The sequence below is a fragment of the Coturnix japonica genome, chromosome 4 (assembly GCF_001577835.2).
Source record: "Coturnix japonica isolate 7356 chromosome 4, Coturnix japonica 2.1, whole genome shotgun sequence".
In the NCBI taxonomy this organism is placed as follows: domain Eukaryota; kingdom Metazoa; phylum Chordata; class Aves; order Galliformes; family Phasianidae; genus Coturnix; species Coturnix japonica.
The window spans coordinates 46,315,219-46,385,046 of NC_029519.1; the positions used below are offsets into that span (position 1 = coordinate 46,315,219).

General features: G+C 37.3%; 1 long non-coding RNA gene across 2 annotated transcripts; it reads left to right on the forward strand.

Annotated features, from left to right (window-relative positions):
* Positions 1–2,753: 2,753 nt before the first annotated feature.
* Positions 2,754–54,652, forward strand: LOC107313529. Of its 2 annotated transcripts, XR_001555036.1 has the most exons (5): positions 2,754–2,839; positions 33,919–34,016; positions 34,601–34,703; positions 36,279–36,364; positions 53,323–54,652. It is a non-coding gene; the product is annotated as an uncharacterized LOC107313529 (long non-coding RNA). The 2 variants fall into 2 exon arrangements; XR_001555035.2 differs by lacking the exons at positions 36,279–36,364; positions 53,323–54,652 and adding an exon at positions 35,188–36,259.
* The last annotated feature ends 15,176 nt before the right edge of the window (positions 54,653–69,828 follow it).

Consider the following 69,828-nt stretch of genomic DNA (forward strand, 5'->3'; position numbering starts at 1 on the left):
TTTTGGCTAATCTAATCTAGGATATCATTACTGTCCTTCATACAGCATTCCTCAAAAATGTATTGCTTTTCCCACAACATATGCTTAATCTTCTTCCTTTTCATATATGTTTAAAATATATCATTTGTTTCTATAACTGTCAAATTTTCCACTGTTTGTTAGGGTGTGATGGAATAATGGCTCTATTTTTCTGACATGCTTTAGTGATGTTTGGATGCAGAAATAACTTTCTGCTGTTTAGTTTTCATTACCTTCTGAGGTTCTGTGCTACGTATCTGTAGCTTGGTTCTAGTTCTGCTGGATCTATTTGTGGAAAAGGGGTTCCCAGCTTTGTTTCCAAAAGGCCTTGGGCTATAGAAAGCAGACTTTAGTGAAATGTTAATTGCAGCATAGGTCTATATTAGGTAAATAGACAAACTAAAACTTGTTTCAGAGTAAGTCTTTAGCTTGTGGATAGACTTATTATCTTGAAATTATGTAAATTGATGGATTTCTTCATGGAGCTTAAGCAACTTTGTGCTTCGATAAATACTGGCTGTGAGTATAGTATTAGCTGGCATGTTACCAGCTTGAGGTAAGATTTTGTGGATAGCTGCATGAACAAGTTACTGTTGACCCTGTTGAGCTGTAACACAAGCTGGCTGGCTCAGTGCTGTAAACTGACGAAAAGATACTGTACCTGTCTTCCTTTCAATAACTTTGTATTTTCCAAGGAGTATAAACCTGTGTCTGATCAATTTTCACTGAGCTCCTTATGCGATTACTTGTATCCCAAGTTAGGAAATCACCTTGTGTGAATTTTTAAGGCTGTCTTTAGAGTCACAATTCTATACAGAGATGGAGTGAGCAGTAAAACATCTCAGAATAGAAACTATTATCCAGGTTTTTATAAGGAAATAAGTGAGCTGTCTGTCAGTCTGTAGAGAAGGAAATTTTGCTTACAGCTTTTTTCCTGAATAGGGAACATACTAACGGTGTCTAATAATCCTTTGTCGATAGCATTCAGTGCCACCACCAACAAGTGGTGCAAGTGGTTAGCTGTGATTTAAGAGGCCTCAATTATCAAAATGTGTGAGATATCAAATGTAAGATCCATATGGTTTTATCGTTTTAATTTTAAAGCAAATAAGATTAATAGAACTTCAAGGGTGATGAGGCTCAAATTGCATTAATTGCCATTGGAAATACGATTTCTCTTTTAACTTGTGAAAAATAAGTTTTTACTCCATAGTGCACTGTAACTGAAGATAAACTAAATAAAGACATGAAGTACATTTCTCTATGTAATTATTAATGTACTGATTAAACAAAGCATAGCTTCTAAGAGTGCAAGTAATACCTCTGTCTTAAGTAAATTGTCAACAAGTGCCAAGCTTTAAATTTCTGTCAAGATGTCTACAATCCTCAGTCAACCTTTCTGTTTTATTGACCTTACACTTCTTTCTCATGATGAAGTGGCACTTTGAAGATTGGCACTATGTTGAAAAACTGAACTGGAAATCCTGGTTTTGGCTGTGTTTTACTCTAATTGCTATCACACAGCCTTTTTGATCCTAGAGGAATCTTTTTGATACAGCAGAAGGCTGATTATAGTTTGAATGCTTTGAACGTTGCCTTTAGTAGCTATGTTTTAGTGGGGGAGCTCACTGCAGACACTACTGATGGTTGATATTTCTCTATTTTCAGCACTTCTTTTATTTGTAGTGATGAATGGTGAGTTTCCAAAATAGTTGTAGCTTTCAGAGTTTTTTATTTGTCAGGTGTATTTGTGCTTAAATCTGTGAGGGACTAGAATGAAAGGTCAGCATGCCATGAAGATTACTTTCCAACTCAGCTTACCTTCTCTGCCTTTGGGTGGGTAAACATACTTTAACACTCATGAAATCTCATTTCTCTTCTGCATTGAGTTTTTTGAGGGTCTTTCCTGATTTACAGGTCCCCTGGCTCCCCTTGGATTCTCTGTTTTGTTTTGGAATCTCTCACTTTCCAAACATGAGACAAAGTAAAACTTTCCACCATAGCATAAGAGCAGTTCCTTTGAATTAGTCATTGGTGCTATTTACTCTGTCTCGTTCACTTATGGTAAAGCTTCTCAGCAGATGTAGTACAACAAGCTTAATAAATGGTTCATGGCCTTTATAGCCAAAGATATAATAATATTATTAATTGTGTCTGTTTAAATTATTGAACAAATTCAGTGTAAAATTTTGATGTTGGAGATAATAACTAGAAGACAGACTCCTCAAACTGAGGCTGGAATGTTGCCTGGAGACGACGGACTTGTGAGAGTAGTTTTGCACACAAGCAGGAGTAACAAATTATAACCAAACATTTGCAGGTTGTGCATTTGCTCACATCCAGTTGTGCTGGATGAATTCACATTAGGAGAATGTTGCTTGCTTTTTTTATTTTTGATTTTTTTCCTACATTGTATATTGCTGTCACATGGGATAAAAGCAAATCCTTGTATAAACTCATAGCCTGGATTAACCTATCAATCCTGAGTAGCATACAAAGAAAATGAAGTTCCATAGAGCTGCTGCTAAGTGACCACATGTTCTTGGAAGTGAAACTGGTAGTTAAGTTTGAAGGGACCTTTACTGAGTGTACAGCCTTTCCAGTCTCTGATGGAGTACACCTGCCCTGCAATCTGGTCATGGTTTGGATGATGCATATAAAGTACAGTGTATCTGTCACACAGAAAAAGCCTCTTCATTCTGGGTTCTTAAAGGCTCTTTTTTACCTTTCCATATAGGAGGAGATACTTTTCACTGTTGGGAATGAGCCAAGCACCAAGGAACTCTCTTGTTATCAGCTTTATATACTCCTATATGTCTAGGTGAGAACATATCTTCACAATGCAGTTTAAAAAAAAAGTGCCATATCCTTTCCCCTCAATCTTTGAGTTGAAGTTTGTTTTATATTTGTACTTTGTGCTGGTTATGTTCTCTGAGAGCAGGAGTTATTCTCACAGATTTGAGGAAGTTGAATAAATTATTAAGAAGCTAACTTCTGCTTTGTTGTACTTCTACTGTGTTTGTTATCCTTTCTTGTTCTCAGTTAGCTTCTTTCTTCAGATTTTTGTGTTTCTTTAGCACACCTTCTTTGCATGTTCAGTTATTCCTTTTCCTTACTTTTACCTCTAACTCTTATATTTGATTTGTATATTTTACAACAATTTCATTTTGATTTATCCATAGGATGGAGTGGATGAATTCTTAGATTTGGACAGATTAAGTATGAAAAATGCTTGCAAATCACTAAAATTATGCTCATAGGACTTTCTAGGGATTGAAAAAGGAGTATGCAATCTCAATAATAAGCAAATTAGCCAGAGAAATTCATTAATACCTTATTTTTTAAAAGCAAATAATGATATAAATAATGACTTTCTGCGCTTATCTCATTTGACTGAAGTTCAGCCAAGGGTAAAAAAAGGTGTCGTATTAGTTTAGCAGTGTGTTTGGTAATATTAAATCCCAAAGTTGACTTGCAAAATTGCAGAATCACAGGAATTTGAAGGGACATCTAGAGACCACCCAGGCTAACCGCTGCTGAGGCAGGTTCCCTACAGTATGTTGCACCAGAAAACTTCCAGGCTGTTTTTGGACAACTCCTCAGAAACAGACTCTGCAGCTTCTCTGGACAGCTTGTTCCAGTGCTCTGCCACCCTCACAGTGATGTTCTTTGTCATTTTCATATGTGTACCAGTGTGCATCTATTGCCCCTTGTCCAGTTGCCAGCCACAGCCAAAAAGAACCTGGCCTCATCCACTTGACACCCACTCTTTAGAAATTTATTAATGTTGAGAAGACCCTCTTTCAGGCTTCTCCAGGCTGAACAGCCCCAGATCTCTCATTCTTTCCTCATAAGAGAGATGTTCCAGGTCCCCAGGCATCTTTGTTGTCCTTTCTAGTTCCCTATCTTTTTTTTTCTAATTGAGTAGCCCAGAACTGGATACAGTACTCCAGATGTGGCCTCACCATGACAGAAGAGAGGGGTCAGAAGAACATCCCTTGACCTGCTGGCCATGATCTTTTAATGCACCCCAAGATATCACTAGCCTTTTTGCCCAAAGGGCACGCTGCTGTGCTCAGTTTTGTCAGAGAAATGTTTGCGTTCTTGTTGTTTGCTAGCTATGGTTTTCTGTTGCACACTGCATCCATTTTAACTATACTGAGAGAACTGATGTGCAGTGGAGAGCTGGGATGCTGGTGTCTCAGTTCGAGGCTTGAATTTATACTTTGTAGAACAAAAGAAGTGTGAGCTGATTGCAAGAATAATTTGAAGTCTGCTTGATTATAATTTATAATGCCAACAGTTAAATTAATATTGCCCATTACTGTACGTTAGATTTATCTTTTGATCATACTGACTGTCTGAAAAAAGGTCTGAAACCATATACTGTGTATATGTTGCTAATGCAGATATTTTGATTGCAGATTCCTGTGGTAAGCTTAGCCAGTAAGTGGAGAGTTGTCCTCTGTTAATCAAAATGCTCTGGAGAGTCTGCAAGCAGCACAGTGTAATGTCAGCAAAGAATTTCTACTCTATTACTAACTGCTAAGAAAAAATATGCATTAACAAGATTTCATCCAAATAAATTTGTTTTTCTACCATTTTAAATAGAGTAATGATATATAACTATTGAGCAGATTGACTTGCTTAAGAAACACAACTGGCTTCTAGTTGGCATGCAGGATTTTGTGAAGTGATTCATCACAGCTGCTAGATGCCAAGGTTAGGGGCATGTTCCATACTGGCAGTCCCGACTGTACTTGCATAGGTTGTTCTGGAAAGGAGGGGGTGAATGGGGCATGAGAAGGGAAAGGAAAGCAGTTTTCAGTTCAGTTACTGTGATTTTTGGAGTATACTGTGTACCAAAATGTCAACTTCATCAAATGAAGTCAAAGGCAGGCTTTGTGGATTTATGATGCTTATATTGTATCTTGGCTTTTTGGTTTTTTTTGTTTTCGTAATTTTTCTCTTGTTGACTTTTCCAAGTAAAGAACGAGGCCTTGTCAAAGAATGGGGAAAAAACCATTCTTCAACAGTTATGTGCATTTGTTCAAAATAATTTTGAAGAGGAAGATGGTTGTTACACTTGCATGATTTGTTGGCTCCTCTAGGATGGATGTTGGGAGGAAAGAAACCAGGGATTGGAACCAGGGACCCGCAGTAAAAAAATTAAGCAGCTAATTCCTCTGTTTGTGATCCAGTTTATGCCCTATAAAACAAGAGAAAATCATTTCCTCTTAAGAAGGTCACTTAAAAGCTAGTCATTGAGTTATCACTAATCCTATACTCAGAAGAAGAGTCATCAGAAGATGCAGTGAGTTGTTTGGGAATGTTGCACAATAGGAGGGAAATGCCCAAATTTTGTGAGTTAAATGGTAGCCCAGCTGGATTTAATCACTGAAAGGCCAAAATAATAAGGAAAGCGTAGACAGAGATAATTAAAGGATAAGTTTGACCTTTGTTAGTACTGTTCAGTTCCACTCTGTGGGTAAGGGTGCAATTAACGCTTTAATTCTGTGTGCAGTAACCAGAAGTAACTACAACTACTCAAAGTGTTCAAAGAAATCACAATTTTTCTTAAAACTTAGTGGAATTACATTGATGTGGGAAAAAGTGCCTATTAGGTAGAATTTGGGGACATTCTTATGACCAGTAGCAATTTAATATAGTTTCTTGGGTTTGAACAGTGACACTTCCAATTATTCCCTAAACCATGGTGTATCCACTGAGTTTGCAGTGAGTTATGAACTGAGGTTGTAAACTTCTTTCTGAATTTGTTCAAATAATGAATAGACAATGTTTTCTGCCTACTGCATCTGCATGGGTCCTTCAGTAGAACCAAAGTGAGGTCTCTCTTGAGACCATCAGTGCCTTTCTTACACAAGTCTGTGTCAGGCATGTAGATTAACACATATTGTACTAATATCATGTTTGAAAAGGAGAGCTTGAAGTGGGAGCGTGTAATTTAATAGAAACTCATAAAATCAGGCAAGAACATCAGTTGGGAGAACTTTAGAAAGCAACAAGAATGCCTAACTGAATGTAATTGTTGAGTCCAACATGCTGTACTGTGTGAGAAGAAAGGCTGGGTCAAAACTTCAAGCAGAAACCTTGAAGCAACATTACTGTTGGAGCTGCACAAAACTTGCTGCACCTTTGACTTTGTAAATGGGAAGCTTCACAGGGGTAGGTTTTCAATAAGTGTACTGATGAGATCTTTCAAAGTAAGTGGGAGATAACAGTTTGCACATGTTGGGTTTGAACTGGAAATACTTCTGACCATACGATCACAGTCAAAAGGTGAGCTCACAGAAAGGAGGCTTTGTCTCCTGAGATGAGCTCGTGACAGATGGAACAAATGCAAATTAAAGGTTGCTGTTGATTTTTATAATGACATTTTAAAGTATCTATATATGTCTGAATATAACCTTTTCACTGACATCATGCTTTGTGAGCGTGGGGAGCTTGGCACTGTGTTCACTGATTAGATCCATTTTTATTATGGTTACAGCCTCATTCAGTACTAATTGAAGTATGAGTTCTTTGGCAAGCTTTACTAAAAGTAGGATAGAAAAGTCAAGTGAAGTAGTGATTAAAATTGCAAAGAAGTAATTCTTGCTTGTTTGCAGTAGTTTCTTGAACTGTAAGATGCTTGTATTGTAGTTCCTAGGTACTTCATAGTCAACAGTTTTTGGGTCTCAGTAGCTCCCTCAGTATGCAGAATCAAACACTGGATGTTTTCTAAGTGTGTAGTGTGAACAGCAACTGAAGCATTTCAAGTTCTCTACAACACTGAAATACTTTCAGCAAAACAATTCTGTTAGGAACAGAATGATTTGTATGACTTATCACCTCAAACTGAGAGCCTTGGTGAAAGCTGTGTAAGGGTATGAACTGGTTAATATGGTAAAATCCCAGGTATTTGAGATTCTGCTGTTTTTAATCAGTGACGGCAAGCAAATATATTACTGCCGATGGGATGAATGACAAGAAGCAGTCCAGGTTTATGCATTGGTTTGCTGTTCAGAATAAGCAGTAGAAGAATGGCACTTGGAAAACAGCTGCTGGTAGACAACATTGAAATTCCTCCTTTTGGGGGCTAGCTTTTCTTACCAGATACCTCAGAGGCCTGGAAATTTTGTAGTTCTTATGAGCCAGCTGGTAACCAATGGAAATGTAATTTGCAAAGCAGTCACTTTCTAACACAACTTCCTTTGTCTTTGATCCCTTGGTGTAAATTGTTTCATGCTGAAAGCCTTTTGTATGAGAGATACTAATGACTTTATTATTTCTTGATCCATTTTTTAATTACTTTGCTTGTGTGTGCGTAAGATGAGCAAAGGCATAAAATTGGAATTGACCAACACTTCTGTGTATCTGAAGATTCAGGAAGTAGGTGATGGTTACAAATGTTTTTTCTTCTTCTTTTTTTTTTTTTTTTTTTTTCCCTGAGCTACTTTAGCAATCTTACAACTGTACCTTATGAATGGTGAGCTGCTGAGTGGTTATACCACCAAGAACCAACCCTCACTGTTTCTGAACACAAGAATTTTCTGTAATCCTTTCCAGTTTTCTCATGATCTTAGCCTTAAAAATTTCTCTTTGCCTCGATTTGCTTTTAAATTTTTAAACAGCAGACCATGCTCCCCACCTGAATCCTATAGTCATTTAGCAGAATTTACTGTGAAGGGAGTGGAGTGCAGGTGAACCCCCTGAAGTACATGATATATGTAGACCTTGTTCTTCTGGGACTCCATGTTGGTCTGCCAAAATCAGGGAGGAAATGGAGACAAGAGAAATTCTTGGCTTCTGAGTCATACTTGAGGATTAAGCCACAGATGCCCTTTAAGTTGTTCTAGATGGGATCATGGAAATTAGATGTGACGGCATAGAGCTCTTGGTCAGTGGAGATGTCCTGATCTAGAGTCATGTGAGATTCACTTGCCTGAAAGGCTTGTCCAAAACAGCAATGTTTCTCTTGCCTCAAGTAGAACTGGAGGAATTTTGCTTTAGTTGAGGTTATTGAAACCCAGAGGGAAAGCTGAGTTAGAGACCCCTTAGAGGATAATGTTCTGAGAAAATTGTTCTTTTGATGCCTTGATTTGAAACTTATGTTTCTCATTAACATGAGCTGCAGGGTGTGTTGAGATCTGTCACAGGCAAAGGCTTGCATTAGTTGGCAAGCAGTGTGAATCCACTGCATGGGTGTGTAGGGTTAAAAAGCGAAGTCAGAAAAGAAAGGAGACATTGGAACTGAGTATCTGTTAGTAATTTCTGAGCCACAAGATTTCAGGAAAATTTTGTACTCTGCTGATTTTCAGGAAACCAACGATCCTGACAGATAAACCAAAGCACGGTGATGTTAGATTACAGGCTTCAAATATTTTCTTTTAGGGAAATATTTTTCTTCCCAACTGAACATCAGAGTTCTGATGAAACCTGTCGGTAGGAATGAGAAACCACTGTGCGTAAGACCACCTTCTTTTTGTTTTTCTTTTTTCCACCTCCCTGGAATGATGAGGGGAACTGCTGGTTGTTTTTTTTTCCCCCTCTGGAGGATTTGCAGGGTGGTGTAGTACTATTGAAGAAGTGAATCCTCTGAGCGGAAGGCTTCAGATCTTGCTGTCTGCAATGGAGTTACTGGAAATATCACAGAATCACAGAATTATCAAGGTTGGAAAAGACTTAGAAGATCATCTAGTCCAACCATTACCAATACTTCCAGGCTAAATCATATTCCTCAGCACCACATCCAAGCATTTCTTGAACACTCCCATGGTCGGCGACTCCACCACCTCCCTGGGCAGTGCATTCCAATGCCTGACTACTCTTTCTGAAAAGTAATACTTCCTAATGTCCAGCCTGAATCTCCCCTGATGCAGCTTAAAACCATTCCCTCTAGTTCTGTCACTGATTACACGAGAGAAGAGGCCAACCCCCAGCTCACTACAACCCCCCTTCAGGAAATTATAGAGAGCTATCAGTTACCTCTAATCAAATTTCTTCTGGTAGCCATGATAGTTATGTTCAGGGAGAGAATGTGGAGTAATAGGAACACTGTGTTGATGTGTTTCACACCCAACACAGACTTAGAATAACCTGTTTTACTGACTAGATTGTGTATTTCTTCTGTTTATTTTGGGTATCATTTTCTTTCTTGGTAATTTTATTTTTTTTCTTTATTTTTATTTTGGTGAAGAAAAGGAGGTAAGATAGCAGAATTCCTAAATTCTGTGATGCCAGCATGTGATGTCATTTGATATATTGCTCACTGCAGCAAGCCTGGATAAACTGCAAGATATGCATGAAACTTAGAACAACATGCTGCCATATAGCTATGTCAGATTTTATTACAGAATAACAGAACCTAATTTGACAAATGAAAAGGGAGAGCCAATCAACACAAAACCAAAAATTTTTCAGTATGTGAAAATTAGCTGGATAGTAGGCTTAAAACGTTTGGTAACTATTCTGACCTCCTTCAGTGATTGCTTGTAAATCTTGTGAAAAGAATGCAAAATTATTTATTTGCTTTCTGAGATGTTGAGTCAGTGCTTTTTACTGAGTTCAGTGCATGTCAAGAACAGAATCTATTTACTCAGTCTTATGGAATCTGAGGTACAAATGACGTTAAGTGGAGTACTCTACCAAAATAGACTCCTTTCAGATTTTTGTTTGCTTGTCTTGTACAAAATAATTCTAGTGATAAATGTGTTTGCAGGCTCACCAGACCTAGCAGAAATGGTTGTTTCCAGTGCATGGCTGCTAACATAAATTTACTGGTGGGTTTTTCAAATGGAATAAAATACTAGAAAAGAGAAACAGTGATTAAAGGGAGAAGACATAGAATGATTCACTTGGACTTTGCATGGTGTTGATATATGTATGTGAATGTATTTTAGAACTGTGCCCTTAGTACTCCTAAAGACATGGCCTTGAGAAGGAAATTTTTCTCTGATGAAAATGATCTTTGATAGTCTAGAGGGCTAAAAAGCGTAACTTGGTCTAATTCCTCATGGTTTATTTGCTTTTTAAAGTGTTGCAGGTACAGTTGAAGAACATACGAATTCTTATTATATAGTTCTGAATCCTTAATATCTATTAGAATAATAGTAACATTATCTTTTTCTGCTAATCTTGCTTTGTTTTCTTCTTGTTCGGATGCTTGTTGCTATATCAAAAATATATATGCAAAATATATATATTTTGGAATAACCAAAATATAAGCTTAGCTCATTTAATTACCTGCTGAGTTACCTCTAATGTTCTCACTCTTTACTGCATTTCTTATTTCTTCCGCTGAGACCCTATGTTCTTGTTGAAATCTAATACAAAAAATCAGTTAATCAGGTTCTCAAATGAGATCAGAATTTGATAGAAACATATGATTGTACCTACCATGTGCAAAGAGAAGACTAATGGGCCACTCAAGTAATCTTTTTTTTCCTATATTGCTGACTGTATGATGAGTGATGGGTAAGAGTCTTCAAAGAAATAAAACATTTGTTACTCATTTCAATGACATAAAGGGTATAAAATAACTTTTCTTCCTTTTGAGCAACTATCACCAAATAAAAACTGCATTTCAAATGAGGTAATGTTGCTTCTGCTAAAAACTTCGTGAAAGTCTGTTTTAAAACGTGACCTGGATATCTTTGAGGCACCATTTTTCATCCAGTCTAAGTCTTTGCTTACTTACATGACTTCTGAGGGGACCTTTAAAAGGTAAGGAAGAATGAGAAATGGTTTCCATAAAAAATATTTATAAACCTCTATCTGGGAAAAAATATTTGCTCTTTGTCAGTATAAAATATTCTGAGAAAGATTAAATACTTGCATGACACAGACTCAGAATATAGAAGTAGCTTAGTTTTGAGAATTGCTGTATTCTGTATTGACTTGGACAAGGCTCTGTTGCCACTGAAGAAAGTATTAGATCCTTGACTGGTAGGTCCTAAAATTCATGCTCAAAAACATATTCTTATGAACAAAGCATTTGTTTGAAGAGTGATTAACTGAATGGTCAGCTGTACAACATCTGTTAGAGCCTCATTCACAACATGTATGTGAAGACTGCTTAGTGTAAGTTCTCATATTCTTTTCTTTCATTAGGTAGCAAGTAATGTGGGTTTTGTGAAATCTCTGTGCAGAAAAAGATTTTTTCTAAGGTACATTTCCAAGGTAGTCATACAAAAATAACTTGTTATGATAGCAAATTTAGAATGAAGTCATAAAGTACTTTAACCTTCTGCAATTGCCAATGAAAACAAAAACTGCAAAATTGCTTTCTCTGACCTACTGTCTCGCAGGTGGTCTTAGTCATTTACAGAAGTTACTCTGCATAAAGCAATTATGTTTGGTGGAACGCATATGGATATGGAGGCCCCTCCTTAATAATCTTGACTCGATCCAGCTTCCAGCTATCAGGTTCTTAGCCCTCTTCTCCTACAGACCCTCCGGCCCTGACACATACCCAAAGAGCCCAGCACTTTTCAGATGGCTATTTAGAAGTAGCATTGGAGGGGGACAAACAATTAAAATAGACATATAGCATTTTACTTGATAAAGACTGGAACTGATTCTTATTCAGTGAGACCTAAAAATCAATATGGCAGTGCCAGACTTTTCTCAGACAGCGTGTTTTGGCTTACCCTGGGACCTATATCTAATAACAGCAGTCCCACAATTATGAAGTGCAAGACCTGTGCATCTAAACTTTTATCTCAGTGACAACAAAGCGCGTGCCAGATGCAATGTATTGTGCTTTCTCCTGACAAGTGCAAGGCACAGTAATGTAGCTGTTGCATGGGAAAGGCTGAAGTAATCAAATAAATCTGTGTTTTAGTCTGTTCATACTTGTAGCTAAGAAACAGGCTAAAGAGTGGGGGGAAAAAGATGATGGATGATAGCTTTTATATCTGTTCTCTTTTAATCACAGTGCTTTATTAGGTCAGAGGCTTGGCTTCTAGACAAAGGAGGGAGAGCGAGGCTCCTGCACAAAACATCCAGACTTGTTCTCCAGAGTTCTACTTTTCCCTGAAGTTCCCAACCTGACTCCTACTAAATCCAATGGGGTTTTTTTGTTGTTTTTTATTTTTTTCCTTGGTCCCTGTTTCATCTTACTTCAGAGCTTCATGAAACCATTGCCTTTTTATTTATTTATTTTTTTCCTTAGGGCACTATCAAATGGGGGAGCTGAAATTAGATGATCTCCAAGGTACTTTTCAACCCAGGCCATTCTATGGTTCTGTGATTGTGTGATTTTCAGTGCAGTTCAGTGAGAGACTGTTGTCTGTTTATCATTTTCTGAGTGATTTCTGTTTGAAAGACGATTTTGCCTGCCTATATTGAGCAGGTTGTATTCTATATATTTGCTTGTCTCTTAACATAGTTCAACAGAGTAGTTATTGTTGCAATCTTAATTTATACCACTATCCCATTAAGTATGTCTTAATTTGGAACATTTACTGTTTAATCAATATCGTTCATTTCTCTGCTCCATAATAAAGGCATCTGGGCTGTACAGCAGCAATCAAACTATTACTAATACTAGTAATAATAATAAGTACTGTAAAGAGTATTGAAGAATCTTGAGATACAAAGTTTGTAAAAATAAATAACAAAATGTTGCGTGGGTTTCAAATCCTAAGTGGAGTGAGGGACTAAGTAGCTCAAGATTTAATTTGATCTACACTGGTGTTGGCAAGAACACTTGCAAAAATCATGTGCCGACTCAAAAATTATTTCATACTTGCTGAAATGTAGGTGTTGGTGATGTTTTGTAGCTGGAGCATGGATGGTGTGTGAGACTTTCGATGGTGCAGTCTAATCAATACCATCAGTGTCAAAGAACTTTCCTTATGCCTCTTAGGTTCCAAGTGCGCTCTACGATTATTAATGATTGAAATTTCATAGAAAAATAAACATCAAATTATTTCCAAAATTTCCATGTCATACAGCTACTTCTGAGATGCATTAACATTTCCATACCATTAATCATTGTGATCTAAGCTGGGCAGGACTTTGGGGTTTTCTGACCTCTACTCCCTTCCTCCCTCCTTCCCTCCCTTTTTTCTTCTTGCTTTTTCATATACTGTAAAAATTCCAATGATAGCTTTATTTCTAAACTATTCCACTCCACATTAATACTTTGTGTACGCAGTAACTTTGTGAAGCAAAATTATCAGTGCATGGATGGAGGAGAGTAAAGGAAAATGTGAAAAATGTGAGGCTATATTGCAGTGTCCTTCAAAGCTAGACTTTTTAAATGATAGCAATATGTTTGCAGTTTGTAGTCCTCATTATGCAGAGAAGTCCCCTTATGCCAAAATCTTGTTAAGGTTCATTTTAGATATGAGCGTTCCTACTTTCATTGTAGCCATAAAGAGTAATTGTTTTAAGATAAGTTGAAATTCTGGTGCAAATGATGTATGGAGAGCATGAGAGAACACGGAAGGCTTACATATATAATGCTTTAGATGCAGTAGTTTTTTGTTGTATAATGAAGAAAACCTTCACCCTTGCTCTAGATGCTTCTTATTCTGTAGGCTCTCCTGTAAAGCTCATAATTTTTTATTATTTATATTAAAACAATTCTCCAAAATCTCACTGAAACAACTTCAAGGTCTTATTGCAATATGAAGTCAATTGAGAAATGAGAATGGCAAACCTTGGTTTTTATCTTTGTGTTATGTTTCAAATTATGTGATAACATATTAGTTTTCTATCATCTACTACTTCACTCTGTTCATGTAGGAAGCACTGTCTGTATTATGTTCAGTCTGTAAATTCTGTAGTCATTCTCCAGGTTGTTTTTTCATTTCTTAAATTTATTTACATGCACCTCTGCAGTCACACCCACCCACTCGTAACTTTTGAGTGTTAAGTAGGTCAGAACTGAAACAAAAAATACATGGCTTCACAGTACCCTAAATGTTAGTTGTCTATTTTCATTTCTGTGACACCTGTTTGCTTAAAACAGGTGTTTTCACAGAGAAATTTGGTGATGCTTGAGTCCCCCTAATACACAATGAGTGATGATAGGTTGACAGTTGGTCTAGTTAATCTTGGTAGTCTTTTCCAGCCTTAATGATTCTATGATTCTGTGAATATGTATTTGTTTGTCTATACCAAATGCCATCTGTGATCATGCTTCTCACTTATCTTCATTTTTAGCTCTTTCAGATACTTCTGAGTTCTTCCAGTTTTTTTCAAATCGCATGCTAATTAAGAAACCCTTCATTTTGCTAGCTTGCGTGTTATAAAAACTACTTTTGTGCTGCAATCTGTGCTGCAGTTATTTTTTCTCACATCATTAATTAGTATTACTATAAACGCATTACTAGTTCATGTGGGCTATTGCAGTGACTAACAGGGCCTGATAATCAGGGTACTGTCTAGCTGATTAAATAAATTTAACATGTTATAAATATGGTTTATATTACTGCTTCCCAAAAGCAAACGATTCTGCATGTTATTATCAGTTCCAAAGCCTCTTGCTGCATGTTGAGCGTTTCCAATATGTGAGGAGAAAAAGGGAAGAAAATGATTATTTACTTGCAACCTAATTGCTTTACTCAGATACTTCTTTATATGATACCCCCTGTCCAACCTGAGAACAAGAACATGTTCTATAGCCTTCTGTTAACCCTTACCAGAAAACACTGCTTGTGAAGTGCTTTAACAAAATTTTCAAATAACTTGCTGAGAAATGCATGAGTTCTGTTTCTCTATCCTTGAGAAGACAGAAAATATGTGCATAAATGAGGTTTGCAAGCTTAATGAAGGAATGTATTCAAGGAAACTTGACTGTACAAAAAAAATGTCAGTTGAAGAATCTCAGGAAAAAAAGTTTCAGTTTTTCTAGCTACCAAACCTCTTCAGGGATTATAGAGGTTACTTAAATCCAGGTTTTTATAATGTATAGAAGTTTATGGTAGACAGAATAGATCCAGTGAAAGGAAACAGAGAACAGGACTCTGTATGGCTTATAACTGTGATAAACCACCAAAATCACTCACTGGTATTTACCATCATTGTTGGTAAGGCTCAGACAGCTCTTTGTGTTGGGTTTTCTTCTTATGGAGAGATGTCCTTGTATGTTAACAAAGCTGACTCCAGTAGAAGAAACTGTGGCTACATCATGGAAATATTTGCTTTCCGGGGAGTTCTTAAAAGAATAAGCTTCTTGTCATAACTGACAAGCATTTCAATATTTCTTCCTCAGCTTTCTGTGCTCTTCTTCATTTTGTACTTTAGAAGAACAAATGATGTTAATCATTGTCCATGATTGCTTACGCAGTTTTATTTTTGATCAGGATGAAGATGTGTTACCATCTAGCTCCTAACCCTCTTATTCAGCCCTTCAACTGAATAAAGCTGGTGAGGCCATTCACCAGAGACCTAGTTACTAAGTTTATGCTTTGTTCTACTAATAGCCTCATGATTGTGCTCCAGCTCATGCTTGTCTGACATCCAAACAGATGGCATGTACGTCTGCTTTAGATACGCTCTGGAACATGATGAAAAGGAATGCCTGAGCCTTAGGGTGGACCTGATTGAACACCATGTGATCAGGGACAGCAGTGCATCATGTGTGCCTGATCTTTACACTAAAAGTGCCATACTGACTTACGTAATTAACATGGGACAGTCACGTCTGGAGAAGTTCCACATTCAGTAGTGGATGATGGGGAGGAAGAGTCCTTTTCTTGGCACTGGGTGCACATGAAACAGCTGTGAGTTGTATTTTAGGGTACTTGCTGGGTAGTATCTACATAAGTTATACATGAGACCAGATTTCCTTGTTTTCCTGGGTCTAATGAAATAAACGTGTGTGTGTGTATATATATATATGAATACAGATGTGTAGTTAAACATCTCGTTGTTTGCCTGTGACGTGACAGGAGGAGATTATAGCATCACTGCCCTGGTAAAGCCTCCTGAGAGCTTGCCAAGAGGAAGAACAGTTGTCTAACATTATCTTTCTGTAGAAGTGTATCCAGGAGAATACAATTTGAGACCTTCTAGAATTAGTTAAGGCTAGTTCACCTGTAACTATTTCAGAACCTACTGATGCTTCCAAAATCACTATTTTCAGTTTCATTAGGTCCTGGAGTGTGTCCAAAGAATGGTAAAAGCTGTGTAGGGCCTGGAGCATGGATCTTACTGGGGATTGCTGTGGGAACTGAGACTGGGATCATTTAGACTAGAGGAGAGGAGGCTCAGGGAGACCTCTCTATAGCTGCCTGAATGGAGTTTGTGGCAAGGCAGGGCCACTTTTCCCAAGTAACAGTGATAGGATAAGAGGTAATAACTTTAATTCATGCCAGGGGATGTTCAGGTTGGGTATTCGGAAAACCTTCTGAGAAAAAGTGGCAGTGTGCTGGAACAGAACTCGCTTCTCTTTGAATTCTTGTAATACCAGCTTAACAGTCATGATGGAAAAGGGGTATTGCTCAGCTGTAGCTATTTGGGAGGAGGCTTCTGAATAGAGGCTTGGCAGAAGAAGGGGTCTTCAGTCTGTGCTAGTGAGTCAAGAGGACTAATGGGTGTGATAGAAAGGAATAAGACATAGGACTTGGTTTCTGAGGGCAAGGGAAGATTTTCTCCTAAGCATCTCTGTTCTTGATTGTCCTTACAAAGCCAGCTGCCTCCGTCTTCACCCTACCCAACCCACCCCAAACTTCTTACCATAATAAGTGCCTCAACTTTTAGGTTTGACCTAAGGATGCTGATGTAGTAATTTTTTCCTATACAAAGAAAACTCAGGGTTGTAAGCTTTAGCTGCTTAGGATATTGGTTCTTAGCTGAGGTGACTCCTCTCCTGCGTTTTTTATTTTACTTCTTTTCTTCAACTCTGTCTGCACAGCCAACTTATTTATCTCTGCAGCTCTGGGATAAGATTACAGGACAAGTCCAGAGGATAGCTGTTTCCTTTCTGACTGTGTTCTAATATTTGTCTGAAAGTGTGGTCTTTTTCTAATTAAAGATTTCTTAAATAGATGAAAATTGCCAGGAAACTACCTGCCTATCTTGCAGTATATTTTTCTTCTAATTGTCAATTACTTTACCAGTTTGGTAATTCCTGTGTAGGAACTGAAAGTTTTCTATGCCAAGAGAAACTGCTGTTCCAATTTGATACTTGCACAAGAAAGTTATTCTTGTGCTGAAATATGTTCTTGCTTATTTCTGAGGAAGGATGATTCTCACACTTATTTCTGATAATTTGCAGTCTGAATCAACTTGCCTTAAAATATAAGGACTACTGAGAAAGTTACATTGATAGGTTAACAGCTTTAAATTAGTACGTTTACAAAAATCATGGCATATGTGATAAGCTTTTATAGGAGTATTTTTCTGTTTAACTATAGAGTAAATTATATTTTTCCTCCAGTTTCTACTGATTTCTAAGGGGCTACCCTTAGCTAGTCTCTTTGTCTAACTCAGGAAAACCTGATTAAAAAGTACGTAAGTTGCAGGTATCAAAGAATGAGACCCTAGTCCTTAACACTGTGACTTTTGTTATAGTGCGGAGTTTCTTCTACTCTCTCTGTTTCAGAATGACAGTTTTCATGCTGAATGACCTTGAAAAATAGCGAGTGGAAAATGAAAGCCTGCAGTGAATAGTTCTGGTCTCGGGTGTCTCCTGTATGCTGTACAAATGCATACAGAAAATATCTGTACAGAAAACAAAATTGCCTTTAATTAGTTAAATGCTCATACATGTCCTTAACCTGGTGGAGATAGGTTAACAATTAGTTACAAACGTTTCTTACACTAGTCACATCTCTTAAAAATATTGTGAATATGAAAACCAAACCCACAACACTGAGGTTATGCAACTTCTTAGTTTATTGAACAAGAGCTTCCAGCTACCACTTTGCAGTAGGTAAGGTAGCACTAACTAGATAACAATTAAAATTAAGCTGTATCAGGAGTGTTTTAATAAATATGAAGCTAGAAGATGGGGGAAAAATGTTTGCATGGAGCCCTTGGCTTTTTTGGAAACAATCTTGTGGTATAATGCATCAATTTAGCATGTTTTTGCAGGTTATTAGGAGACAGGATTTTGCCAGTTAATTTAGTCCTAAGGGAGAAGGTAGAAGCTGGTGCTTGTCTTGTGCTGGTCTTCAAACCCAGCCAAGACTTTCTCAATTTCCAGTGGAAACATTGCAGCAGAGATGCCAGAGTGTGTGCCTGGTCTCTGTTACCTATCACTATGCTTTATGCATTTGGGTTCATCCAGATATTACATAAGTCAGTTCACAAGATCATTGCATCACATGTGTAGTTTGCTATCTACTTCTGTGGCATTAATCAAAAGGGGAGAAATACAAGAAGCATTTGCTCAAACACCTGTCAGTAACATAACAATAACTACGTCTTTAGTCACCAGTTATCTGTTGTGACAAGACTTTCTACTAGAAAAAATGGCAAATGGAGTGTTGAAATCTTAAGTAACCTCTGTTAATTTTAAATATTGTTGTTCTGCTTCCAGTGCTGTCAGGCACCACTGGCTCCTGTAACACTGTCCTATCCAGGGACAGTGACTTTTGTAAAGTGGGCAGAAAATAAAATGTTCAAATGTCTTTGCCCAGATGAAATATGGCTTAATATTTAGTGGGAAGCTGAACCAGCTGCTAGCTATATGTGAGTAAAAGGAGGATTTGAGTATCTTGGCTTCTAATTTGTTGCTTGTTACTGGCATTACACAGGCAAATGTAGTCTTAGATCTAAAATGTAGTAATTTAAAATCATAGATCCTAATTGTGTAACATGTAATTGAGTAGCATGCCTCACCCGAATGAAGTCATTTGGAAAATAAATAAAAAGTACTCTCCGTTTTGTCTTGTGGATAGAAGATACAGTGATATATGAGACCTACCCTACTTTTGCTATTAAAACTCCTCAACAGTTGCAGAAGACTGGAAAGAGTTCTTGGCAGGCAGCCTGCCCACACTCAAGGCCACAAAGGATTGGACCAGGGTGTTGTTTTGCTGCAGTTTCTGCAGTTTTCTCTTTGCCTCAAAACGTTTTCTTAATGCATGAAAATATTGTAAACAAAAATCAGAGCTGGATTTCTCTGAAAAATGTGCCTATAGAAATGACTGAGAACTGTTTGCTGTGAAGTTAAGATGGGAAGACTTTAAGAAGGAAGCTTTTTATGATTGATGATCTGAATTATGTGTAAGGGTAAGTAATAAAGAATCAGTAACAAAGGAGGTAATTATGATAAAGAAATTAAAGGTGAGATCTGGTAGATACTTTGGAACAGACAGAAGAAACAAACCTGGGATATGAAGAGGATGGAAGGAAAGGAAAAATGGGTTCTGAAGAAAAGGAACAGAAGAAAAAATATGGAAATGTTCACAGGCTTCTCTGGAACAAGTGTATTCTATGCAAAAGGAGTTGTTAACTGTATGAGAACAGGCAGTGTGCCAATATATAAGGAATGAGATATGGAACTGAGATGCTGGAGGTAGAACTGACTGATGGAGAAGGGAGAATAATGCAAGATTGTGGTCAGTGACATCTGAAGTGAACAAATTCAAAATATCTGTTCTCTGTGGTACTTTCTTCCCTGTTTGGGGCTGTTTTGAGGGTGTGGTCACAATCTGATATAGTTTTTGGGTGTTCCCCTTAAATTGTCTATTTTTTGTCACTCAAACAGAATTTTGCCTTAAAATGCCTCATGTGATTTTCTTTTTCTTCCCCCCCCCCCTTGCTTATGTCATTTGTAGTTGTCTCAAGGTAATTAAGTATAGTCTAGAAATGCTGGTGGAAAGCCTAGAAAAATACAACTTGACTCTAAAACGTCTGTTTCTTCTCTGAAATTAAAAAAAAAAACACAAAAACAACACAACATTTAAGGAAGCAGTGGATAATGTAATAAATCATGAGCTATTAACAAGACTGTTTTACTGTTAAAATCCTGATTAGACACACCACTATTAGAATTGGTAAATTAGGAACTATGTAAACTGATATCTTACATTCATTCTGTGGAAAAGAATGATACAAGTTAAAGCCAATTTGACACTGTTAATGCATAGTGCATTATATCATAATTAATATACTCAAGGCTCTACTTTAAAAAAAGAAATCTTGTCTGGTTAGCCTGTCATGTCATGAGTGGCTGTACTTTAACAGTGTGTGCCTTAAATGGAAAGCATTTGGTAAGATGATTTGCTGTTATTTCAGTCCAATATTTCTAGGGTGCCAGACTAAATTTTGGTAAATCCTTTTTATTAAATGTGTGATAGATATTTTATCTCTTCAGCAAGCTGTACTTTAAGAGTTACAGTATCTTACGTGGCAATACTTTTCTGTTGTAGACTAGCCCGAGTCAAAAGTCTTGCCTGCTCTTCGGGCCCTTTGGACACCAAACCATTTGGTGTCAAGGCAGGGGACTACGGGTTACCTAACAGCATCTGCCTTGGGGGCAGACTGTTGCTTTCACAGCTTCAGTGGTTTTGTTCTGTGTACGTTCACTGTTCTCCAATATGTGGTCTCTGAAGTCTGCTGTAACAATGCTGATGATTTCTAGGAATCGAACAAAATTGATTATGAGCCTTCTGAACTTATGAAAGAATTTAAAATAATTTAGTCCTTATCACTTGTTTGGGAGAATATATTCCAGAAAATCTGTTTTGAAACTCCAGGAGGAAGTGCTGCAGATTTCTGTCCCAATCTTCTACTTATCACTTTGAAAGTGAAATTCAAACTCTGTAGTTTTGTTTTCATTACAACATAATGGTTGCATTTATCTAACAAAAGACTTAAGTCTAAGTGAAATTCATTCTTAACTACTGTGGTTAAGTGGTATGGAATTCTGTAATATTTTTGCTGTGCGGAAGGGTGAATCACTATGGTTAAAAGGACTAAACTGATTTAATCCTGAATTAATTAATGCTGTCCATAATACCGTGAATATCTTGTTTCACATACCACTTAGGGGCAGTGAATATAGTGGTCTTGGGAAAAGGGAAGAGAGGGAGAGGATCTTGCACTTAGTTTCAAGATCTATCCTTACTGGTGTCCAAGCACCATTTTTTATTTTTATTTTTCTTTATAAAATCACCATTCCTTTAGTTTAATCTCTGCATTGTACAAAGACAAATACTTTGAAGGCAGGAAATTGGGAACCATTTCCTAGAGATGGGGCCAAGAGATGTAAAATTCTCCTGCTGATGTGCCTCTTGGACTAGATCCTTGCCCGAAGACAACTAAAGCAATGTGTTAGGAACAAAATGGATCATTTTGTATGAGGAAAGGGATTGAGCATCGCAGGTGCTCTTTGTGTTGTGTAGGGAATCATTGGAAGATTCTCAGATACTTCAGTGATAGAAAGAAATGATGCCAGATTAAGAACAGCGATGTGATTTAGAGGCTGTTATGGGTGATGGAAGCCAATGATTTTTTTTTCCTATAGGCAATCTATGAGCTATGTTTTCTTGAATATTAAAAATTCAATAAATAAAAACTTTAGTGCAGTTTGTGTGGGATGGAGGAGAAAAGTGAGTAGTCGGCATATTGGTAGAAAAAAAAAAAAGGAAAAATTGAACTACATAAATTAGAAAATATAACCAAGTAGTCAGAATCATTCACTTTTATTTTTACCCCTTGCTTTATCCAATTTATTGTGTAAACTTTAGGAATCACACTATCTGGTGAGATTTATGAATTCACTAAGTTTCAAGACAAATTAATAGCTGCATAGCAGAGGTCAGGAATCTCCCACCTAAATTACTGAGTAGTCCCACCATTGAAATCTCCCCTCTGTTCCACATGTGTATATGTGCTTCTCCTTTATATGATGCCTTTTGGCTGGCTGTGGCAAGGAGAAGATCAGCAGGGAATAGTGAAGAAGCACAGGATAGTGAAGAAAAAATATGTACTACGGTAGGACTGAAAGAACAGAAAAATGATGAGAGGGTTTAAAAAAAAAGAAAAAAGAAATAAAAAGCTCTTGGGAGATAAGCTGTGAGGATCATAATCACTAAGAAACATAAGAGATAGGGAGAAGGCTACAGCAAAAAAGGAGCTGCAAGGCACTCAGCACAGAACTCTTACCCAGCAGAGCAGCCATGATTGGGTTCTGTACTTTGGCCCTGGCGTTTGGGTATCTTCTTGGAAGGCCAAGGTAAATAGAGACAAAGCAAGGGATTCTTCCCTATCTTTGTGAATCCTTGATCCTTTAATGTGAATCCTGGGGACAGAATTAGATTTCTAAGTATTATTGTGTGTATGATATAGTTTTTGTAACTGAATTCTTCTGGTTGGAGTGTAATGCAAGAAGGAAAACTCACTGGGAATGTTATATTCTCCTTTGTGAGAGAGGAAGTAATGTTTGTAATGTTGGATAGGGCCTGAGCTAGAGCTGTGAACAGCTGTGTTGGAGGTCCGTCCAGAGAACTGCGCACCTGAAGCAATGGATAGAGGAGAAATGAAGAGACTTGTGCTGGAGGGCTGAGACGGAGAAGAGAATAACTCTTGTTCTCCTTTCTCGTAATGCCTGGCCTCCTGGCTGCCAGATAGGAGTCCTCTCTGCACTAACCTGTGTGGCAGGCCAATAAAACCTGAAGTGACTGCGTTGGGCCCCAAGCCCAGGAGTAGTGAGGGGAGTGTTAGGCTAAATGAGAGCATAGTGCAGGAGGTGTGGTGAACGGCTCCATCGCTTAGTGGCTGTTGGCAGGTCTTGCAAGTCTAAGGGAGTACTTGCTATGGGCTAGTAGCAGAATCATGGAGATATCACAGGGGCTGATGCAGTGTATCTGTTGATGATTACTTGAAAGAGTCTTTTTTGAAAGAGAGCATCTTTGAAGCTTAGAAGGATCTTTGTAAAATGCTTTTATGGGTAGCAGTATGTAGCAGAATGTCATCCCCCTGGGTGCTGGTTGAGTTAGGTATTGCACATAAAAGTGCAGTTCCTTGCAGGACAGCTCTGACTCAAGTAAATTGTCACTCTCTCTATTCTCATGCTCTGAAAAACATTTCTTAAATTACAGCAGCAGTTACCTGTGGCTGCCATATGAGCTCAATATGGCAAATCCCCTAACCTCCAGTAGTAAATTAGAAGGGCAGCTCATTCCAAGGGACTGTAATCCCTATTAAGGCATCAGGAAATGGTATCTTCTTTCAAAAGGTTTAGTCCAGGAAGGTAGTGCATATAGACTGTACTGTGTAAGTTTGTTGTAATCCTCCACCTTGAGTGGACTTTAACACTGAGCTGAATGAAGGTGGGGTGATGATGTCTGGGATTCAGATTTAAGGCCTGACTGTGACTGCTTCATCCACGTATCTGCTGTTTATTGCGGTGTGAAATTCTAATGCTGATCTTTGCCATCTCATTGCTTTGATTTGAGCAGCGGAAATGTGTTTATTGAGAGCATTAAGCAAATGAAATAACCTGGTCTGTTTTTCAGCATACGTTATGCCTGTTTTATTTCTGGATCTCGCTGAATTAAACTAAAAGATAATAATATGCAGAGGAATAAATTAATTAAGAATACTAGGAAACTTAATGGTAAGCATGATAGTTGACAATTACTTTTGAAATCCTGATCGGATCTGGGTTTTCTAAAGAAATGGAGCAAAATTAATTTATTTGAGGCGCATGTATATATATATATATATATTTGGTAATTTTCACAATTATGTCTGATACACGGTTTTCAACTTTGAATTTCTAGCTTCGGATTTGGCAAATTATCCAAGACAGTTTTGGACTGAGGAAACTGTTTGGACTGTTTTTTTTGTTTTGTTTTTTTTTTTTTGTTTTTTTTGGAGTTTCTGTAGCAGCTGAACTTCTTTCTTTTGTGAAAACATTTTTAATGCTCTTAGTTATTCTAACATTTATAATACTCTTGAGCTTCTTTATGTGAAGTCTGCCTGACTTATTGACGACAGTCAGAATTGCTGGTTTTAAATGAAAAATGTTTCATTGATTTTAATGCTGATTGCCTGCTTTTTTGAAAATGTATAACCCCATTATGGACTGATTATAATAATTTCTGTGTTGGGCTACCTAGCTTCCAGACTACTCAAGGTAATAAAGTGGCTTGCATATGGTGCTTGTGTGTTCAATGTAGTAACACAATAGCAGTGTGTGACTAGCATTTTCAGCACATAAGTAGACTTACCAGAAGTGAGCAGATGAGGGCAGTTTTTATGCCCTGCATTTAGATTACTGAGGGTCTTGTGAATTTTACTCCCATTTACTAGAATATCTGCAGTTTAGATCATAGGCTTCTGTGAGCTTCTGATTATGCACCACACTCTAGGCAGTGCCCACAGAATTACTACCAGTTGTGTTCTTTACCTCTTCAGAAGAAACACTCTGGAATTATTCTATTCAAGCTGGACTTCATATATTACAAAACACACGGGCAGTTTGAGGTTGCAGTGAGCAATAGTTTCAGGCTTGGTATTTGTAGTTTTTCAGTTTAAGCATTTGCTTCCCTTCAAGGAGATAAATTAGAGTCTAAAGAGTTTTCTGTTCTTTAAAATGAACGGAGTTGATCCTGCTTCCCCTAAGCCAAGTAGTATTTCTGAGAAGTATGTAAGCATGAAGCTGTCTTTGCAAAAGCATTGTTCATCAATTACTGCAGTCTGAGGACCAGCAACTGCTGCTCTGCGCTGGCATGAAAGTAAGTGGATTAACACTTACTGATCATAAATCATGACCCTTAGTCCTCTATCCTGGTTATGTTAATACATGCAATTCTCTTTCCTAATAAGTTCAGTAATCCTTGTTCTGGTTTTGTGTGTGCTTACCGCTTGGGTATGTCATCATGTTAACCATGATAGTCATTTGAGTGATGGTGATGCTTCTGCTTCTTTTAGGTAGCAAATGTCTCTGTAGAAGATGTGGGTTTTGTACTTGCAGAACACTTCCTGAATCATCAGGGCAAATTGTAATAAACTTAACCAAATATCAAGGTTAACTTATCATGCCAAAACTATCTATTCTGGGAAAAGCAATCTGAAGACTACACAGAGAACTACTGACTTTGGAGGCTTTGCCCAAGATAAAATTTCTATTATCAGGTGAATTGTCTGTATGCTCTCCTTCGACATCCCAATGGGAAAAACATATCTGCATGCTTTCAACTATTAACCTCCACTCTATTTATAAAAACCTTGGGTGGCTGAGTTTATAAGAGAATAGGGAACAGTTAGGAAAACAAACTAAGTTTATTTTTCCATTGTAACAAAAAATTACAACTGTTGTCTGCAGTTTTACCATAGGCTCTCAAGTGTCTGTTTATGTGAAGCTCTCCAAACTTGTGTGGTTTCAGTTGAGCAAAAAGAGACCCAAGCTTTTTTTGATTTCTTTCAGCCAAAGAATACGTTAGACATCCACAGGGGCAGGGGAGTAAGCCATGAAAAATAAGCTTCTGTGAGGCTTGGAAACACAGTGTAATTTTTCCCTGTCAGATCCTATGGGTTCGATGTTGCTTTGACTTGTGCCCAGTATGATCCTATCGTTTTTGTGCTAGGATGCTTCCAGTGTAACCCACATCAGAGTTTGGCAATTTATATTCATGCTGGCAATAGGTTTAAAAATATTTAATACTGAGGAAATTGGAGATGCTATGACTTTGAATGCGTGTGTTACTGATACTCTAGAAACTGCTATATTTCATCAAGTCTGCTTAGAGGATAAGGAAATGAATTCCATTATTCCTAGAAAAATGCCAGATGTTGTCATAATATGTCACACACTTCTGTCAGAGAAATGTTTTTCAAAAGCAGTACTTATGTGTGGTATTGTGCTGATGTTGTACAAATAGCTACATGTCAACCATCATATCCACAGCAAGCTTCTTTCACATATATATATCTGTTTAGATATCAAGTTAAAGCTATGCAAAAATAAATTCATCTTCTTTAAAAGGAGGGGAAAGTGGAGACTCACCAAAGAAGCACAGGTTGCAGTATTTTCTTGGATTGAGTTATCAGGTTGAAATACAGAAAACAAGGAAGGGGATAGAAATTCTCTTTATAAAGGCTGAAAGAACAATCTCTTTGTCACATTAATATTTCAGAGTTTTATGTAAAAACTTTTGGTTATTTGAGAAGTCAGCTAGTTGGATGAAAGTGGCTTCAGTATGAACGGGTGCTATGAAACCACTTAGAACATTTGACACAGCACTTCTCAATCCCTGGAGAGATGGACTCCTTATCAGGAAGTGTAGTGATAGCACAAGGGAACTTCATGTCCACTTATGGAGCAAGTGTCTTTCCCTGGTCATACCTGTCACTGGTGATGCAGTGGTAAATGTCAAGCATCTTGCTGCTCTGGAAACGTAGTACATCATGTTTCACGATGGTACTTGTAGCATGGTAGCAGCCCTAGTCATATGAAGTGTTGCAGTATCTGATTTGAGTGAGGATGAACAATTGAAGTACAGTAAGGTGAGCTTGCTGTTATTGTCTTAGTGGATATGGGGCATCCACAACTTCTCCAGGCTGCCTGTGCCAGTGCCTCACCACCCTCATCATGAATAATGTTGCCTTCATGTCTAATCTAAACCTACTGTTTTTCAGTTTGAATCCATTATCCCTTGTCCTTTCACTTTACTCTCTGACAAATAGTCCCTCTCCAGCTTTCTTTTAGGCTTTCTTTAGATACTGGGAGGCTGCAATGGGGTCTCACTGGAACCTTCTCCAGGCTAAACAAGCCCAGCTCTCTGAATCAGCTTGTTGCACTTAAAAACCTGTATTCTGAGAAAGGAGACTAAAGTTAATTTAACATTGTTATTACTGGGAACAGTAATTAACTTTTACTCTACAAGCAACTTTGCATATAAACATAAGCACACCTGCTAAGGTATGCAGGGAGGAAGTTAGGAAGGCAAAAGTTCAACTTGAACTCAGATTGGCCACTACAGTAAAGCAGGATAATAAATCCTTTTACAAATATATCAGTGGTAAGAGAAGAACCAAGGAAAATGTCCACGTCAGTACTGGGGCCCATCTTCTTGATCATTATTGATGACCTAGATGAGGGGATTGAGTGTACCCTCAGTAAGTTTGCAGATGACACCAAGTTGGGAGGTGGTGTTGATCTGCCCAAGGGTGGGGAGGCCCTTCAGAAGGATCCAGATAAGCTGGATTGCTGGGCTGAGGTGAATGGGATGAGGTTCAACAAGGCAATGAAAAGCTACAAGATATGGCTTTAGTGGCTTGTGGTAGCAACAGTAATGGGAGGACAGTTGGACTGGATGATCTTGTAGGTCCTTTCCCACCTTGTGATTCTATGATTCTATTCAAAGCTTACTGCTCTATATGTATGCGTATATACACAGATCTCCAGTTACCAATATCATTGCAATTTTTTTATAGATTATATTACTGACTTGTAAATGTTTTTCCCATATGTTTGAAGTGAGAGAAAACTGGCATTGTTCCTATCTGTGTAGAATTTTTGCCATGCTTTTTGAAACTTCTAAAATTAGCATTTAAGATGCATCTTCTTTGAGAAGCAAATTAGCTCATCATTCCTTATAAAAGGAACTTATAATATATAATCTAGTATTACAATAACTGTGACAGATGGCAAGGGACTCTTACTGCTGCACAATCACTCACATTTAAGACTTAGACCTCCCTCATTGGATCAAAACTACAAAAACATCTAAATGTAATGCTGTTCCTGAAATAACTGGAAATAGCACCTTTGTTCCTTTTTATGATTGATCATAACTGAATGGTAGAGAGAAAAGAGGAGTTAAGGAGGAAGCTGTCAGAGGAGAACATAGAAAGTGAAATACTAAAGGAATAATGAAGCTCAAATACCACTTTTTTTTTCTTTTTTATATGTCTGATAGATCTGATAGATCTTACCAAATGTATAGTGGTGCTTTCTGTGCTCAGTGTAGGGTGTTTCTTATGTATTTTTTTTTTTATGTTTGTCTGAGACGTGAACTATGCAGATGTTATTCTCCTGCATTAACTCATACATGTTCTTGCACATTGTCACTTGTCCTTAACCTTTGCTTTAAGGTTCTCAGAGCAATGATTCATGCTTTCCATTCTTAATTTTTGCAGAACATGAGACAACAGACTCACTCTGTTAGTAAGTCTTCATTGCACTGTAGGAACATGTCTCCCCTTTCCTGTTTGTGCCCAAACCTAATGTGCAAGAGGGTCACAGAATTAAAGAATTGAGCCTTGGGTCCAACACCAGTACTGGAGAATCAAGTTGATCTCACATTAAAGTTGAATTGTAGTGTAAATTCCAAGTTTTGTGGTCTATAACTAAATGGCCCAAACCCATTTTGAGACTGACTTGTTATTTAAGCAGGCCAATCTAAATGATTTGTTTTTGAGGTTAGTAATTGTGTGATTACTTTCATGACATATTTGCACCAAGGAAAACTCATATGGGAATTTTAATTTTAGAGGTTATATTGTAAACAAAAGAATATAATGATTTACAGAACAATCTTATGAACAGTATTTTGTCTGGGCACAGTACAATAGTACAAATACTATTCATTTGATGAGCAGGGTAAGGATCTCAGGACAGATAATCAAAGTAAACTTAAATCGGGATCATATTAATAGTTGCTTTTGGCTTGGAAGTTGTAGAGTAAGAAAAACAAAGCAGAGATCCTTTGGCCTTGCTTAAATAATGGACAAATCTCAGCAAGTGACATTTTGTTTAAGTTGAACCCACACAATTTTAGAAACTCTTGCTTTGCACTTATCTTCCTAGAGGTAATTTTTTTTTTTAAACAATAAACACCCCCTTGTATTTAATGTAAATGAACAGATGCAAATATATGTTCAGGCTAGATATGTTGTTACTTACTAGCATGTTTTAAGCATTTTCTCTGAGACACGGCATAGATACTCAGGTTGTGTTTTACTTATGATGCAGCCAAGCTTCCTGAGTAATGCAAGGAAAAACTGTGGTTTCATATTTGTTTTTGCTGTTTATTCATTTTTTAGTTTTCCAGAATGCATGTTTTAATCCCTTTGGTACAATAGTAGAGAGCTGCTCAAAACATCAAAACTCCAGCTTCTCTTGATTTTCCAGGCCACATTTAAAAAATAATGTGGTGAGTACCTTAGTGATGCTGACTTCTCGTCAGTGCCTTCTGTTTCTTCCTGGGTAAACTTTGGCTGTTCTCTTGTATTTCTATTTTTTGTTGGTTTTATTTATTTTTATTTTTATTTTTTTTGAGGGAGGGAAATGTTTGAGTATGTTTTCTTTTGTTACTCTTGTGTTATTCTAGACTGGTTAGTTTTTAATTGTGGTTTCCTTGTTTCTGTTATGAAATTTGTTAGCAATGTTCCGTGAAAAGCAGTATTGTGATCATGACTTTTCTTGAAGGGGTCATGCGCTGCTCCTTCAGAAGTTTGTTCACTTCCTTATTTGTGCTGCAGGTGGGAATCCATCCAAACTGTGAAGACCCTTGTGCCTGTGCAATGTTTTTTGGAGCTTGTTCTTATTTGGTCCTGCTTTTGTCATTTACTGTTTTGGGCAGGACAATAGTAATGAGGAGGCTGCTGGCATTAGAAAAGATTTCTAAGTCTAACTTGAGCATGGCTTCACTGGTTCTTCCTTATTGAGTGACCACGGGAGTGGGAAGTCTATGATTTCAGACTTCCTGGCCAGAGTAAGTGGTCCATGTGCAGATGTCTGCAGCACTGTGTCCATGTACCTTCTGACACATGGCAGGAGATCCCACAGCTAAAATGTTATTTACATCTGAGTACTTCTAGTGCACTTACAGATCCTGCTGCTTTCCTTCTGCATCTCTTTGAATCTAGCTTTTCCTTAGACCTGCCTGCCATTTTTTGACCTCTCTGACAGAGGAAAAGTATATTGGGAACATGGTCCCACTCCTCAGAACAGAGAGATATCTCAGTTTAATCAGTGAACATTTTTGTGCCTACTGACCCAAGTGAGACATCTTGTTCTCTCCTGAGAAAATGTGTTTCTATATAGTGAAGACAGAGGGAAATGGGGATTGAGTCTTGAGCCCGGTGTGTGTATCTAGCCCTGTGCTCTGGAGGCTTCACATCTTTGCAGAAATATTGTCACTTCAGATTTTTTCTATGTCTATCACTTGAAACCTAACATTCCTATTAGAAAGATGTTTACTTAATCAAGGATGGCAACAAAAATAGTTCAAAATGAGCTTCAGTAACTTTGCTAGCTTGGCACAGTTCCAGTCCTGGACTTCTTTTCACTTTGGGATTTGCACAAACTCCTTATAGAGACAACAGTAATTTGAAGAATGTGTTCTTAGCATCAAAATCAGTTTATCCAATTTATTATATTATTGAAGCTGTCCAGCTGGGGGCTGGACAGTCTTGACAATAAAGAAAAGTTACTACATAATAACAGAAGGTAGAAGAGGGAAGTAGCTGATAGTAGCTACAATGGGACTGTATTTTCACAAAAATACACTCTTCCCCCTCCTTAGATCTAACCCATCCCCATGGCAACCTGGTGTACAGTCAGGTAGTGTAACATCTGTTCCCGTGTTTCTGTATTACCACTTGTTTTAACGCAAAACATAAAGTCTAGTCATTTTAGGGTGATTCTGCTGTCACTTTCTATTGTAATGTTAATAGTACCCCTAGAGAAGAGTCTGGATCTGCTGGGTGTTTCTGCATCCAGTCTGATACCAGAGTTGTGTAATTTGAAGCAATAACAATTATTTATCATTGGCAATATCTTCAGGGAGCGGGTATTCTTATTGGACATGCCTGTTTTTTACTCTGCTTACAAATTCTTCTCATGTGTTGCTATCTACACCTGGAATTCATTCTTAATCCTTCATGCTATATTATTTTCTTAATTTATGTTTCACATGCATCCTTGAAACTTTTCAAATTGTACAATTTTCATGCAAATGTAACATTATTTATTAATTATTAAGCAATCTTGCTTTTGTAAAAAGAAAAAAAAATAACAAAGGATAATTAAAAAGGCTTTTTTTTTTTTTTTTTTTTTTTTTTTAAAGTATGTTAACAGTAAAAGGAAGACTAGGGAGAATGTGGGTCCATTACTAAGTGAGTCCCTCTGAAATCCCAGACCCTGGAGGTTAGTGAGAGGGCCAGGGGAATGGAAGACTTCCCTTTAGTCAGGGAAGAGGTGGTCTGTGTGAGCGCCTTGGCAACACCACTGTTCATAAATCCATGGGACCCGATGCATGGGACCCGGTGCTGAGGGAGCTGGCAGAGGTGATTGCTGAACCACTCTCTATCATCTTTGAGAGGCCTTGGAGAATGGGGGAGGTGCCTGAAGACTGAAGGATAGCCAGTGTCAGGCATGCACGAATGTGTGCAAGAACTTTACGGTGAGGGTGACAGAGCACTGGAACAGGCTGCCTGGGGGAGGGAGTTGTGAAGTCTCCTTCTCTGGAGATATTCAAGACCTGCCTGGACACCTACCTGTGAGACCTGCTTTGGCAGGGGGGTTGGACTTGATGATCTCTGGAGGTCCCTTCCAACCCCTACGATTCTGTGATTTCCTGAAAGCTGAGAAGATTTCCCCCTACCTCCCAACCTTTTAAATGAAACATCAATATTTTGTTTTGGACCATGGCTTGAATCAGAATGAAATGTCTGGCTTGAACCAATAAAAATGTGCTGGTCTGGCTTGATGTGATGAAAATTCAGTGCCTTGGGGAACTGCAGTTTGGAACTTGCCTCTGCCATCATTTTCAGTGTTTAGGGACAGCAGAGAAGAATGCAGGCATGGGGTCCTTAAATTGCAGTGTGCCCAGTCATGGAAAAAAACAATTTTTTCTTGATGTGGGTATTGAAACTTTTGATGTGCTCTTTTCAGTGACACAATGAGAGTTTGGCAACATGTGTTTCTGTTCCCAAATGATGAATTCTTCCTTTTCTCTTCCAGAGTTCACCAATAGCTTCGAGAGCATGAAAAGACTCTCACTTATAGTCAAGAGGCAGTTAACTTACCAAGTATTTCCTCCACACTTTTATGGCTTTGCAAAACCTTCTTCTCCTCTGTCATCACTGTGGAGACAAACGGTTTTGTGGCATACTTGAACAATAGTGGACCTTCCAGAAAGAGTAGTTCTGTTTGCCAGGAAGTCTAGCTTGTAGGACACAGCTGTAGGTCTGTTTTTCTGGGTCAGCACTTTCAACCACAAAATCAGCAGTTAGTTTCTATAGCATGAAGTGTTAAGAAACTTCTACCTTGATGGGAGTGCTATTGGGCTGTGTACTGTAGGAGTGATGCATTCTTTTAGCTCGGCAAATGATAGGCAGAGTCCACAGCATGACAAAGGTTTGAATTGGGGGTGGGTGGAAATTGTGTTGCCTGTTGCAATTCCTGGTATTAGGGGCTGTTTTGACGATATACCTGAGGGAGCCAAGCCACGCAGCCTGCAGAAATGAAGAACCATATATGGGTAGAGAGTATTGTTTGACTTCCCCTGTCTTTTTCCCCATCCAGGTGCGTAGACAGGGTTTTGTGCTCTACTTGCATTACAATTGCGTGTGACTATTAGAAGACAGGGTTTTTGTTTAAATACAACATTTCCACAGGGAGGTTCTACATTGCTACTGTGGGAATGTACAGGGGCTGCTCTGAAAGAAATGCTTCCTATTTTATTATGTGGGCCATGACACCAAAAACAGGTGTTGGTGTTATGGCAGCAGACGTTGAACTTTCCTGCCAGTATTCTATTACATGTCGTTGCTGTGTGACAGATGGCAGCAGAGAGGCAGTCTGATACAATGGCATCTGAATGGAAGTGCATATGAATCAAAGGGGTGGCACCCACTGACATTCATTGACACCTGCTGAGTGTGGATGTGAGCACAGTGAGGCAGTGAGTGGTGCATTTCAGCAATAGTGACAGCGGTTCACCTCTACTGGTGCAGATTTGAGTGCTACGTGCAGGCTCTTGTCTATTGCTGGTGAAAATGCACAGCTAATAGTGGTGACTGTACTGAAAAGCAGTGTTTCATACCTGAGAATTTGCTCTATCTAATAGTTCTATTGTGCTCTTTGTAGCTGTTGTAGTTTCTATGGAAATAAATAGGAGACATTACTTTTGAGCACATGTAGTACTTACATTATTCATTTTCACACACGCATATGTACACATATACACGCATTTATGTGTACATTTTTCCTTATTTTCTATTCTTACTTCATTGAAGTTCAGTTTCAAAGGCTTATCTTTTCTGGTCTAACCTTCAGTGGGCAGGGAAGTAGCGGTCGGCAGAATCCTTAAGTATTTCAGTGTCAGTAACAACATGTTAGCAGCAGATGGCACTGGCGAGGCAAGAATGAACTGAGAGCACGCACTTCAGACGTGTTTCTGGCTGTACCTTTAAGCAGCTTAGAAGTACGTATAACCAAATCGCTAAGGCTCGTATCTAGCCTGTAGTGACTATTCTGCTTCTTAATTCGATCTTTTATCCAAGACTAACTGAAATCACTGAATTGAGAGTATAATACCTCTTAATGGTAGAGCAATCAGAACATTAATTTTCTCTGTACATTGTACCCTCTGTTAAATGAAGAATAGACACCGTATAGCCATGTAATAAAAGATGCAGGAATCATATGCTTCCGCACTTCCAGCTTAGATGCTGCACGTTTGTAGCTGTCGTGTCAGGAAACAAATCTCATGAGCAAAACCTTACACTACGTTATGCTTTGTAGCTCCAAAGATAATGATCAAAGGCTTTTCTCAGCTCGTGTGCTGTATAATGTATGTCCCAGGAAGTTATTAGGTACTTGTTAAATACAAAGATACTGTTTTTATTTCCTTCGATTAGAGAGTGAAAAGTTACCGTGTAAACAGGTTTCCAGGTACTTGGCTAATGATCACAAAAATATCTCCATCTGCTTCTTACAACAGACTCCTTTATTTTTCCCTTTCATTTCTGCAGGATGAATGCTTCAGACAGAAGGTCCTGGAAGGGAGAGGCCCCAGGGGAACCTGGTCTGTCAGGAATAGGGAAGTCATCTCGCTGCTGCTATTGACTGGGTGTGTGACCTTGAGCAAACCACAGATCCTCTGTGGGCCTCACTGAGTCATTTTACTCTGTGTCATTGAAAAACAGTGGTAAATGTTGCTGTTCTGGTTTAATAACTTTCTGTGTTTGTTCACTGCAGTGCACAGGTATAGGGAAGAATCAGTTCTGAATGTTTTATTTCTTTTATGTCTTGTGGAGATGATTCCTTGCCATGGTTCATATAGTCTTGGTAGTTTGACTTTTGTTTCATCTGCAAATGTTTTCCTGTGTTTGCCCCATTTTCAAATACATTTTCCTATGATACGTGAGAAACAGTTTTAATGATTTCCACGGATACGGTGACTGCCTTCATATCAATGTGTTTTCTTGGCTCCTGAAAGTAACTTAAGTTTACTAGAATGAATGGAAGAGGGAGGAATTTTCCAGCCCAAAGCTCAAAAAAGTATGCTCACCTTGATTATACAATGGGAATTGCACCAGCGAGCAAGTTAACTACAGAGCTTTGGTAGCATGGTATGAAGGAAAAACATAGTTTCAAAATGAAACTTTGCATGGAATGGCCTTATATAACTTGTACGGACATTTTCTATTACAGAGATTATTTAACTTATACATGAGGTGGCAGAGAGTAAGCCTTGAGTCCCAGAAATAAGCAGCCAGAGAGGTGGGGTTCTTGGCAACTCTGATCTTCTGAACAGGTGAGCAAGTGACCTGAAGAAAGTTGCTGTGTTGTATTTTACATTTCTAAGAAGTTTTTATTGGGACCGAGGTTTCATAGTAGGCCATGAGGAATTTACCAGTTTCTTAAAAATCCCACCGATCCAGAGACTTTGAGATATGTCAGTGTATCTTCTGCTTTCACTTGTCTCATGAGCGACCTCTAACATCCCTTCCACACTGCTTAAATGATTTGACCATGTTTACATTTTTTGCTTTCTGTGTGTTATTTACTGAGGTCCAGTTCATTTACCTAGATTTTTCTTCATTAATCTCTGTTTATGCCCATATAAAAAGTCCTTTTTAGGATTTTGTACATGCAGTTTGTACTTTTGGATGTGCATCATCTTACAGAATTCTCGTAATTAAAGGATTGTAGCTTACTTATGCATCTAAATGCAATTTTATTTATTTATTTTATGTTATGTTGCTCTTAATTTTAAATATGCTGGAATTTTTTTGCAGGTTTGTTTCATCTACCATAGGTGGGAAGTTGAAGCTCATTCAAATGCACAAATAGCTTTGCAAAATATGAGTGCATGAGATTTTCTCAAGCTAAACATACATCAGTTGTTTTATGCTGCTAGAGGCAAAAGGAGTCTTAAGCTGAAGTTGCTCACATGTTTATGGAAGAAGAGCATTTTGTGGGTCCAGGGGGACACAAATAGAACAGAGAATTTCAAATTTGTTTTGTATGGAAAGAAACAACAAATTTTCCAACCAACCAAAAAACTCCAACCCTTCAAAGCCAAAAACACCAGCAAGGGAAGCGTGGAGGAGACAGGAAGATGTTTCTACATTTTACAAACATTTAAAATGGGCTCTGTTTTCTTCTGTCAATGGAATACTCATGACAATCTGTAAGTGGAGTCTGTTTATCATTAATTGCTGTGGCTCTGCAATTCCTACCTCCCACTAGGACTTCCATGAAACATAAGATGATCTTGGCCAAACAAAATTCTGTGGGGGAAGAGAGGGGAGAGTAAACAATTAGCCATGGGATAAGACATGAGCGTATTAAAAAATGTAAACAGTAATGTAAAAGAATGGCCTGAAATGCTGTACATGAGCAAATAATTTGTTGCAGTAGAAACTAATTAAAGACTGTGCAGTAATCGCAATATTGTAGATGGTTCTCAAAATACTATTTCTAGATGCCAATATTTGTGAAATCAGTATGAAATTCCCTTTACTAACAGGTAGAAAGAGCGGTAGTGACTTGTAGAAGCGCTCACCTACCCTGTGTTTATGTACACAGATCTGGTTTCCTTGCTTTCATTGTGTGCTGTTTTTATGACTTGTATTTTTGACCTGTGAGCTTTAGCTGAGCTGCTGTTTGGTTGAAAGCCACTTGAGATCAGGTGCTGTAGGTAATTTGATTATATCAGTATAGTTATAACAATTGTTATGATGTGATGCTGGTTTCTATATAAATGCTTTTTATATTCACTGTGCCACTGTTGTATGTATACTTGTACTGTTGAGAAGGCTCTGGATTTTATCTTGTATATTCAACAATGTCATGTTTACCCATCAATTTTTATTCTTTGTTCCAGTTTCTGTATACGTGCCATAGAAGCAAGATCTAGTATTCCATAAGGCATCCTTTCTGTGATGCTGAAGTTGATGCCCGCAACTGAAGGTCAATGTTTTTCATGTTTTTACTGACTTTGTACAACATACTCAATGGAAGAAGAAACTTTTCCACTCTGCTTTGTAAATAGTGTTAGGACAGTGGGGAATAGTTCAAAACTAAAGGAAGACAGATTTAAATTAGATATCAGGGGAAGTTTTTTACTGAGAGCGACATGAGGTGCTGGAACAGGTTGCCCAGAGAGGCTGTGAATGCTCCATCCCTGGAGGTGCTTGAGTTCAGATAGGATGTGGGGCCCTGGACAACCTGATCTACTGCTTGATCTAGCAGTCAGGAACCCTGCTTGCAGCAGGAGGATTGCAACTAGGTGATTTTTAAAGTCCCTTCCAACTCAAGCCATTCTATGATTCTATGAATACACTTCAACTTGAAAGTGGTAGAAAAGTGCTATTGTATCTAAAATAATTTTGTCAATCTTCCTGTCTTGCTAAGCACTGAACTTCATGTTAACTTACATCAAAACATCAGTGATAGCACTGTTAATTCGCTTCACAGTCATTAACGTTATTATTTGTAAACTGTTGTGATATCTTCGCTTGACAAAGAGTTCAAAACCAAAACTTAGCAGGTTTTTGGAATCACGTTGAATAGAAATAATCCTTATTTGCTGGCAGAGTTTTTTGAATGAGAGCAGGTAAACTAGAAAGTCAAATGTCGTCTCTATTCACTTATGAGAATGAGAAGTAATAGGAATGATAACAGAAGTAGCAAACAGGAATATAAAATATTTTTTCACTGAAGAAGCAATTGCCTGTTGCTTGTCCTCCATTTGGCTGTAGATGAGAGGCATTGCTGAAAATACTTTATTATCCATTAGCTAGTAAAGCATTTCTTTCATCAAATAACACTCACTTTATGGTAGAAAAGATATTTCCCTACTTTGAAGGAGACGGCAACACATTGTTCATATGGTTTCAAAAAGTAATAGTGCTGACATAATGGATTTTTTTAATTTTTGTGTAAATTATTTCCCCCAGCACATATCAGCATTTGAAACAAATAGTTCCGTTTTTGTATATAAAGACAAATGAAGTTCTTATTTGGATGCCAAATTAGAGGCAGCAATTAGGGGTATTATCTAGAGGTACTGTGAATATGTTTAGGAATGGTTTTAGAGTCTAGAGAAACAAAATGATTCTGGCAGGGGTGAGGACAGGCATGGGGGTGGGGGGAACAGAAATTGTGTAGTGCCTAACTTGCCATATGGTTTCTTACTAGACTAGTTATAGCCAAGACACTTGCTTCAATAAGATCCCAATCAGTCCTTTCACTTGGCCATCTTCCCTCTTTCTTTTTGTCCCGATACTCACATGTAATCACACAGTTCTATTCCAGCTTTGTAATGAGTTCATTAAGTTCCTGCTTTGGAACCATATCCCTGTCATCACATAACAGAAGTTGCGCAATTAAAAATATTTTTTAATGGATGTGAAAGTGTAGAAGGATCCAGACATACTAGGCTTAATTTTTAAGAGCTGAGTGTCTAAGGAAGGAAGTAACTATTTATTGAAAAAATAAACCCCCAAAACTGAAAAAAAATAAAGCACTGGAATTTTTTACTCTAATAACACAATGACCTATTCTGGTTGCTCAGTATGAAAGATGTTCAGCTCCTGTTCTAGTCACGTTTTCTAACTGAAAACATAGAGGAATTGGAGATCTGTAAGACAGCCATGAACCAAGTAATGTTTTGTGAAGTGCATCTTTCTTTGAGTCAGCAAATTATTAGAGAAAAGTCAAACTGTTAAGATAACCAGGTTGTATTTTAGAAGAAGAAAACTTCCAAGCTTTTATTTCTTGTTTTCCTCAGTGCTGCAGTGTTTTAATTTGGACCAAGACTCTGTGCATTTCCTAAATAACTGTAACATAAATACTTGGTTCTACTGCTAGCTGGAAGAAGATTTTTTTAAAATAAATTTTGTTTAGAGTGTATAAATTCACAGGAAAATTAATTAATGCTTACAGGCTTTGTGCCAGTCTTAAGTGGCAATCTTTCCATTTTCTTTGTGTCTCAAGGGTACGTAAGCTGATTGTGTAGATTTTGCATTGTTGAGTTGTCTGAGTCCCTACAGACTTGAGCTCAGAGATTAGAGCAATGGGAGCCATGTCAACTGCTTACAGTTTCCCCGTTGTTTAGGAATGGATACGAGCTTTTCACCTTTTCTTGAAGGAAAAACACTTCTCTGGTATTTTCTTCTTTTGATTATTCTGGTAGTGTTTCCTTCTGCATTTAAGTAAGATAATAGCAGAATGCGTCCTCATCAGTGGTGAAGGCGGCTACTTATGTGGTTTTGATTCCGTTTCAGAGAGGATGAGTCTACATTTTAAGTACCTTGTTGTTTAAATCCAGCCAATTAACATGGAAGCTGTGTGGGATCTGGAACATATACACAGTATGGAAACTTTCATGTTTCCAAATAACATTTTTTTCTGTAATTCTGAGCTAAGGATGTTTGCAAAGAGGACTGCTCCCAGGGGAACTTGCCTGTGGGTGGGCTCATCAACCCAAAATCAACATTTTCCATTGGGTGTATAAAGTTTCTTTCTAAAACTTCTTACCATCTTAATAAAAAAACAAACAGAAGGGAAACTGAGGAATTTTATGACCTTACCTGGCAGTGTCCTAACTATACAGTAGGAGAATCATCTGTGAGTGGTCCAAGTAGCAGGCTGTGAGCTCAACACTGCCTGCAATTTGATTTCTTTTGGCCTGCCAAATTAGACTTTCCTAACCTTGCTTCAGTCTGTGTTGCAGTAGGAAAAAACTGAAAGAAGCGTGAGGAGGGCACTGAGATTCCCTGTGCCCACTTATTTCACCAGCTGTTACGTGGAACATTGGTCTTAACAATGATTGCCATGTGAATTATGGAAAGAGAATTCCTTGTTGTCATTTTTTTCCCCCTACCCATCCCTATGTAGTATGTAGGTAAAAAAAAAAAGTCTGTGCTAGTAGAGATGGTATAGCTTTGTCTTTAGGTTTCTTCTTGATTGTCCACTTAGGTCAAAATGATGGGTTTAGTCTTATCTCTTCCTGAACACTGAAACTGCATCTTTCTGCCATAAGCTTATGCAAAAGCATTGCAACTGGCATCTGGCTTCACTACCAAGAAGGCTGGTCCATCCTTTAGCATCCCCACTCCTACTGAGATTGTTTCAGGCCTCTTTTGGTCTCCTGCAGGAAGATAACAGCTAATAAACAACAACAACAACAAAACAAGAGCAAGTAGCTTTTATATGTAAGCTTTGAGGATGGGAAGAAGTGATAATTTTTAAAACCATTAGGTTAGAAGAAACATTAGGAGCTGTTTTGGACAGCAGGAAAAAATGGCAGTGAATAACAGAAGTAGTTCAATTACCATGAAATCTCAGTCATAACAACATGTTTGTATTTTCAATTGATCTCATTAACTCTCATTTTTTTCTTATGTGCCTGTGTATTAAAAATGGCACAGGAAGAAGAACAGTAACTGGATGTAAGCTCTCCCCTTGTTTGTTAAATGAATATAAACTGTGTTTCTTTGACTTCCATAGCCCTATTATAAATTACTAGCTTGTGAAGGATCAGATCCAATGTATTCTTCATCAATGAAATCTCCATGAGTGCCCCTAAATCTAATAAATTTTCATGGTGTTGCACTTGGACCGCATCAAGCTGTGCTGGTAAAACTGTCTTTGGCTAAGCACAAGGCTTGTAATCCATAGATTTTTTTCCTTTGCCAAGTTTAATGGGTCTTGGGCACAGCATGAACCCATATTGTTCCAGCATGTGCCTTGCTGTTAGCAGACAGCCCATCTCCTCAGGTCTCCACCTGGTAAACATTTAGAGCAGATTGCAGCACCCTTTATCACTGTGTTAGTGTGAAACATCAGGAGCTCTTAAGAACTAATTAATTATATTTTTCTTAGCATAGTGTTTTGGCATTTTGAGTACAGCTAATTACATTCAGATCTTAATCTCATATTTTTTTTCTTGTAATTAATTATTTCTTCATTATCTTTGAACTATTCGACTAAGCAGTTTATGCTCTCCTCACTTCTCTAGCACATGTTTTTTGAGAAAACAGACGTTTCGGTTTATGAGAAAGGAGGCTCATCCTCTTCTAAGCATTAGAGATCTCTGCAGTTTAATTGGTAGTGTTCAGAATGTAAAAGAACATGTGCATAGTTCTTTTGTGCTAAGCTAAAATCTAACACTGTCTAATACTATAAGTGAAACTTATTTGTGTGCATGTGTTTAAAAAAAACACCTTGATTTTTTTTTTTTCACTAGCTCTGAATTCTTAAATATTTTTACTAAAGTTTTAAGAAAGAGAATAATAAACATTTGTTAATTTAGTCTTACTGTTGCTGGTGGCAGGCTTGAGAGTTTGGAAGTATGTTTGATTTGAATTATTTGTTTGGGATCTTGAAGCATTGTATAAATGCTGTTAGACCATGCACTCTTGTTGTATTTCATCCCTAAATTGTTAACCTTTTAACAGTATTTTGTTTAAAAAATGCTGCCTGTAAATCATTTCTGATTTCATGATTTAAAATTGTTTTTACTGATTAAATTAACTTCTGGGGCCAAAGGATAGATTAATCTTTAATAGATATTTGAAGATAATCTTTGTTAATTAGGATTTATTAGCCTTCGGCCAGACTCCAGTGTTTGATTAATCTAGGGTAATTAAAGTCTTTCAAATCTAACTAATCAAGAAAAGCAGTCTTTGCTAAATTGTTCTTCACCATTGAAACCTGTGGAAAGTTATCCTGCTTGTAGATTTCTGGACTAAATCCAATAAGTTGAAATTCAATTGAGTAGGTCTTGCTTCTTTGGATAACAAAGGCATCAGGTGTTCTTTGATAAGATGTGTTTCCATTTACCCTGTCGTGCAAGGCTACAACAATTTTATAGTCCTGTCATTAGCCTGACACACAATGAAAACATTTTCAATTAAAACCATTTGATCACAGCATGGAGTAAAGGTTAACCAGTTACGAAATAAAGCAGCTCTTGAGTGCAGTGTATTGGGCTGTGATGAATTCGAAGAATGGGTGATTTCTTTTATTCTGCTATGAAAAAAATAACTGTCTTCATTAAATGTGGATGAAATCTACTTAAAGACTCAAAATGCTTTCTTTCTGGTGCAGTTGTTCTATGTATGTTTTTAAATGTTTAGGTATTACCAGTGAATCAGGCTGCCAGTAGTACCAAGGACATATGACTGTAACTTTGACCTGTAACTCAATAGAACCAATGTGTTTAAATACCTCAGTAGCTTTGGAGTTTCCCTGTTGTATTTCACAGAAGCTTTGTTAATACTCCTCCACTGTTCACAGTGTTAAGGGAATATTTTCAGACAAACTACCTTATTTGTTGAGCTTATATAGAATGTATAAGATCTAGATTCAACTTCAAGTAAGAGAGCTCTTTGCGAGCAGTTCTTCTCAAGTACAGCGCATGGTCTCACAGCCATTCAGGGATTTTTTGTTCTGTTAAGCTCAACATGAGTATATGCAGCTCTGGCCTCTCTCTCTTCCTTTTCCCCTTCTCTTCTGTATGCTTTTCAGTATGATTAAGTACTTCTTGGGTGTGTTTCTTGTACCATGCTCATCTAATATATGCACAGAGGTGAATTTAGTTGGTAGAATTGGTTACTCCATTATTATTCATTGCTTTATTTTTACCTCTTCTACTATGAAATGTTTTCCAGGCTTCTAATTTAAGAAGTGTTTGTGTAATGAAGAAACAGGAGGCTTGAATTTAGATACTCTCAAATTAAATTCTGTTTATAGAGTATTAAAATATTAGTAAATTAGAGAAATTGCATGGAACGTGCTACTACATGTGAGTCATTGGCTAAAAGTTTACAGCCACCTGGACAGAAGTACCTCCTGTTCAGGCCCTCTTTAAAATATGGAGGTTGCTGAATAAGGTTACTGGTACCACGTGTGACCTTTTGTATTGTGTTGGTTTGGAACTGGTGCTGATGAAGCTATGGCACTCCTGATGCACTATGTACTATCTGTCTGCAAGTACATTAGAGAGATTCACTGCTGCTAGTGTGGGTGGAGAGCGCTCCACAAAAGAAATGTGTATGCACAGATGTTTGGCTCTCACTGAAAATTCATTTAATTTAATATTAAAATGTGGTATTAATAAACTGAGCGGAGAGTTGTAACTGCTGTGTTGGCCAACTGGTGGTCTGATGTGATCCTAATTAGCAAGGCCCATTGTCAAATAAGTTTATCTAGGTTTACCTTGCTGTTCTGTAATCCAAGTCCAATGAAACCTTTACTTACACTTTAGATATGCAAAAATTGTCAGAGATTGTCTCAAATTAAATTGTTTTATGTCTCCACATAGGCTGGTGCTCTCCTTCAATGCAGTAGGAAAATAACATGTACTTCAGGGAGAATTGGCATTATTTTTTATTTTTAACTATGACTCTTCTCTAAAATGATTTGGAAAGATTTCTTCTTCTTTGCAGGCTTTATGGGAGACTGGATTATGAAGAAGCAAGCTCTATGTAAAATCTATGCAAATCATGGTGTAGTACAGTTTGAAAGGATGTAGCTAATACAGTGTTAATAAGAGATCTGTTTCCTCTCCTTCCATTTTTTTTTCCCCTTACTTTTGGCACTTGGAGTTGGATATGTGCTAACATTATAGATTTATTTTGCAAAACTCTAAAGCTGAAAATACTGCTTTTTTTTTTTTTTCTTTTGTCATTTATTTTACTTCTGGGAAAAAGAAAAAAAAAAAACAGAACATGAGAAATTGAAAGAGGACTCAGATCACGCTCAGGAAATGAAATATATTCTAAGTACTGAAGTTTGGAGTCTCATTTTGGGAAAATTTTCTACAGGTGATGTCAATTTTTCCAGTTGCAGACCGAATCGCAGAATACATGCTCATTCTGTGTTGTGTTCTGGTTTACAGGTTAACTTAATTTCTGTGGTGTATCTCCTTTTATGAACCAATTAATTACTGGAATAAATTGAGAGATATCAGAGTGCCTTTATGTGTGATTCTTCTACTAGTTATCTATAAAAACCACCCAGAGAAGTTGTAGCAAGATAGTGCTCTTATCTGAAGATTTGTTACTTTATATATGAAATCCAGTGAATGAAGTTCAAGGCAAAGGTTGCTGTTTTATGATTCCTGTTTTTTCATTGAGTGTTCAAGTTCATCTTTTTATTCTTTTGTGTCTAAAGGTGTGCATTGGGTCAAATGAAAACAGGTTTTGATAGATACCCCATGCAGTGAGGTCTCCATTGGTTCCCTTGATAGAACGTTCTGTTAATTCACCTGTTCTGTTTAATTTACAAACCTAACTTTTGTGTCCTTGATAAATTTTATCTGTGCCTTCAATACAGTATTCGGAAGAATGTCTGAATGCTACTGAGAGCTGAAGAGGAAATCTTTCAAATCTAAGTGCAGCCTACGTGAATAGAACATGACTACTTATAATCTTGTGCCTGTTGTGCAGGAAAACAGAAGAACTGGACTTTTTGCTTTTGCATTTTTCATCAGTAATAACCTGAAAAGTAAATACTTAAAAATTCCAGAGTAACATAAATGCCACTGAGTTGCAAGCTATAAACAGTGTATGGCGTACAGTGGCTCAAAGCTTTAATTTGAAACATAACTTTAATTGGAAAAGAAATAGGAGAATCAGTTTAAAAGGCTAGGATTGATAGTGTGGTTTATGTTTTAGTTTTCATTGTTTTCTAGGTTTCAAAATACTTCTTCAGGAGAAGGAAAAAAAACAAAACAGAACCCACACTGAAACAACTAAGACCAATAAAAACAGGCCAAAAGATTCTACATATGAAGATCTCTCCTGAGCTGAAAGAGTAGAAACTATATTTTCATTCTGGAATCAAATTCTATTGTCACATTGTTCATGATTCTTCTACAAGACAGCAGCTGCAATTTTTAATTTTATTTCATTTATTTATTTATTTGTTTTGAGGGAAGGTATTACTCAGAATACGTAGCATTTCAGTGGGAAATCTATTCTCTGAGTAAGCACTTCGTTAGAAAATTTACTCTTCCAGTTCTCACTGAAATGGAGCCTGCAGTGTGCATCTCTGTCAGAGGTAAGGTCTCCTGATTTAGTTGTTTTCAAAAATCTCTCTTGATTATGATCTAAAAAAGCCCCACTGGTTTAGGCAAACACTATCTCATTTATTTCATGCAATTACTTAAACAGCTGGTAATTTCAATGCTGTTGAAAATGGCCTTTTTTGAAGTACAGAATAATAGTTGATTCATTGTCATCTTAAAAATCAAAACTTTAATCTTCTGTGCTCAAAGAGACGTTTTGGACGGCTATGCTGTCTATCTACATGCTATACAAAAAGAATCCAAAAATGGACAGAATTAACATTGAGGGTAATTCTTACTGTGATTCTTAATAGTGTTTGTAACTGATAGCACTAGAGGGTATATAGAATGTGAAGTTCACAACAGAACCTTTATTTTTTTATTATTATTATTTTTGTTCTTGGATCACAGTAGCTCTTGAGATTCACAGAACCAACAGTACCTGGTCTGAACAAATTTTTTTCAGACCTGAATGAATTATGTGCAGGCACACTGTATAGTGTGCCATTTAGAAAAATAAAAAAAAGCAACCTCAGAGAGCAACAACAAAACAAAAAGAAAACCCCAACAACAAAAACCAAAACCCTCAGAAGTGAGGAAAACAAAGATCAAAAACCTGCCAAAGTTAAGCTTTAAAAAATCCTTAAAAAATCAAACAAACAGGAAATTATCTCTGATACTTTGTTATTTTTGTATGAGTTAAATCATTAGCAGTAAACAGCTTGTTTCAATTTAATTAAATTCCAGTTAGACCAGTGCAATTAAAGTAGTTTGCATAAAAATTCAGGCCCCTTAAAATGACATGAAACAAATTTTTCTGAAGATATTGGTTGATATGACTCAAGTATGGCTGAGGATAAAGAAGTTCCAGTAAAACTGTATTCCTCAGAGCTTGTGTTATTTTTTTATGAGATGTGACAGTATTTACCTAAAATGTCATGATCTGTCACCCAAAATGTAAATGTGTGATGTATGAATTTCTGTGTGTGGGTCTCTGTATGGGAGAAATTGCTTTTGGCTGCTGGCTATTGCTCAGAGTGCTTCACCTAATTCAGACAAATATTCATTCATCCATTACTTATTATAGAAATATATAGCCTTGAAAAATCAATATCACCCAGGAATAAGTTAAAAGAAAAAAAAATAAATAAAAGGAGAAGAGAGAGAAGTTAATGAAGGCAAAATCTAGTTCATTCTAGTCTAGTTTTTATCCTGGGATTTGTTTGGTTAGCATGGCATAAGAACCTTTTAAGTCTGTTGTGACAGATGCTCAGGGAAATGAAATTCATCACAAGTTGGTTTCTTTTTTTTTTCTGTCTCATCTAAACCAGGATTGTACAAATAAGATGAAGTTTATCTCTAGTAAATACTTTATTTCCCACTTAACCCTATTTAAAGATTTTTGAGGATTTATGAAGATTTAGAGGGAAAAAAAAAGAAAAAAGAAAGCCTACCTCTCAGACATTGTATTATTGACCTGGCAGATGTAATAAGGTGTAGCTGCACCGCTTACTGCTAAGACTGTTTGGAAGTTCAGTAGCTTCAGTCTGAGTGGCTTATCTCCTGCTCCTCTTTGGCTTTGGACACAGATGATGCTGCTGTGGCATACATCAGATGGACTGCTCAATCCTTTTGCTTTCATTAAAGCGAAATGTGGTAAGAGGGCTCAGCCACAAACAAAACTATTGTGGAACTTAATACATGATCCTGCTATTAAATGCTTAACCTTTACTAGTTCTATTTATTTAATTTTAAATCAATCCTAATCTGTGTTTAGATCAAGATAATTCCTGTCTGAGAGAGATAAAGAGGAAGATGTCTTGGATAGAGTGAGATACAGTCATGTCTTCATTGATGTAGTCAAGGGCTTTCATTATTCTACTGGGGACACGTATTTCTTGCTGTGACTATTATGTAAATACTCTTTCCATCAGTTGTATAATATATGGATAGCATTTCAAGTTCCCATGGGAAGTGTATTTTTGGGGTGTGATTCTGCTCTGGAACTCATGAAGACATTTAAAAGCCTCATAGTCTATACATGTCAGATTACTTGAGTCACTAAGAATGAGCGTTGCACAAATACAGGATGTAGGAAATAAATTGAGGTCATTGCTCACAGATGAAGTGCATATCTTCTGTGCTGTGCCACCCTCTACTGCAAAAGATCTAATAGGTTGTAGGCAAAATATTTTAAGGTATGTTTGGTTTGCTTTTTTAGACAGTGAAATCTTCAGTAAACTGAATAGTTTCTGATCATATATTGAAAGCAAAAGGACCATCCCAAAATATATATATGATTTTTTTTTTTCTTCATATTGAATTGAGAATTTATTTGAATTTGTTTTGTTAAAATAATTTACCTGTTGATCTGAGTGGAGTAATTTCCTTTTCCTCTTCTGTTGCCTGCCTTCCTGAAATCCTGTAACCTCTGGGCAAGAAGCTCATTAAGTTGGTTGAAATTTTATTGGTCAATTTTGTATTGAGCAAATATTGTACTGAGCAGTCCCTCAAAAGTGTCAGTTAAACACTGAAACACAGTTTATGGATTTCAATTCTTTTTTTTTTTTTTTTTTTTTTTAAATTTAGTAACGAAGCTCTGCTGGCCATGGTCTGCTTTGCCAAGGAAAGAAGCTGAAACAGTAGGAGAAGGGTTAAAAATGCCTTACTGAGCAGTAACATTTCTGAGTATTAGCTGCAGTAAGCAGAGTCTGGATATCCTGAATGTTTGGGTTGCCTGAGGTGTATCTATATTGTTATCAAGGATTCAAAAATGTTAGGATTTGGGAATGAGCAGGGGAAATCTGAGCAGAATCTCTTACCAGTGTAGGATGTTGTATCTTGCCCTCTTGAGTTATATTACACACCCATGACTTGATAACTTATAGACAGTGAATTGTTTTGTCTATAAGGAGCAGGAGCTGTAGATGGGGAATTCCCCTTTTTATGTTCTGTAAGTTTGGCGAATTTCTCACAACTTTGACTTCTTAGCAGCTTTTTAGAACAGAGAAGATAAGATTGATAAGGATTTCAAACAGTGTGACAGATCCCCTTCTGTGTACTTTTGTATATTTCCCATGACAACCTAACTTTTTCTCCTTTCTGTCCAGAAACACTGATGGATAGCAAACAGATTTATTGTGTTTTCTCAGTTGCCTTCAATTGTAAACTTCCTTAGAAACCATGTCGTGTCTTTGGATGAAAAATGATTTTAAATAAACAGACTGCTTAGGAGAAAGAAACAGACTCCCTAAGCTATCTGTGCCTTAGGTTTTGCAAATTCATCCAATTTGGACAGTGTTATTCTCAATGTATATGATGCAATACACCACAGGCTTGTTTTCTTCTCCACCCTTTGAACATAAAGCTGGCATTTTAGAGATCAGGGTCATAAAAACTACAAAAGGCAGTTGTTAAGTCATTGAGTCAGTCTGTCTTTAAAGGCAAGTCCATTCCCAAGTGTAGATTAACTATGGGGTTTTTTTTTGTTTTTTTTTTTTTTTTCTTACTAGTTTGGAGAATGTTTTGGAATGAATAAATCTATGCATTCCAGCTTTACTAGGGGATTTCAATAGGGAATTAGATAGACATCTGCAGTAGAGCAAATCTAATGCAAATGCGAGTAGGTGATATCAGGACTGAAGAAGTTTGTTATTTGTATAGGATCATATTAAGTGGAAGGTTTGCGTAGTAGCCATAATGTCTCCTGCCTGTATTCCCAGACTTTAATTTCAGGTAATTTTTGTAGTGGATGAGCATAGAAATCATAGCACCATGTACTTCCTGGGTTGCCTCACTGGGCTATCTTCTTCATTATATTCTGACTTGTATTTCCCCACTCCTACATCCCTCAGTCTCTGTGAAAGCACTAAGGAATGAATGAGGATTAACAAACAGAGTTAGTAGGGAAAATGATTACTTCTTATTAGGTTTATCCTTGGTATGTTGGTAAGTAAAGATACAGAGCATTCAATTGAAAATGTAACTGATGAGAGGCAGCCCTGCTGGTGGCATGGTGTTGAAATTAGATAGTCTTTTAAGGTCCCTTCCAAAACATACCATTCTGCGATTGATTTTATGATTCTATGATTTAGGTGCATCAGTTAATATTCTTGAATTATACCTTAGTGGTGGTGCCCAAGAATAACTTTGATATGATTCCTTTTTAGTAGTCTTTCAAGTTTCAGATAACAGAAATGTAGAGCATGAAATCATTTTAAAATGCTGAAAATATAGTTTGTATGTGCATTGGGTAGCATGAGGTTTCTTTTTCTCCAAATCATTTATTCAAATACAACTTCATGAAGTCTGTCTATTGTGCAGTGACCTGTATCACACAAACTGAACTATTGTCAAGGTGTTATATAATGAAGAAGGGGCTTTAACAGTGGTTTTGAGCCTTTTTGCCATGAGGGTACTGGCAGATGTGGAGAGAATAGTAGCTTCCTATAATGCCTTTGGAATATGATCAAGGTCTAAAAGGATGAACAGAGGGATTCAGACACCAGTTGCACAAAAACAAAGAGCAGGCAAGAAAACTGAATTATATTAGACTGCAATTATATTAGACTGAAAATCACAATGTCTTTCTCCTGGAATTATGCTGGTCACACCTCTGCTTCCCAACGGGATGATAAATAAATGCTAACATCTGTGGCACTTACAGAAGTATTACATGTAAGGTTGCACATAAGAAATGTATGAAATAAGCTATACAGAATGTCCTGCATTTATCTTGTAATGGTGTGTTTGTTAGAATGTGCAATGAAAATACTTTCAGGATCAATTTAAACCTTTTTAAAAATCAGTAATCAATTGTAACATTTCATTTCATTGTTTTATGCACCAAAATGCGCGCTCTTGAGACTAGCAGTACTCTGAAATTTAGCCTCTGAGCTTTCCAGCCTCTGCAATCCATCCAGAGTATGTTTGCAGAAGGAATATTTCCACAGCTGCATTTTAGAGGGATGGATCTTAAAGTGGAAAAAAAGAGAGAATTTTTATGTGAAGATGAGGACATTTGTCTTTGGACAAATATTAGCCTCTCAGTAACAGTTGCTTTCCTGAAAAGTTGGTTGATATCTTTTTTGTTGTTGTTGTTGTTTTCAAGAAGTGATTGAATCAGGATTAATACCAGCACTGAAAGAAAGCTCTGTGATTTCTGCTTTGACAGACTGTTTTCAAGTTACATTTAGTTTCAGTTTAGCATAGTAGTTTGTCCCTGTAAACTGTGAAGTCTACAATGAGAACAGTAACACTATTAGAGCAAATTCTCAGCTAGAAACCACTGTTTTTCAGCACAGTCATTACTATTAGCTATGCATTATTTATTTATTTATTTTGCCAGAGATGAACAAGAGCCTGTGTGCCATGCTCATACAAATCTGCACCAGTGGTCATATTACTTTTGAAGCAGCCCTTGTAATGTTATTTTTTCTGTGGATTTCTCTGTGATGAAGGCATTTTATCCTAAACAAGACAAAAATGTTTGAATATACTTAAAAAAATATTTATTTTCCACATTTTTAAAGAAATACAGGTACTATTTTATTACACTCTACTCTAGCAGTTGCACAAATATTAAGAATATGTATCTAAATTTCAATTCTTCCTTGATCTGTTGGAGTAACTTTTAGTTATTGAAGCATAATTTTAAGTCATCTCAACCAAGGTATATGCATAATGGTCTGTGCAGTGCAGGATCTGTGCCCTCAAAGATAACAACATGAAATATCTTGCAATTCTGAACCTGCTCTAGCAGAGAAGAAAGGCTGAAATGATTGAGAAATGCTGTTCAGTATGTAGTGTTAACATCTCTCAAGTGTGCTGTATCCCCACTTTGAGAGATAAAACAACCTTGTCTGTCAAGGTTAATTTTAATATTAAAAAGTTATCAAAACAAATAATGCTTGATGCCAATAAATATTTCCCGTTCCAAATGCTGCTAGTGTAGCTCATGATTATTTGGGAACAGTCAAGCAGACTTTTCAACACTTTTTGCAACAGTGTTTGGAAATACACAAATATTTCTGTTTAGAGGCCTCTGCGGCCACAAAGAAAAATATGCTAATTTCAACCAGATCTTTGTTTTCTCTACTGAAGTAGTAGCTAATACATTATAAGCATGTATAAACCATTTCCCTTTCCAAGCATTATTGTAACTGTGAATGACTCTTGGAAAACAGTATTAATTTGCTGCCACAACCACATTCGCTATAAAAAATGACTACAGATAATACTGTGTAGTAATTCCTTGCTTTTGCAGCAGCCATCTTGCATTTTTCCTTCTGATTTCTTATGAATGAAATAGCTTTTAGTGCTCTGGTTTTAGTAGCTGTGTTAGAACTATTTCTTTTAAATAATCTCTTCTGTTTCCTTGCTGCAGTCAAGCATGTGCAGGCGAAGACTGTGTATGGACGAAACTAAACCCTTTAGATAGTAGTAACTGTATTATGATGCTTACAATTAACCTTAGTATTCCTACTGAAGGAATTTGTCTCTATTTTTCCTCTTCTTTCTTTTTTTTTTTTTTTCCTCAGTCTGGAAAGAGAAAGTTTCTAATGAGCATGTATAATCTTATAAAAATGTAGTCTTGTGGGCGTTGATGGATGAGAGGAGTAGCCAGCCTGGGCCCTCTCATAGCGAAGACCCAGAAGTTGCAGCCTGGGGAGCCCTGAGTCCCACTGCAGCACTCAGCATCTGTCAGGGGTAGCTGGGGCAGAGCCTGAAGGAGCCACTGGAGCTACCTTAGGTTACAGGGAGTGTGGCTTGGCTAGTAAGGTAGTGTCTTGCTACCCTGTTGAAACGTTTTTTATTCTTTTATTCCTTTGGCACAGCTGTAAAACCCCAAACAATCTAAATGCAATTGTTCTAAATATGGAACACTACTGAGAATTTAACACTTGTGTCTTTGACCTGGAAAGTGTGGGAAATTCAACAAAACAGGTTGCGTTAAGTGTTAAAGCGAGCAACCTGCCTTGTTTTCTCTTTAGTGGGATGAAGTATCACTATTGCACTTAAGGAAAGCAATTTGTGAGCAGCGAGACTGCTTTTAGTTCACTATGTTGTCATTTTACTCAAGAAAAAAGATGGCAATGAGGAAGAGAAATGAATTAACTTTAAGTGTGTTCTTTTTTTTTTATTGCTATGTAAACTTTTAAAAATTATTATTTTTATCTTGAAGCGTTTTAGGAAAAATCTCTGGGTGCAGTGTAGGTTTACGTATGGACTTTAAAATCATTCCTCTGAACCCTTGAACTCTGTGAACTGACATTGCAAGTTAGGCAGAATGGCCTTTAAAAAGTGTTTTTTTTTTTCTTTTTTAAGGAATAAAGCTGTAGTTCTGTTCTTTTTTTAATGCATCATGTCAGAACTTTGATAGTTCAGGCTCATCTTTCCTCAAAGCAGTGGTGAAAAGATGGCAGTGACTGCAAAGCAGTATACCAGAAAGTACAGTGTATGGTCCTTTGGGTCCTGCTTATAGCATCCCTCCTTCCAACATCAGTTTGGATTTATTTCTTTCTGCATCATGCATCCCAAATGCACACTAATTTTGCTTGTAAAGAGACAGTGAGATTAGCAGAGCCCAGAATAGTTGTCAAGATGTCCTTGGCACACATGTTACTTAGTAGAAATTAAGTTATTCATACAACGGAATATATAAACCTCATGTTGTTTTAATTGCATTTTACAAAATGGTGCTATTACATTCAGAAAAGTAGTGGAAGACCTGCCTTTTGGCTTTCTTATTTCCTTTTTGTTATTTTAGGATGGGATGCTCTGACTGTTCCTTTTATTTCATTTGTTTTTAATCAGAAACTTGTATAGAGACTTAGCTAGGAGATATGTACTTGAATTAATTAGGTTTTTTTTTTTTTTTTTTTTGGGGGGGGGGGGGGGGAATTTCTAAAGCTCCCACAGCTTTATTTTTAATACATTGATCAGTGGTTTCTCTGTTTAAATAATTACCAGAAATTCAAAATACTGAATCACAGAATTGAATCATAGAAAGGCTTAGGTTGCAAGAAACCTTAAATACCATCCAATTCCAAACCCTTTGTCATGTGCAGGGTTGCCAGCCTTTCAAGCTGCCCTGGATCCCATCCATTCCAACCCTGAGTGCCTGCAGAGATGTGACATTATCTTAGTGTAGGTATATACAGTCATTTATAAGAGGTATGTTATTGGCCATTTTAGTGTAGTTCATTTTATTTGCTGTTCAAATTTATGACCAAGAGAAACAACTCCTTTTAATTCTGATAAATCTTTGGACACATTTAGATGGAGTTTTTGATAGGAGTACTTCATATACCTATTATGTGTCACCTCATTCTATTTAAAGGAGCAGTTTTCTGCTTCAAAATGGCAAAAAGATCTGAGCTTATAGAAACATAATAGACATGGAATGGCTTAGTTTGTATGGGACCTTAAAGCCCATCCAATTTGAAACCCCTGCTGTGGGCTCACCAGATCAGGCTGCCCAGGACCTCATTCATCCTGGCCTTGAATGCCATCAGGGATGGTATATCCACAGCCGGTCAGGGCGGTCCCTGTCCTCTGAGTAAAGAGTTTCTTTCTAACATATAACCTAAATCTCCCCTCTTCTGGTCTAAAGCCCCTTGACTTGTCACTATCAGACTGTGTAAGAAGTTGGCCTTCTGTTTTCTTTTATATAGAGAAGTAGTTGCAACAGGTTTTCTATATTCATATTGAGGAGGCACTAGAATCAGGTATTGCTCTTGTAGAATTATTTTGTGAGTTCAGAGCCTCCTATCACAAAGTTAGTGTCCTTATTTTCTCTTTGTTGTTCACAGTGATTATTCATGTTTCTTTCTCTTCCTGTGTCTTGTAGAGCAGCACCAGTATACGCATGGAGAATTCTTCTGGATTTCTGCTGTATGACTGTGCTCTGACTCTACATCAAGTGACCTTTTAACATTACCTTGATTTTGTCATATAGCTGAAGATACCTCAATGGTGATGCTTGCTACCTTGGTAAGGGTGCTGTAAAATATGTTTGTACCTTATCTTGTGTTTCTGAGAATTAATGACTCTAGAAAATAGCCAATTCCTTCATAAAATCTTTCAACTGTAGATTTTGTGACCTCTTTGAAGGAGAGAAAGCACTATTCTTAGCAGAACACTGTAGGGTGGAGGCAACCAAGGTGGTCAGCATTGGGAAAGCATGTTGCATGTTGCTAGCTACTGCTCTAAGTAAACAGTCTGATCTTTCTGACTTGCATTCTGACAGCCTTGCTGGTGACCCGTATGATCATATTGTTTGTTTACTGATAAATTTTTGTGGTTTTAAGGATGATGCTATTAGGAGTTCAGGATTTGGGTGTTACAGCAAGGAATATGATTCAGAGGTGAATGTATTGCAGATTTGGATGATTTTTGCAGCCAAGATGCTGTGAGCTGAGAGTGCTGGTAGCGTGATATGAAATCCAGTGTAAAATCTCATGTGGCTAGGCTACTTCTTAGCACGGAAATTATTAGATCATAACATTTTGTTTCCTTCTCCTCTCCAGAAATAAGGAATTTATACAAGATCACTAACTTAAACAAACAAACAAACCCCCAAAACAGAACAGTTTCAACTTTAGAGTGAATAAGTCTAGCATCTGTGTGTGATATTCATGTACCTAATTTGTAAAGCATTTTTATTTCAGAAAATTTCTCCTCTTAGAATTTCATTGGTCACAGTGGTTAAGTTTTATAAAACTAGTTTCTGTAAGTGGCTGCAGAGTTGCGGCTTAATGTTCCTCTTTGACCTGCAAAATCAATAAGCTTGAAAAATGCTCTGCAATTTGATTAGTAGAGCACCTTGAATCTCTTGCAGAGCTGGTACACACTATGCCAGATTTTAATTCTCCCTTGTGGCTCAGCCCATATTACATTGCATAATATTTTTTTCTAATTTCACATAGAAGTGTGAAGTCCGTCTTTAGATGATGCATTGAACTTTGTTGTGGTTTATGCTTACAATAGTATCTCTGTATGAAATAAAATCCAGGCTTCTTCAAGCTTTGTCACAGAGATGCAGGCAGTGAGTTTAGATTTTCTGTGGAGATAAATCATGAACAGAACTGATGAAAGTTTGTAAATACAAACAGAGACAACAGATGAAAGTCTATGAATACAAAGAGAAGAAAGTCCTTTTGGGGAACTCCTTGTGCAAGTGGGAGAGTATGATTCTTTCAAAACTCATTTATCTGCTGAAAAGCTTCTTTGCATTGTTAAAAGTATTGTTTACTAAAAGTATTTTTGTTGCTTGCATTTGTTTGAGTGATTCCTTCATTTAAAGAATCATAAATTGCCTTTTGAAACAGATTTATGCAGCTCAGTGTGGTGGCTGACTATATATTATGATGACATCTTTCATTACAGACTTTCAGACATTTCAGATCAAGTCTGAAAGATGCGTGTATGGAAACACTGAAAAGCAAATAAAGGGGAAGCTATTTGGATCTTCTACTTAAAAAGATTAAAACTACTCTGGTAGTTTGGAAATGTGTAGAAGCTCTTTGGAGTAGAAGTTGTGAAACATATTTAGTAAAGTATTCAGAATATACACATTTCAAGGTTATGAAGATTGTTACTACTGAGAAGATAAATTCTGGGTAGGTACTGGTGAATCCTGTCACAAGAATCGTTAGTGACAAATTTGATTATTAACAAGATGAATGGCTACCATATCTATTTGAAATACTAATATACAGGTGAAAGAAATAGATGGAGAACTCTGAGAAGGCCATTTTATGTAGCTGAGAGTGAGATCAAATGATCCAAGTATGTTACCTCAGAGTAAAACACAGAGCTATACCTACTAACTTTTGTGTCTTCTTATTCTCCTGGAACTCTAATTATTCTATCACAAATACACTAAAAAATAGATTTTACTTTGAGTAAAGGGAAATTATTTTTCCATTTTCTGGGGGAGGGGGAGCGAAAGAGTCATGAAAATGCTTACGCACAGCTTTCCTGTTTCAAATGAACAGTAATAAAAATAAGGTAATTATTTTCCCTTACTTAACTTTTTGTGTGTGTTTTTCCTCTTCCTAAAATATTTTAGATTGTTAGCATTCCAAATGTAAATATTATCTATGTAAGAATTTCAATCTGTTATCCAGGTTAGTTTTTCTTACCATTCACCAACACTTTCAGTATTGTATGGAAACTGTGACCTGCAGTACATCATATAGAGACAATAGTTTCATCACAGGGTTTTCATATTCAAGGAAACAGTTTTTTGATCTCTAGAAATGGCTCCTGACATAGTATTCAGACTGTTCTCATTCATAAGATGTGATGCCTCTGAACATATTTGATGCTTTTGATTAGAAGAGAGGTATAATCCAGTATTATTTTAGTGCTCTAGATTCCCCAAGACATGTGGGTTTTGGAAATGGCAACGATAGTGGTTTATGACTGAATGCTTTGGTCTGCTTTAAATGTGTGTGATTTCCATTTAGAAGTACAGCTAAAACAAAAGAGCACTGAAATCTCAATCAGTGGCTTTTCCCCTGTGACAACAGCTGTATTTCTTCAACTCCTCTCCTTCTGTAGGAATCTCTGTAGGATGCCAGGATGCCCCGCCGGTTGTACAGAAACCGCAGACACGTTGTCTGTTGCATTAAGAGACAAATAATATGTCATTGACTGCAGTTTTAGTCTTTTGATTGGCATTTGGAATTGTGTAGTTATTGTCAAACAAGTAACTGAACCCAGTAGGAATTTGTTCTCCATGTGCATGAGAGAGAGCCTATGAGCACTTATAAACTCTGTGTTTATAAAGAAAGGCTTAGTTATCTAAATATAAATATAAATGGATTTTTTTTTGGGGGGGGGGGTTGGGGGGAGTGAGTTTATGTCTTACTGTGACATCTGCCTTATTTTTATGCATGTGGGTACGAAGTGATATTTAATTACTTTACAGTTCTATTTAAGTGATCAAGGCACAGTAGAGCTCAGGGATAAGGATCTTTGTTTTTTCCTTTTATTTTCTCTTATTTTCCCCCAGAACTGTATTTTCCTCACCAAATAGAAATGTAAACCTGGGCTCAGCCTTATTCTAGCCTGTGGCTCTATATCATAATGTATTTGGAAAAACAGCTTTTCAGAATTTTTTTTCTCTTCAGAATTATTTAGTGTTTTACTTGAGACACTGATACCTGGATAGACTTTTGAATCCCTCTTACACATACAAAACCAAGTGTGTATGAGAAAAGAGCTAGTAGATGAGGGGAGAAAAGTGTGACTAACTGTAACAGATAATATATTATATTTCATAGTCTGTTGCAAATATGCTGAGTTTGTATTGAGAGTGCAAATTAGCTAGCTGCAGTCTTCATGTTGAGGATGGCTTATGGGGCATGAATACATAGGAGAACAGGCTCAGGTGTTGCCTAAAGGACTCATTAAGTCCTCTAGTAAATCTCTTTTCCACAGGATGTAATCAAGGTGCTTTTGGTATGATGTTGGGGTGATTGTCCTGCAGAAACTTGGCTGAATCTGAAGAGCATTCCTATGTTGGGCTTAGGATTTTCAGTTTCTGGAAACTTTGAAACTTTCCTTCAAAGAGATGTGGTCAGCTCTGTAAGCCAGCCAACTGGCGAATGCAGTAGTTGCATCCCACAGTGACCTAGGCTCCATGATACTTCCTGTTGCATTGAATGTGAGGGTCCCTTAAGGAAATGCTTAGAGCCAGGACAGCTACTCAAATACTTGACCAGTGTTTCTGTGTTGCTATTCGTTATGATGCACAGATGGCATCTTTCTCAGGTTTCCAATCCAGCATGAGATGAAGATGTGTAAATCACAGTTCTGAAGGAGATTAGGTGATGCTAGATCTGTACAGTTATGCCTTGATCTACATGAGTACAGGATATTAAAATGAACTGGCATGTCACTAATGGTACAATCTCCCAAGAAATGGATATTAGTTGTAATTGGTATGTGGTATTCACTTACACTTAGTCAGTTTGCTGAATGTTGTAAACTGGATTTAAGAAATCAATTTTTGTTGATTGTGATGAGGGGAAGAAACTTGGCTGTAATATGGAGTCCGGTGCTGTATTTCTAAGCAGTTAACTTTAAGCTTCTTTGTGAAACAAGATGAAGCATTTTTTTATTTTATTTTATTATTATTATTATTTTTCCCGCTTAAAATCTCAAGAGTACTTCCAGACTCTTTTCTGTATTTGTGGGAATAGTTTTTATACTACTTGTGTAAATCAGAAGTTTTTTAGATGAAAGTGACACATTGCTGGTAAAAGCCATTAATACTCTCTGCTTTCTTGTCTTCAGTGATTCTCTATATTCAGTCACTAAGCCTAGTCTCACTTGATTGTACTGTAATCACAGTCTTTGAATCTTGGCAATGTTTCCTGTTGTCACAAAGGATGCATTTTTGTGTTCTTTTTTGTTTACATTTTTATTTTAAGAGCCTTGACATTCATAGAACTCCCATTCATGTCGTCTTGTTGGAATCAAACCCTTCATGCAATAGCACTGCAGTGTTGTTGAGAAATGGTTTCCCTTCTGATGGCAGAGTGTGAGGGAGAGGCAGAAATTCATATGGAAGAAGGAAAAAAATGTATGTGGAGACAAATGTCGGATGAAACTAAAAACATATGGTGTTAGAGAGTAAGAAGTACAACAGTGGATCACTAACAAGAAAGGACTGATCTAGACATGCAGGTAATTGAAGACAGACAAAAGGATGGTTTTAAACACAGTTTTATTAGGTTAATAGACCAGGCATATTTCCGATAGGTCCAACATAGTGTTACAGGATTCTTACCACATAACTCATAAATCAGGATAGGCCTTCTTTAGCTTACCCACAGGATTTAGCCTGTAACTTGAGCCAAAAAGCGGAACATAAAGATTATGGCCTAAAATAGCACAAAGCCTAATTTTGTTGCTTGACTGAAGTTGTACTCAAGTTATACTTCAAACTGCAGCCACAGTGGAAAGTACAGGTAGTGGAAAAACATAGTAACAGATGAGAAAAATTCAGGTAATGTCATTTCTATTTCACCTCTACATGTATGTTGTTGGAACAAAATCTGGTAGCAGGTTAAAAAAAGAAAAAAATAGATCATATAACTGAAAAATAAACTCAGCTATGCTTAAGTGGTGTTAGGCTGATGATTTTCAGTAAAATGTTTGACAATGATTGATTAAATATGTGACTCATAAATTTAAGAAATATTATAATAAAGAGATAAACCAGAGTTTCTACTCCTTTCTACTATAGTACCACTAAAAAGGATGTGCATCAGAAACCAGCGATTGTGTAGGTAGAAGGGTTAAAGCAACTTCAAGATATTAATGGGGATGTCATGGGCTTGGGTGTTCTGAATCTGTATGTCTCACTAGGAAAGAAGTGTGTTTGTTTAAAGTTCCCATGGATTTATGTGGAGTCTTAAAAATATAGCATGCTGACTCTTTAGATCCCCAACTCTTGATGATGGAGTTTATTAAAATATCAATAATAGATCAGCAAGTTGAATCATTGGAGGCCATTCCAGTCTGATATGATAAATGTTAAGAAAGACTGAAACCAAGGCTTTCTAAACACTTAAATCTCATTACTTCTATAGACTCAAAACCCACGAGGAAAATCTCTTATCTTCTTTGTTTCTGATAAGGTGTATGTGTGCGTGTATATCCTGGATGCCCTTTCAGTTGAAATTAAAATAGTTAAATTCAGGTTAGTGAAATAAGCCACCATTATCTACACAGTTCATAGAATATCACAGAATGGCTTGCATTGGAGGGGAACTCAAGCATCAAGTTCCAACCCCACTGCCCTAAGCAGGGTTGACAACTGCTAGATCATACACTAGATCAGGTTGCCCAGGGCCCCATCTATCCTGGCCTCAAACACCTTCAGGGATGAGGCATCCACAACCTCTCTGGGCAACCTGTTCCAGCACCTCACCATCCTCTCAGTGGAATACTTCCCCCTGACATGCAATCTAAATATTCATTCCCTCAGTTTTAAACCATTCTCCCTTGTTCTATAACAATCTACCAGTATAAAAGTTTTTTTTTCCTTTTTTTTCTGCACCCCCTCCCCCCTCCTCTTTAATATCTCTCTTTAAATATTGGAAGGTCACAATGAGGTCTTCCTACAGCCTTCTCCAATCTGAACACACCCAACTCCTTCAGCCTGTCTTCAAAGGAGAAGGGCTTCATCTCTCTGATCATCTTCATGGCCCTGCTTTAGTCTCCTCCAAAGCTCCATGTTTTTGGTGTGTTGCAGGCCTGTTGGGGAACTGTTATGTCACCACTTGAACAGGTGATTGAGCACCTGGTGAAGAGGTGTGGCTGGTCTAGGGAGCAGAGGCAAATTGTTTGCATTTGTGCTCCTCATGGACCCAAGCTGAAGCCACCCTTAGTTAATACGAGTGCCAGCCACTGAAGGGAGCACATCTGTTGAACTGAGGCTGCTCCCTGAGGAGTGCTGCATAGCCAGAGAACACCTTCACCAGTTGGGCAAGTTCCATTTTTTTTTTTTTCTTTGTGACTATTGGCTTACCTGCAAATAATTTGTTTGGTATCACCAAGAACCTACTAGAAGCAAGCATTTACATTGTCATTATGTTAAATGTTATTCGTCATACTTAAGATTCCTGGAGAGGTTACTGTTCAAGTAAATGTGAGGAACTTGAACCTGTGTGACCAGGAAATGGTGGTCTTCCCAAATAAGTCATTTTCAGTTTTCTTGGGACAATGGAACTGGGCAAGAGCAGAATTAAAAGAAAAGAGTACATCAAAAGAAATGCAAGTAAAATAAATATTGTTTCCCTGTTTGAAATTTACATAAGTATGTTAAATGCAGAGCGTTTTAAGGTAATGCCTACTATTTCTGTGATAATCATTAGTATAAAGACTGTTTTACAAGGAAATTAAGTGTTATCAAGATTGTTTTTTCTTTTTCTTTAAAAGGCTTTTCTGGATTTCTGTTTGACTCTGTATATGATTTTCCTGTTTCTGGAGTGAAAAAATAATGTTTAGCTAAGGGTTTATTTCCAGATTCCCTCCAAGACAGAGAGGAACTGCTGCGGGTGAGCTATTGATTCACTTTCAGTGTTAATGGCAAGGGGGTTTATATATTCAATTTTTTTAGTCCTTACATGCTGTGATATCTTAATTCATTGCTCATAATTTCAGAATAGTGAAGGATTTGGAATCCCAAGAATTCAGAAAATTGTTTCTTGTATGAATGGTGGAAAGAATATTGATTGGAGGGGAGGGGAGGAAGATGGGAAGTAAGTTGCTCTGTGTGACTTCAAGTTAAACTTTAGTTGTTGGAAATTCCTCCTCCAATTATAAACATATGAAAGATTAATTTTTACAGAGAGCTTCAGAGCTCGCTGTTAATTTTGTTTGTGTGCAGCAAAAAACTTTCCCAGAAACTTTGAAGCTAATGTTACATGTGGTAATTCTATGAAAAACTATTGCCACTCAGTTCAATTGTTTGCAGTATTGCTTTGAAGTGATTGATTGGTCCACATTCATCCTGACTAAAAAACTGATGAAGGCTATTAAGTGATGAATATGGCAGCTAGTTATTCTATAGGTCTTCTAAGGAACTGTGACAGATGGAAGAGTACACTAGTAACATGGTTCAACAAACATCTGAATCAGTGTATGGAAAATAAAAGACCTTATGGTTGAAAATTGTGAATTGTATTGATGTATGCAGTACTGCTAGATGGTAGATTTGAGAAGACTCCACTTAATTCCTAGTTCCTGACTTATTCTATTAAGTTTTCTAAATTATCTCAAAGCCATTGTCTAATATTTAATCTTCTCTTTCACAAGGGTAGGAATTTGTCCAAAGCAGAGAATATGCTCTCATTTGAGTTACGGCTCTGTTATATGAGTTACTTTTATTTTCCATTTGACCTAAAATTAGGTAAATCTGATAAAAAGAGTCAATCTGTTTTCATTTTTGAAGTAATGTAAAAGCTGTTTGTTTCTAGAATAGTAATAATAAGAAAAGATTCCTTCAGTAGAGTGAGATGAGGATGCAGGAATATTTATTATTATTTTTTTTAATAAGGTCCAGAATCTGTGATTTTTAATTTGTAATAACTTACATTTTAATTCCCTTCCCTTTTGTTTTCCTTCCTCCCAACTCCTTTTTTTTTTTTTTTTTTTTTTTCCCCTTGCAAAACTTGATCTTATTCCAATGTACTTTTACTACTTACAAATAAATGTATTGTTAAGAAGCTAAAATGGAAGGAGAGAAAAGATGGGTGTGCATCAGTTATAGTAAATCTAGGGTCTATTTGGTTTAAAAAGTATTCACTTTTGCAAAAGGACCTATCTGAAATCACTGTCATCCAAAGCTGATCCTAGGTATGAGAAAGCAGAGCAGCCTTTAAGTACATTGTACTGCTGCACTGAATACAGTTAAAGTACTTGTCAATTAGTCTTTGACTGTTTGGCTGTATTCCATCCCAATATGCTATTCAATTGTTTGTGAATAGACCCAGTGTTTTTACCTGCAGAAATTTCTTTCCTTGGCTCTTGCAAGTATTCATGATTTTTTTTTTTTCTCTCTCGTGAAATGTAGCTTCCTGCCATCTGCTTCAAATCAGATTTTTTCTTAACATTTTCATCTATGCCCTCCTGTCCTGTTGCGTGTATTAAACTGGAAATAATTTTTCAATAGTCATCCATATCGTGTAGGATTTTGTGTACTTTTTATACACCCCATCTGGATTTGATACTGCTGTAGAGAGGCAGGATGCTTTGTTTCTTGACAAAGTTGACCAAAAACACTGTCAGGAAGGCGTCTGTAGGCCCTTCTTCCTTTCAAACCTGGTGTAGTGCTGTGTCTGTGTCTACAAGTTTTGCTTTGTAGGCTTTTTAAAAGTCAAAAATCCACAACCACAAAAGACTTGAATAGTCCAGCGAGCTCAGGAAGAGATTTCAATAACGATGCAGACTCTCATTTATATATCCTGCAGAGCTGTAGCAGGCAGTTTGCCAGAGAATCAAATTAACATTATTTAACATTTCTGAAACTTTTAATTAATCTTGCTTTAGGCTTTCAGGCAAACTGGAGCATATATTCCCATCTCCTGTTTAAGAACATTCTTGGCCTCTAGATGAGTTTTCCTAAATGTTCCCAGCTCTAATAATGTCATCCAAACGAGCTGTGCAAAACATGGTATGTTTTGTTCTCAAGGCTTCATGTGCAACAATTTTCCCTTCAGTCCAAATGAGTCTACACCCCATGATTTTTATTTTGAGTTTCAAGTTCAGTTTAAAGAAAAAAGTTGCTGTTTCACAGGGTTTTACGTCAGTTCCATAAACTGGCACACATTCTCCCTAAAGATGTGTGAATCTTAGCTCACCTTTTTTGAAAGGTTTTGTATTTGTAAAGAAATTCAAAAGAGGCACATTGTATAGTTTATGACTTCATTGTGGGCATTTTTTACAACTATAATCCTTCCTTCTGAATGTTACATTATAGCTGTTGCTCCTGCTATATAGTTAAGGTAACAAAATGGTTCCTCTTGTAAAGTCCTATTTGCAGATGGCTTATGAAATGTTCAGTTTAGCAAATTGATTGTTCCATATCATGGATTGTGGCCAAATATACTTTTTTTTTTTTTTTTTTTGGAAGGCTTGAGCAAAATTGGTTCAATCACTTGTATGAGAATGAGGAAAAAGTCGGTCCAACCAACATCTACAGCTACTAATCTAGCTTTACAGGGAAATATTTCATACTGAGAAGAAGTATGTTAGCGTGTTTCTCATTCAGTTAGGAGCCAAATGCAGGCAAACATGGAAATGCACCTGTGGAGAGAGAGAAGTTAGTGGCTCCGAATTTTTCTGGGATTTTCTTAATCTTTAATAAATACGTAACTCTGAAGGAGGTGCTCCTCATCTTACACCCTTCAGCAAAGTTATCACTGCTTAAGAAAGGTGCCAGTAACAATAAATATACAATTATTTTGGTTAGAATACAAAGAATGGGGGTAGCCAAATCTTTTCAAATAAATGGTTTTGATTCAAAGTGTGGTCTAATTGGATGTTTCACCCAAGAGAAGAATTGCAAACTGGTTCATAATCTTTTTTTTTTTTTCTTTGCTTTTCTTTTTTTTTTTTTTTGATTTTTTCTTGCAGAATACATCCTTGTTTTTTATAGTGAGTAGCTACAACCCCAAACTAACTGAAATTTGGTTTCAACACAGTGAATTTGCTTTATGGGAGCCTGCTGCTTCTGATGTGTAGAGGAGACTGAAATGCTTTAATTTCACCAATTTCTTTACTCTGTGTGTTGGTTTTTTTTTCATTGCACTTCAGTGAAATTGTTTTTCCTGCTTTTCTATTCACATGGCCACACTTCTGCTCTTGCTCTTGCTCCTTCCATTGGATAATCTTTTATAATTTTCTGCAACTGTAGATAATTCATATGGATTCAGTGTTATCTATGAAGAGTATACACATTCTGTGGGAATGCCGTGTAAGTGAGGGGAAGTTCCTACACCTGGAATTTGACATGCCTTGTAGAGCATCTCAATTTTGTGAACTTTTAAAAATCTTTTTATATGTGTTTATGACATGATACACCCTTATCTGCATCACACAGAGATGATGCATTTCTCAACGCTGATAGACATCTAAAGAAAGGCTATACACAAAGTTGACTTGATGCAGGCCTGGCAAAAACCGTGAGTTGCTTTCTCTGGAAAGTGTTGCTTATTGCTAAGGTTTTGTTCTCTTTGTATCTAGAAACAGCATTGTTGAAAGAGCTTCTTTAGCATGTTCCGTTTGTGGTTTTCTTGTTCCTCACATGATATGTTTAAGAAGATATGTTTTAAGAATATGCCAATTAGTTTACTAAAAAAAAAAAAAAAAAGGAAAATATTTTAGTACTTTTCTGTCAGGAAATATCCAGGGAGATGACATTCTGAAATTTTTGTGAATTGGCCCAACAATAGGACTGTAGTATCTTATAGCAAAGTACAGTTGCAAAATAAACTACTTCTGGATTGTATTTTTAGTTTTGAATACATATTTTTAAAACAATAAATAGCCACTTCTAAAACACTAGAAGGCCAGTAAGGTTTTCTTGACTGATTCATGTGAAAATTTGCGTACTAATGAGTTAGTGATGAAACATGTAGGGCTTTTTACTGGCTAAGCTGATGCCAATCTGATCAATGTTCTGGAGTGTAGGCATGTTGGGAACACAGAAGCTTTGGGATGACCAACTTGCATACAAAGACTGATGACTTTCAGTAAAGAATAATAAATTTATGCTTTTTGTTCAAATGGACTTTTCAGTGCATTAATAAATGTCTGAAAACATGTAGTTGTTTTGTTTTTTTTTTTTAAATTAAACCTTCAAATAATTTGTGATGAGCTGAAACATTCCAGAAAATTCTGTGATAACTCCTTGTATTAAGAGATCCCAAGACAGCAACCTCCTGTTCTTTTGCTTTAAAATCTCAAACCAAAAATGTTTACAGTGTTCAAGTAACTAACACAGAGGGCTTGTGGTACTAATTCAGTTTCACTCAAGCAGTTATTGTTTATGTTGTGGTGATGGTAGAATATATTATATGTGTCTTCATTTAATGCATGAGATAAATGGCTCCAGCTTGGCCCTCAAATATAAACCATCCTGATTTGAGAGGAGCCCTGTAGAACAGGAACGCACACCTCATTTTAGGTCAAAGAATTTCTAAGGAATGTATCCAAGACACCTGCAGAAAATTAAAACCGTTACCCCTCTTGTACACAACATTTTCAAGAGGTAATTACAGTCAATGTGAAACATAATACAGCTCCCATTAGGTGGAACACACGGAGTGAAAATTGAATAGGCATCTTGTCAGGAATGCCTTGGAGAATTAATAGGGTTGTCAAAAGCTGTAATAGGGGTGCTTTCTCCCACTTCGTGTGCTACTATTTTCTCCATACCTTTTCCAGTTCATGATTATGCTGCTGCTGTTCTATCCAGCAGACAGACATAGGCTTCTTCCCTGTCACCGTCTCCCGCCAGCTGCTTTGTTTCTGCAGAGCTGGCTGCTGCCTTGAAAGGCTTCCACTTTTGTCCTTGGCCTGCCTGACTTCTTTTCCTCAGATTCCTGGTTGCTGTGCCAAGGGCTGGCGCGGAAGTCCCTTCTTTTCTGTATGCTGCAAAGATGAAAGTGACAAAGTGAGTCTGATCAGTTCAGCATTGCACTTTGTTCAGCTGCTCTTTTATCCTTCAGGGAACTTCCTCTGTGGAGATGGAGCTGCAAGTTAATCTTTCTGACTTTGTTCTGGCATTTAAGCCACAAATATCCAGTTTCCTCTCTTATTGTCTGATACATTGTTTATGTCTCCCTACTACAGAAATAGAGCAAACTGTCTTTGTGTTAACATTGTCTGCTTGCTCTAACCACTGAATGATGATGAGGTTCCGGTCCAGGGTTGTGCCAGTATTTCCTCTTTTCCACCTACCTCTGAAGAGCAGTGCCAAGTGGCTGAGTTGTGTGCCTGCACATCTGTAGTACTTATATACTACAGGTCTGTAATGATCAAGTTCTGATGTTTGTCAGGTAAGCAAAGTGTGGGATGTTCTGGCAGCCAGTGGAGCTGCTGAAGCCTCGGATTATGCTCATCAGAGAGGCAGATGGTGCTTCAGCCAATGTTATACTGCAATGGCGATGTCTTGCATTGAGGCCTTCTGTGCTGCATTGGCTCCACTCCAGAGCGGTTCATTGTAATTGCTTACACTTCTGCTTGTTTGAGCATTAAAGCCTATTTAAACGCAAACTGAAATCTCTAGCTAGCAGCAGTGGTTGCAAGTTTGACTGAAACACTTCAAGATGCAGCAATCTTGTAGAAGGGTTTATCCATTAATTCATGCATGTTTTCAGGAGCTCTGTTGCAAAGCTAATTGTCAGCTGGCAGTCTTGCCAATTATAGTTCAGATTGTCCCCAAGCTTCCCAGGAAGGAAATTGCAATTTCAAATGCTGTAAAAATACCTCAGGTTTTGTCCCTCTTGCTGATAGTAATACTATTTTGCAATGTAATGTGTAGAGGAATATGTTGATTGCATTTGGGAATTGGTGAAAGTAAATATCTGTGACTACCAAACTAAGAGTGTAGTAACCCTATGATTCCTACTTCTCTTTTGCTTTTTCTCTTCCCTTCTCACTCCTTCTCTGCAACATACATAATGATTTGTCTTAAGAGGTAATGAGATGTTGTCCTTGTGCGCACAGTGCTTTTTGCATTTTTGGACCAGTATTACGGCAAGCTATGGCAGCACTGAATGTTGGAATGGCCTAAACCTCTGCTGCTGCTGGTTGAGAACAAAGTCAGTAAAATATCTACAGAGCTTCAAGCTGTCTCAAAATGGGCTTGTTTCAACTGATAGCAGTGACTTGGGATAATTGGCATTGTAGGGTTCTGTTCAATAATGACTGCATAAAATCATTTTTACTGGTGAGCAAAAACTTGTTTTTGCCAAACCAGCCTTGCGAGCTAAGCATGGAATTAGAAAGCCAGATGTTGCATTTTTCCACATGTTGTTCTTGCTAGTAACCACCATTTTACACCTACTGTAAAGGTATATGGAGTGCATTTTAGTACATATGACAGCCCTATAAAAAGTAAGATGCAGCTAGAACAAATAGGTTTTTAAGAGAGAAACTGAATAAATGATAACACTGCACAGTTATATTCTGCTGTATAATTCTCCCCACAAAAATTTAGAACCACTTTGATCCAGGTCTTGATTTTTCCTATGAACTGCTTCCATGGGAAATTAGAGGAGCAGACATTTAATACGCTTGTAATTCAGCATTTCCTTTTAAATAGTGGTTTTAAGATCAAAAGAGCTGTGAGCCTGTCTCATCTATATTTTCTGGAATGGAAAACTTACTGTCCTTACACTGCTCTAATTGTCTGCTTTTCCTGTCCTCTTCCTGCCCTTGCATTATTTCAATGTAACTGTGCTCATATTTAATTTAAGCATTAAAGTAACTTGCATAGCTTTCTTTGGCCAAGTACTCTGGGTCCAAATAAATGTGATACGTATCAATCGAAGCCTGCAAGCTGGGCTCAGCAATTTTAGTACAAATTTGAATGTTCCTCAGATTCAAGGATGTCTTGAGAAGGAAAAAGTCATGCAGTTTAGGAATTTTATCTGCTATTCTATGTGATGTTTTTGTTCCTTGTTAGTCGCTTTCTTTCTCAAAGTGGCCAAATAGCATTTCAATAGTCCTTCTGTGCTGCCCAAGAGTATACTAGTATTGTTTTATTTATTCTGTATGCTTTATTCTATAGATTCAAAAATATGTACTTAAAGTTTTGACATCTCAGTGGCTTACCATTGTGAGGATCCTATTTGAGTCCACTAAGCTGATATTCGCTGAAAAAGTGTGTTATTCAGACTCTGTTGCATGCTCCTACTGTGATAGCTGCTCATAAATATTTTCTTGTAATTGAAAATTCAAAAAATTGAAAGTCATTCAATAACATTTAGGGTTCTTGGCTTATGTGGAGGTTTAATATGAACTCGAAATAAAGACCCAAGTTCACAGACATTTTTTTAATTAATTTTTTTTTTTTTTCCCTTTGTGTTGAGCACAACTATTTTTTACACTTTACAAGTGATGACTGTGCTTTTTCCTCCTATCATTCTAGTTGCTGCTAAAGTACCAAGGCAGAAGGAAAGCTACTTGGGACTGACTCCTGTGGCTCTCTTGGTCTTCAGCAGCCTAGTGATATCTTGTTCTCTTGACTGGGTCAGTGTCATCAGAGGATCCTCACTGCTCATCCTTATCATTCTTATAACTGCTGAAGGTGGCTGCCCGTCAGCAATACTTCTGGAACATTTGCTTTATCTGTAGTTATTTTTGCTTCATCAACATTTTAGAAAGATAGAGGTGCAGACTCCAGCAGAATGGAGACGTGTTTTTGAAGGACTGTTGTACAGATAACAATGAACCATAAAATATAACAACCTTGACAAGCAATCACTGCTGGCTATGGCAACTTTCCTCCTGGATTATACACAGGTGCTATCTTAATGGAAACTCCAAAAGTAAGGGGAGACTGAAGAGTCATTTCAGCATCTAATGTAAGAACCAAATGGCTGCAGCTCAGTGCAGCTTCGAGAGTTGGAAAAATGAAAGTAATCCCAGTAGCAGAATTGGTGGGCAAACAAAATGCTAGTCAAAGGTGCATGATAAAATAAATGCTATAACATAGTTCTGCAATTTTCCATGTGTACTCAGAATTTTGTGGAAAGTATTTGTTGTTCTGTGTACAGACACACGTGTCCTTGAGGTTTTCTTACAGTGCCTTTCCAGCAGAGGAGCAAAGCAGATTTTGATAGAGAAATTTCAGGGATATACTATGTAAACCATTTGAATTAAGGATGTATTAATTACTTTTGCATTTGCATTTCACAACTGAGCGCTTAATTAGTCTTTTCTGGTCATTTGTCTTAGAACTGAGAAAATGTAATTTCAAGTAGGGGAGACATTATTGCTCTCTGCAACTTCTTGAAGGGAGGTTGTAGTGAGCTGGGGGTTGGCTCCTTCTCTCATATCATTAGTGATAGGACTAGAGAGAATAGTCTTAAGCTGTGGCAGGGGAGATTCTGGCTGGACATTAGGAAATATTACTTATCAGAAAGGGTGGTGAGGTACTGGAATGGACTGCCCAGAGAGGTGTTGGAGTCACCAACCTTGGGGGGTATTCAAGGAACGACTGGATGTTGTGTTGAGGGACATGGTTTAGTGGGAGCTATTGGTAATAGGTGAATGGTTGGACGGGATGATCTTTTAGGTCTTTTCCAACCTTGGTGATTCTATGATTCAAAGTAACATGGAAGGTCCAAAATGAATTCTAGAAAATAAGGGAAGAGCTGAAGATGATGTCTTCTAAGTTGTGTTTCATATGTGGTTTGCTGGCCCTATGGTACTTACTATGTTGCTTCTCTTTTCTGGTTCTGAACAGCTTTCAGAATTATATACCAGCTTCTTTTTATATATGCATGTGCGTGGGTTTCTATACTTGTATGTGTCCTTAGTCAGATAACAGAAGTGTCTCTTGGCAAAACATGTTAACTTTTCTTAAGCCATTGCATCTCTTTTTACTGTTTGTTTTGAAAGGCTGATTTACCTGAGTGGTGTGCTGGCTGCTTGTGATGTATTTTTTATTATTGTTTTTGAAACAAGGGGGTATGGAGAGAGCTTCCGGACATCTGTTTTAACTCAGAGTTGCTATAACTTCCACATTTACCATCTTCTATCCATCATCTGTTCTAATTCTCAAATAGTCAACATATACAGGATTTCATATGTTCTCCCATAG